Below are 71,513 nucleotides of genomic sequence, written 5' to 3'. Positions count from 1 at the left end.
TTCCCTCCAGCTTGTGTTTATCTCCGGATCTTGTTCTCTACCTATCTTACATCATTTCAACCACCAAAAAAGAAACTAACAACATTTATGAGGGTGATTATGAATTACTTTATTAAATATGGTGAATATATAATGAAAATCACATGACATGAACTAAGCATTATTATTATTTCCACAATTTACAATAGAGATGTACTCAGATGAATACATGAATGAAAATAACAAAAACACACATTGGTAGGCGGATTGGCAACTCAAAAGTGTTCATAGGTGTGAGTGTGTGAATGAGTGTGTGTGTGTATATGTGTCTGTGTTGCCCTATGAAGGACTGGCGCCCCCTCCAGTGTGTATTTCCATCTTGCGCCCATTGATTCCAGATAGGCTCTGGACCCACTGCGACCCTGAACTGGATAAGCGGTTACCAATAATGAATGAATGAATTTATTAAGCTAAAAGAGTAGCAGCATCCATCTTGAAGCTCGAACTATGTGTATTTTTATAGGTAACAGTATGTCACAGGGAATCAGAAACCACATAAACAAGTTTATTAGCTTTAACTAATAAATAAAAGCAGTTTTGTTCAAGTGGCAGCTAGCACAAGGCTAATTACAGTGTACAAGCTTCTCTTGTTTGTAGCTACATTAGCCTCAGTTCTAATGTGAAGAAAAAAATCCCAAAACTCTAGACATCAAATTTGTTTATTCTTCTTTCTTTTCTAAACGTCTCACTTTTATTCCATTCCACTTTTTTTGTTGTCAGAGATCTACTCATAAACAAAATGGTATTTCCTTTCATTCGCTCATTTACACTGTCCTTCTCAGCTACCTTCAGATATGTCAAGGCTCTCTAACTGTAGAAAAGAAAGCATTATATATTTTTTTATTATTATTATTATTTATTTATTTATTATTATTATTATTATTATTTAGATTTAGCCTACAGACCTTACTTTTTCACATTCTTCCACTATGAGAAGACTTTAAACAAAGGAACCAGAGGCATTACTGAAGGCCAAGGCTGTGTGTTAGCGCTAATGAAAAGTAGTGCTTTTTAAAAGTCTGTTTTTTATTCATCAAGGAATTCACTCCCTTAAAGAGCCCATATTCTACATTTTCTCCATGAAAAAAAAATTGCCTGTAGGTCAAAATAGATATGCTGTCATGGCTAATGAGATTACATACTGTACATAGAAATGCACAAATTAGAAATGGTGGACACTGCCAAATTGGCTAGACAGGAGCAATAGATCACAATCCAGTACATTTGAGATGAGCTGGAGTGGGGTTTGGGATCAAGAGCTAATGGTCCAACATCAGCACCTGACCTCATTTTCTCACAGCAGCTTACATATCCCCACAACATTGTTCCGACATTTAATGTAAGGCCCTTGCCAAAGAGTAGAAGGAGTTACTGCAACGAAGTGGAACAACCTTCCTACTCCTTATCCATCCATCCATTATCTGTAACCGCTTTTCCAATTTAGGGTCGCGGGGGGTCCAGAGCCTACCTGGAATCATCGGGCGCAAGGCGGGAATACACCCTGGAGGGGACGCCAGTCCTTCACAGGGCAACACAGACACACACACATTCACACCTACGGACACTTTCAAGTCGCCAATCCACCTGCAACGTGTGTTTTTGGACTGTGGGAGGAAACCGGAGCACCCGGAGGAAACCCACGCGGACACGGGGAGAACACACCAACTCCTCACAGACAGTCACCCAGAGCGGGAATCGAACCCACAACCTCCAGGTTCCTGGAGCTGTGTGACTGCGACACTACCTGCTGCGCCACCGTGCCGCCCCTACTCCTTATCATTTCGATAAAAAGAAGTTTTGAAGAAATTGTCCCAAACTTTTGGCTGTGGTGTATGTTTACCTCTGGGCCTTAAAAGCAGCAACTGCCTCAGGTGCAATTTCTGACTCCCCCACTCTTCAAGAAGAAATGTTTCTAATTGGTTACAACTGTTGGAGAGAAATGGGAATACTTTAGAATAAAGGAGCACTGAAGGGCCCAAGGCCCTCCTGAGAAATGGACATTTTGAGGACTTTGTGGATTAGAACTCGCGATTACAAAGTCCAGGGTCAGATCCCATTCAGCGGCCAAAATAAAATGTTGTTCATCTATGATCCTAGAGGATCCTTGAAGAAATTGGTAATAACAAACCACTCTTGCTGACTATTTATCTCTACTTAAATCTATATAGTCTTTGTGTTGGAACATTGTCGCTGTATACTGGCTCTCTGCAGCCTTTTGTGAATGAAATATTATCCATCCTGTGCCTTTATTGACTATACATATACATAACGTTACAACAGAGAATGGGCAGAATACACAATTATATGAATGGAGAATAACTACAATGATGCTGATGACATGTGCCCAAGATACAGTACAATGGCTTAACAGTCATCTGTGTACAGTGGCTTTGGAACAGGGTTCCTTATGAATATATTTACAAGTTAGCCCAGTATCATTATAGAGAATATATAAATGTGCAAGAATATGGAACTTTGTGTTATATATTGGTGAGGTGTGTGAGTGACTGGGTGAGGGTGTGAAATTGTCCACAGGTGTGAGTGACAGGATGAGTGTGTGAAATTGTCCACAGGTGTGAGCGTGTGAGTGACTGGGTGAGTGTGTGAAATTGTCCACAGGTGTGAGTGTGTGAGTGACTGGGTGAGTGTGTGAAACTGTCCACAGGTGTGAGTGTGTGAGTGACTGGGTGAGTGTGTGAAACTGTCCACAGGTGTGAGTGACAGGGTGAGTGTGTGAAACTGTCCACAGGTGTGAGTGTGTGAGTGACAGGGTGAGTGTGTGAAACTGTCCACAGGTGTGAGTGTGTGAGTGACTGGGTGAGTGTGTGAAACTGTCCACAGGTGTGAGTGACAGGGTGAGTGTGTGAAACTGTCCACAGGTGTGAGTGTGTGAGTGACTGGGTGAGTGTGTGAAACTGTCCACAGGTGTGAGTGACAGGATGAGTGTGTGAAATTGTCCACAGGTGTGAGCGTGTGAGTGACTGGGTGAGTGTGTGAAATTGTCCACAGGTGTTAGTGTGTGAGTGACAGGGTGAGTGTGTGAAACTGTCCACAGGTGTGAGTGTGTGAGTGACTGGGTGAGTGTGTGAAACTGTCCACAGGTGTGAGTCGGTAAGTGACTTGGGTGAGTGTGTGAAATTGTCCACAGGTGTGAGTGTGTGAGTGACAGGGTGAGTGTGTGAGTGACTGGGTGAGTGTGTGAAATTGTCCACAGGTGTGAGCGTGTGAGTGACTGGGTGAGTGTGTGAAATTGTCCACAGGTGTGAGCGTGTGAGTGACTGGGTGAGTGTGTGAAATTGTCCACAGGTGTGAGCGTGTGAGTGACTGGGTGAGTGTGTGAAATTGTCCACAGGTGTGAGCGTGTGAGTGACTGGGTGAGTGTGTGAAATTGTCCACAGGTGTGAGTCGTTAAGTGACTTGGGTGAGTGTGTGAAATTGTCCACAGGTGTGAGTCGGTAAGTGACTGGGTGAGTGTGTGAAATTGTCCACAGGTGTGAGTGTGTGAGTGACTGGGTGAGTGTTGGAAATTGTCCAAAGGTGTGAATGTGTGTACCTGCTTTGCACCCAATAATTGCACGTAGGCTCTGGACACACCACAACCGAACAGGATGAAAATTACAGAAGATGAATGAATGAATAAATCTTTTTTGTTTTACACATAGACAGTCAAATGCAAAATTTACTCTAAGTAGTGCAGTAAAAATGTACAAGTTGCAGTCAAATGCAAAATTATAATGACACACCTGGTCAAATTACACATATGGTTAATTTACTAAGTGAAAAAACATGAACAAACCATCTGCAGAATATTAAATAAAACACAGCTTTTTTATCTGTGAAAGTTTAGTGATTATTTATGTTTATTTGATTATTTCTGACATTTTGGATAAAACACAATTAACTGAATCCTTCTGAGTTCTTCATCAATATGTTACATTCAGAAAATGAACCATAATTGTATTAATGGTATTACCCATTAATTTATTTTTTACTTAGAATATCAACAAAGAATTTCTGTGACCAGGAGAAACCACACATTTGCTCACAACAGAATAAAATATGACCAAGGCTTGGAGTATATTAAGTTTTTGTTATGTGCCCAACGATACAATACTGAGACGGCAAACTCAAAACACTTTTGTGGATGTCCTTGTATTAGAAATATACTTTAAGCTACTGCAAAAGTCATTGTGTAAGGGACACAGAAATGAGTGGACAGAGTTCAGGTGAGTGCTTTACTTGTTTTGATTAGCTGATGGCATTAGTTAATGAATCAGTGTGTGGTTAAAAAGCCTACATTATTATTCCATGATTTATTAAATTCTTATGAATAATGTTTTATTCAGGTTGCCAGCTCATAATTCAAGGAAAGGGTCTGTTGTTACAACTTCCCGCTCTTGTAAACTCCTGATATGACATGCCCTGAGTGGCTCTGAATGACAAATGTACACTAGGGCCTTTAAAAAATTGAAGTTTGGCTTACTCTGTGTATTTCATCAGACAAAACATGTTTGTTTCTTTAGGTTTGCACTGGAGCTAACGGGCTGTTGTTAAGTTTATATCTCACTAGCACTAACCACTACTAATTGAATTTATCAAGAACTTAAACCAAAAGATGTTCACATTGGAAAGAAATGTTCTACAGAAAGACTGGACATGAAATAAGCAGGCTGTGTACGTGCATGTTTTTACTTTCAAAACCTGATATCTGTTAAAAGCAGACACTGCGAACAGGTCTGAAGACCAGGAGCTCCCTGCCTCACCGCTCCCTCTCTCAGGACTTGTTCGGGATTAGCTGTTTGGCATGGACAGATGCTCTTGGGGTAACTCAGCACCAAACCAAAGTCACCATGGGCAGTCCTGAGTGGTCAGTGTGTGCAGGTGTGATGAGAATGTGACATGTTTCATCACAGGAGCTGTGAGGAGTCCGCTCAGCCAGCTTTCCAGCACGAGACCCGGCTCCATTCAGAGAGAACATGACCACAGACTCAGCCCTGAGGGAATACTCCACAGATGGGGGCATGGCGTGGTCCACTTCTTCCCCCTTAAAAGCAGAGTCCTGTGTTTGTGTGCCTCTAGGATTCAATTTACTGCCTTTCCTTCATGTGTGTGTGTGTGTCTGCAGCAGCGGTGGTGGTAGTGCCTGAGGTGGGGGATGGTCATAAAAATGATTATCTGCTACTTTGAGGAAAGAACTAACCGTCTTGATTTATGTTCAATTTAGTGTGTCCCCCTGGCAGACATGTTTGGTGTCTAAATGTTGCATCCTTGGTTTTGCACTATGAGGCTAATGTACCTGATGACAGCTACAAAATGAGCAGAACTATTTTTAATAGCGTAGTGTACCTTGTCACCAGCAAAACCTGGATATGTTGTGTTTTGGACTGGTCTTCCTTTACGACTCTGCAAAACTGAATAAAAGAAGCTAACAGCTGTACAACTTGCACTCTAGCTAATAGGAAATGATCACATATTAGCATAAATGATCACTTTGCCATTTTGAAGCCTGAAATCGGACAGTGTGTACATTTAACAGTATCTAATTGTAAGTTAGAAACTACACAATCAGATCTAGTGGAGATTAGATGATTGAGATGAATCTGTATGATACTATAATCACTGATTGTTAGCTTTAAATGCCTCATAGCGTTAGCACAAAACTAAGAATGCTAGCACTGGATAACAAATAGGTTGATGCTTATTGACTAAATCTGAGGTAATAAAGCTGTCTAAATGTTATTTTATATCAAAATATTGATTTACTGCTTATTTTCTTCAAACTGTATCTAGTTTGTAATTATTTGCTTAGGTGTTTTCTGTACAGATACTGCAAAAGTGCTAATAGTTAAATGGTATTTGCCATTTTGAAGCCTGAATTCGGACAGTGTGTACATTTAACAGTATCTAATTGTAAGTCAGAAACTACACAATCAGATCTAGTAGAGATTAGATGATTGAGATGAATCTGTATGATACTGTAATCACTGTTTGTTAGCTTTAAATGCCTCATAGCGTTAGCACAAAACTAAGAATGCTAGCACTGGATAACAAATAGGTCGATGCTTATTGACTAAATCTGAGGTAATAAAGCTCTCTAAATTTTATTTTATATCAAAATATTGATTTACTGCTTATTTTCTGCTTCGGAAACCTGGGTCAAGTTCACTCCTTAAAGTGGCTTTAAATTATGTTGTCTTTCCCATTTTACAGTGGAGAGCTGGGTAAGAGACTGTTAAGATGCCATTTGGGGCCAGTCCATCTGGAGTAGAGGGACGAGGGAGGACAACACAGAGCTAATTAGCTAATTATTGCAGATTGATGGTGCTTTCTGTTTGTAAGGTACAATCATCATTTGACGATGACATGGGGGCAAGTACTTTATGGTCACATCACATCAAGGGCGCACCACAGATGTCACTTGTTTTGGCAAGTGCCAAAACACAGTGAGCAGAAATATGTTTGGTTTATTGCTAATTTAATAATGCCCCTGTAGTATATGCTAAACCTTTTCTAACAAAAACTAGCATAATTTCACTATGAAGATAGAAAATATACATAACTCTTAAAGGGGATTTCCATCCGTTTTTAATAGTGTCTACAAACTTAAATTGGTAAATGTAAACAACCACTGTTTTGCCATTGACATTACACATCTACATTTAAGATATTATTCCTCCCCAGTTCCTGTGACCACTATTATAAAGAAATCTTGGTTAAAATGTTTATAAAAAAAATCAATAACCCTCTGAGTGATGTGAATTTCAGTGACTGAACTGCACAAAAGAGTGAAACATTTTGGAGTTAAATAATGACATTAATAACGGTTTACATTGTTTTAGAGCCTACCAACACTCAGATGTCATTTCATGTCAGTGTGTGTATGTTTGTGTATTCAAGGGTTTGTGTAACCCATTTAAATGTCTGTCCAAACACAGGGCTGACCCTTCTGACCAACTACACTTCTCTGGGTCAGAACCCAGCTATGGCAGTCTCCACAGATCAATAAGGATCCAAGTTCAACATTGATCATGTCCAGAGATAGACTAGGCCTCCTGTTTTTGTGCGGTGTCCAGGCAGACCCCATTTGTGTGTGTGTGTGTGTGTGTGTGTGTGTGTGTGTGTGTGTGTGTGTGAGAGAGAGAGAGAGAGAGAGAGAGAGAGAGAGAGAGAGTAATAGTGTGAAAGATTGAAAAAAGTAGAGAGAATAAGAAATAAAGAAGGGAAGAGAGTAAAAGTAAAAGAAGAGAGTAAGAGAGAGAGAACATGACAGAAATATTTACGTGGATATTAAAGGACAGAGAGAGAGAGAGAGAGAGAGAGAGAAGACATGGTGAAGACAAAGTAAAGTGATAGAAGCATTTACAGGAATCATTAAAAAGAGAGAATGACTGAGCAACAGAGAAAGAACGTAACAATGGAGAATGTGAGCAAGAGAAAACAAAAGTGAGAGAGAGAGAGAGAGAGAGAGAGAGAGAGAGAGAGAGAGAGAGAGAGAGAGAGAGAGAGAGAGAGAGAGAGAGAGAGAGAAATGATTTGTGAGCCTCTCCAGCGTACTAGCATTACAAGAATGGCCCTCTTGGGTGGCATGAAAGGCTGCTTGATTGTATGGAGTGGTAACGTGATATCAGAGCTCCTTGCCCTGATAGATTTATTTACATTTCAGCGCCTCAGTCCAGTCTCCACAGAAAGAAGAAGCAAAAAAATAATAATACAAGAAGGGCGTCAATATTTGTTGATATGACCAAGCCCTGTTACTTAGTGTGCAATCAATCACATGCACTGTGGACATATGCAGAAAGACTATTCATTTCCTCTTTAAGAAGCTTTAAAACACACCAAGTAATACGCATTATAACAACTGTAATTAGTGAATTCTGCTACTGTGCATGTTTTTTTGTGGTTGAATAAACTCCACAGAAAAGCCTGAACCTAAATTAGGAACTGTACATGAGCCTAAGGTCATCGTGTTAAGTGGCATGTGTTGGTAAAATCCCTGTATTAGACAGTGGAGATTTGAAACTGCATTTTTGTAGTTGGGGTCAGCTGATCTGATGTCTGTGATCCAAAACTAATCATCTAACATCTAACCTGACCTTACTTTTGCTCTCGTAGATGAATGGCATCAATTTCTCACAGCAATGTTCCACACGTTTTGGGGTGTAAAAATTAAAAAAAATATTGTGCCATTCCTCCTTTTACTGGTAAAGCTATGAGCTAACTTGGAAAGATTCTGTGTGATCACAGTAGTGACAGTTTCACTACTGGAGTCCCCCTGGGTTCCGTTCTAGGCCCTTTTCCATTCTAGTATCACTAGATCTGTAATGTATCATGTTCCAACCCAATGTACAAAATTTGGAAACTCTCCTTTACCCATTAGTAAGTTAATTTACGATGCCACCTTTACGAGCACAGACGTTGAATAAGAAGAAAATAATTTGTACAATCCTCATGATAAATCACGTAGAATTGAACAGTGTGCTCTAGGGCAGTGTCCACTGTTTCCGCATGTTACTTCAGCCTCAGCACTGACCGCAGCTATGAAAAGGCCGGTTTCGTTCTTCATCCATCACTGAAGACATTTACAAATGAAAGCCAATAAAACAAGGCACTACTTCTCATGTTGTGTGTCAGCTATTTACAGCAATGGCCGGTTTACCAGCATACACGCCGTGTGCTAGAAAATACGTCATATCTGAGTATGAGGCGTACAGACGGAAAACAAACAAGGTACAGCTATTAAAACAGACATGCATCAGCTCAGAGAGAGCAGACGAGTGAGAGGGAGTGCGAGAGAGAGAGATAGCGAGAGCGAGAGTGGCCCTACTCATTTAGGATAGTGGTCCTATTTAGCCGGTCGACCATTAAATATGAATTAAAAACCGCACAGGCCTCTTTGCTGCCGAAATGTCATTACGCGTCTTTATGGCGAGCGATTGTTGAATAAGCATTTCGCAGGGTCCCTGGGGTGGGGGGTGGTGGGGGGTCGGGGGTGGGTGGGTTGGGGGTTGTTGGGAGGGCTGTAAGAGGTTGGGGGGGGGTAGGGATGGTGCCATGGGGGCAGCTGCCTGTATTGCTAACAGAAATGCCTGGAAAATAAGCAAGGATAATAGCTTCTGAAATGGAATTTACATTAAGGGCCCTAACTGAGTGGAGCACTTCTGCTTCTGGCCCTCTGTGGCGGCGGAAGATGTGTGTGTGTGTGCTTTCTGGATGGTGGTTGTAGAAAGGGGAGGGGTTATCTCCATAGGTTTTTTTTGCCCCAACAACTGCCCAGCTGGGGAAAATGAAAATGAAATTGAAGCTGTGCGAAGCAGGTACAAGGGAGGTGCACTACTTACAGTAAACAGCATCTCTCTAATGTTTCTGAAGTGTTTATGAAGATGTTTGTGAGTGCATTTTCCAGATTGGCCTTCCACTGTGGGCTTTGTCCTCTAAAGCAACAATAGATGCTAAGAGGCTTCTACAGCGTGAAACATAAGATGGAACTTTTCTCTGTGTTCTCCAGTCATTTATATATATATATACCCATATGTGTGTGTGTGTGTGTGTGTGTGTGTGTGTGTGTGTGTGTGTGTGTGTGTTGGGCGGATCTCTTATTGTTATGGATTTTCAAATAATCTCTGATTGTGATTGATTTTGTCTGGTGTCAAAGTCTAGCTAGACCCTAAAAACATAAAATTTAATGATGGAAAAAATGTTATCACTTGTAATTCAGAAAGACAAAACAAGCAAAGATTTCAGCTCTCTTTCTCTTCACTAGCCAATGCATTAGAAACCCAAACTAATACAATGAAAAGGGGTAAGTAAGGAGTAGCTTCACATTAACACAACGTCCCCATGCTCAAAGCTAGTTGTCATTAAATTACAGGAGGTTTAGGAGACAGTGTTAAGTAAAGGCAAGTCCGATTTATTTGTATAGCATTTCATTTTTTAAAACCTGATGTTGTCACAAAGCTGTTTTACAGACATTGAAATTTAAAACAAATACAAACTGAAAATCTATTATATACAAATTTGTGAACACAAGATTGCGTGATTTTAGTCGTTACCCTATTTGGGATTTTCTAATTAAAGCAATGAGAGTACTGTGTTTAATATCAGGAGGAGATAAACACACAGACATCGCTTTTGTCTTTTTGGGCCAAGGTTAATACCGTTTTAACTGGAAATAAAACGAAATCGAGTGTGCCACAGCTTATTGTGTTATTTAAATACCATAAAATAAAGCTTTAAACTCTGAACCACATATTGCTTTGCAAAAGGCAAAGGTACCTTCCTTTGTTTATTTAATTTCCAGTCAAATCTCATTTTAAACACAATTTCTATTCAATTTTTAGTGAAAAACCTACGATAAAACCTATGATTAACAGAAAAAATGAGGAAAAGTCACTACAGATAGAACTTGACATTGTAACCTTCTCAAGGTGTGGCGAGCGGTGTTGCCCTCACACAGCTCCCAATCTTGGGTGAAGGGTTGCATCAAGAAGGGCAGGTGGCATTAAAACTGTGTTATGAGTTATGAGTAGCATCATTGGCCCGGGTTGGCAGATTGCTGTTCCTCAGAAGGTAATCACGGATGGCACAGTGGTGCGGCAGGGTCCTGGGGTTGTTGGTTCGAGTCCCGCTTTGGGTGACTGTCTGTGAGGAGTGTGGTGTGTTCTCCCTGTGTCTGCGTGGGTTTCCTCCGGGTGACTGTCTGTGAGGAGTGTGGTGTGTTCTCCCTGTGTCTGCGTGGGTTTCCTCCGGGTGACTGTCTGTGAGGAGTGTGGTGTGTTCTCCCTGTTTCTGCGTGGGTTTCCTCCGGGTGACTGTCTGTGAGGAGTGTGGTGTGTTCTCCCTGTGTCTGCGTGGGTTTCCTCTGGGTGACTGTCTGTGAGGAGTGTGGTGTGTTCTCCCTGTGTCTGCGTGGGTTTCCTCCGGGTGACTGTCTGTGGGGAGTGTGGTGTGTTCTCCCTGTGTCTGCGTGGGTTTCCTCCGGGTGACTCTCTGTGAGGAGTGTGGTGTGTTCTCCCTGTGTCTGCGTGGGTTTCCTCCGGGTGACTGTCTGTGGGGAGTGTGGTGTGTTCTCCCTGTGTCTGCGTGGGTTTCCTCCGGGTGACTCTCTGTGAGGAGTGTGGTGTGTTCTCCCTGTGTCTGCGTGGGTTTCCTCCGGGTGACTGTCTGTGAGGAGTGTGGTGTGTTCTCCATGTGTCTGCGTGGGTTTCCTCCCACAGTCCAAAAACACACGTTGGCGTCTCAAAAGTGTCCATAGTTGTGAGTGTGTGTCGACCTACGAAGGACTGGCGCCCCCTCCGAAGTGTGTTCCCTCCTTTGCGCACAGTGATTCAGCGTAGGCTCCGGACCCACCGCGACCCTGAAGCAGTTACAGACAACGAATGAATGTATGAGAAGTTAATGACATTTAGTGATTGTGACCTGCATGACGCACGACCATTTTGCATAGGTTCCAGACACGAACAGGTACAGAAAGACAAAAACGAATGAAGATGCTGAAGGCTGATATCAGGGACCAATCCATTTAATGGAGAGCACCACCAGCATCTTTCTTCGACTTGAAGATTTTATTCTTTTCTCAGACCTACAGCCTTGTCCTCTCACAGTGCTGTCTCAGTGAAGAGGTGGGAGTGGATTTTTCAGGTCTGAACCAAGAGCCAAGTGTCTGGCTTGATTTTTATCCATCTTTAAAAGATTTGAAAGCTTGTATGTATCTTGCATGGTTGTTAGTAGTCCCACTTCTGTTCCAGTTTTGGAAGCTCCCATTTATTTCACTTACTTTCAGCTGACCCTCCCTTTACTCGTGCAAGATTATCCTATATGTAATGTGTTCAGAAATATCTCCTGAAAAGTAACATGAGATTAACGGTTGTTTTGAGAGGAAAGGAAATACTCTGTAGAAGTCGGAAAAAGAAAGAAACCCTTTCTGCTGCAAATGAGACCCATTTGTTTCCTAAAGCCGTTTGTCTAAGGATTTCAGCATGTGCAGTTTTAATTGGAACTCAAACTAGTGTGTCACAGTTTGTCAGGTTATTGAAATTATATCACGTCTCAGTCAGTGGGCTGCACTACATGCATTATATTTATGTAATAGTCATGTCAGCCAATTATTCTGACAGTGTGTCATTAATGTATACAGATACCCCCCACACACACACAAGGCCGGCTCATAAACAAGGCCAGCACTCACTACACAATACACTTCTGGTGTGAGAAGAGGGCATACTGTTGAGGCCTGGTACTGGTCCAGCTAATCCAAAAGGTATTGAACTGTGCTTAAATAATTCAGCATAACACAGTTCCACTGCTGCGGTGTTATCCTCCTCTAGCTGACATTTGGCAATGAATACGGTGACCTTAGGCTTACGTGAAGCTATTCCTGAGCGTCTTGGTTTTCCACAGGGATTACACAAGCTGTGCACAATGAGTGCTATTGAGCAGCTGAATTCACTAATACTAATTAAACTTTTGGACACATAATGTACTTACTGTAAAACACATTAACAATACAATAGCAGCCCGTCTTCTTGGTGAGATATTGTAGGTTCCTTTTTTTTTTTTTTTTTTTATGAGCGCATGTATCATAACAATGAGGCCCGGGTCGCTTCGATGGCCTTGTTTTGGAGATGCACACAAGAGATAATTGGTTTTTAATTAAGGGAGGGCGACATGAACCTACACAGAGAACGCAAAACAGCACCGAGAAAAAAAAGAAGAAAAAAGACTACATTTACCCTTATTTCAAAAAGAATTCAATTAATAGCATTTTTTAGTCTATGCAAAAAAAAAAAGATTGTTTCCTGCTGAGCTCCGCCATTCGCCGAAAGTGCACCTGCCTCCTCTCACAGCACAAAAGAACAATCTTTCTAGTGGCCAGTCGCTCTTGTTCAGCCAGCGGGCACTCCACAATTTTTTCTTTTTCTTTTTTTTTTTTTGAAATATTTTTCAAAACAACCACCCCCAAGTCCCTTCTCTAATTCACCTCCAATTTCTGGCTGAACCCATCACTCATACGCATAAAAGGCTCCCGGTGCCACTCAGGGCCTCGCGCACACCTGTATTAGGGGCAATTTAGTGCAATTTACATTTTGCTGCAGGTCCCATTGTCGAGACCTGTCTAAATCTCGCTGGGGTGCATCAAACTTGCGCCATGCCTTTCTTCTCCTTTTTTAAACGACCGTTAATGGGCTGACCCCGGCTTAATGAAAGAATAGCTTTCTAATTGCCAAACGGCTACCCGAGCAAATTAGAGATATTCATTGCTGAAGTTAAGTTAAATGACTTTGGTTAAAATAGAAAAAAAAGAAAAGAATAGAAAAGAAAGAGAAAAGAAAAAAGTCAAGAAAATTGTAATTATTCATAATCATTCATTCAGGAGCAGGTACGTGGCGAGTTTGCGTTCTATATGCTAAGGTTGCGTAAAGCTACTCTGTAGATAATGTGTGTTTCACTCAAGCAGATTAACCTACGGTTAGGTCTGTGTACAACTAACTTTACGTATTGAAATCATTTGCAAAAGTTCAGAACATTGTACTTCTGTGCATTTCAATGCAAAACCAGCTTCTGTTTGGTTAATATATACTGGGAGGAGAACAATCCAGAATGTGGCCAGTGTGTGTGTATATAAAGTAAGACAGGCTTGATTTCCTCCAATAAGATTCATTAAAATTTGCATGAACATATTATTTAAGATGATATATGTCTTAGAATCCCAGCATGTTATTTGATACACACACCATGCATCATTCAAATCCACTCATCAGAGTAATGCTACATGCTCATGATTAGCGAGTGAGTAATTTAACCCCTAGCCCTGTTTATTCTCTTTCAATCTTTGCTTGCAAACTTGCGGCATCTTTGCATAGAGCCGTCTTCCGTCCGCTCGAGTTTGTTTCGCTCCGATCCTGCAGCTTCTTTTAGCCCACTTAAGGGCCTTTGGTTTCTAAGGAGGCCATTGTATTTCCTCCATTGCCTAGCAACTATCACCAAGGCCAGCACTCCATTGTTGCTGAGGCAAGGCACCTGCATCGCCTCCAACTTCATCCACATCTCCGCCTTGGTCTCCAGTTCAACAGGCTGATTGGCGGAGTGACATTAATAAAAGGAAGGGGAAAAAAAGAAACAAAAGAATATAGGATGTACACATGGATGGTTTGTGTGTGTGTTGTAAAGGGAATGAGGGAAGGCACAGGTACCCTGGTCAGTTTGAAATCATTTTGAAAGATCTGAGATGGATGTCAGTGAACGCTGGAGGTGGAGGTGGAAGGAGGGACTTTTACACTGGAAAAAAAGGATTTCAACTCAAAATTTTCAGTGACGTCATTTTTTTTTTTTTTTACACAATATCCTTGAATAGCACCTGTGTATGTGTGTGTGCAGGGGTGGGGAGGTTGTCTTTCAGCTTTGAGTAAAAAACCATAACCCATTGCCCACAAAACGCATCCATCAGTATGCACCACTGGCCAGAGAGACGGAGGTGTCCTTTTTTTCCACAGAAGGCCGAGTACATTTTTGGAAGAAATTGCCTCCTTAAGAGGCATAGGCATTGGACTCCTGGTCCTCCACTCGAACAGAACCTCCAGCTTGGTTCACACTCTTCCTCCAAAAGCTCCTCAGCTTTGGTTTCAGGCGTCTGTGTATTTATTTATTTTTTTCAGGTTTTTTTTCCCTTCCCAAAACTCCTACTAACAGTGGGTGATATTTTATGTTCTTTTATTTAAAAGGGGGGAAAAAAGACCTTTTTCATTCATTTTGAGTTTTTGAGAGACAAGGAATTGCCAGGAATGGTGAGTACTACATTTTGGTTCCTGTTGAGATCATTACAGTGATTCTGTGATTAGAACAGTGCTCACTAAGAGACATCTGTTGCTTCTGTACTTTACCAGTGTATGCAATCTTAAAATAAAGACTTCTGTAGGATGATTGCGTACAAGAGCCGCCTCTGAAAACCGCCTTCAATGGACAGCTTTTAACGATAAATGTAATGTATTCAGAAAAACCACAGAATGCCCTGGAAACTTTAGCCAAGTAGCATTTATGGAAAAAGATCCAGTTTGAAGTGTGTGCATACAGGAAAAGTGTAATGTCATACTAATGTAAATGTTTGCAGTGTTATCAGACAGTAAGGTTATGAAGCGATGATGGAGGACTCAAATAAAATACAAAGAGCCAGAAGAAACAGAAGAAGAAAAAACAAGTAAAAAGTCTGTACTTTCAACTTTAAGATTATGTTGCAAACATAGAGTAACACTCATTGCAAAAAAAAAAGTGAACCATGAGTTGTTTGGCTCTTTTTGGTGCTATATCTTTATTTAAAAGGTCCTTTAAAATATTTATAACAGGTTTTATTTTTTAATAAATACCCCTTTCTTTTCCAAAGGAGCATAGGTGTGGAAAAAAGAACCCTCAGGATGTACACTATTAAACAGTCTGAAGTAAAGGGCATGTTTCTTGTTGATGTTCTTTTATTCGTTCATTTGCATTATACTTGGGATCGTACATATTTTGGTTGTAGATTATAATTTACACTAAAAAATCTGACAACTTTTTGGACTGGAAGTGATGTAACAGGGACAGTAGACATCATTATCTTTTTTTGTTATAAATTGGCATTAGCAAGCATGAGACCATATAGTTTTAAATATGGCTCAGGATTTTTTGTAACGTCAGGAAGATTGTATTAATCTGAAATTTCAGTCAATATGGAAAAATGTATGTATTTTATACATCTGTCCACATTAGCCCAACGTTCCACATAGGTTCTCAGCATGATAGACAAAAGAGATGGTCCAGTCTGAGTAGAACAAGTTGAAAGTCAAATGTGAGGTTTTCGAGAGCTTGTTTTTTTTGCATCTGCCCAAGTAGAAGGTCACTGAGGACTAACAGTGCTTTCCTCCTGTGTGTCCAACCTTCACGTATGAGATTAGAGGGCAGTAGATATGGCGATAAGGCTTATTGGATGGCAGCACAAACATTCATTGAAGCTTTCCAGAATGCATTGGGACAGGGACACACTGACATAACTAAAGCCAAGACCTTCTCTTGTTATGACCTGAAAAAGACCAAACTAAGTTTAAGGAGAACTAGCCTGTGTCATTCAGTCAGTGTACTTCATTTAAATGTGTTTTTATCTGACTGAAGTGAGGAAAATTAGCTGTCTTCAGTTTAAAAGCCATTAAGAATTAAACAGACCAAGGTTGAGACAGAGGGATGCTAGAAAGTCCAGTTGGCAGAATTTTAAACCCATTAAGATTTTAACGTACGGCCATTTTCCATTCTAAGGGGGTCTGTTAGTGATATACTTCCCCTTCATTCAAATATTTGTGGAATAATATGAACATATTATCACTTAGTAAACCACCCAAAGTTGAGTCTAAGGGTCTAAACGCTCTAGCTAGCAGCAGCATTAAATCTTTATAACATAACATTTATTTTCATTCACGTTAATAATAGTTATCTTTTTGGATTTGGAGTAAAATAAACATGGCATAAATAAATAAATAAATAACCACATTAAAGAGATGCTAGCTTTTAAGGTTTGTACGTAAGGGCCGTCTGCGTTCATTACTATTATACCCAGTATTTCTGTGTAAGAATGTAATTTCTAAAGCTCATATTTAGAAGAATTATTTCATGACTATAAGCTCCATCACAGTTCCAGTCGAGGCTAAGCTGTGTTAGCATGTGTGTTGTTGTTTTTCTGAGAACTATCTTAATACATTTGTAAAAACGGACGCAGGCCGTTTGAAATTTCACTGTTCCGTCCACTGCAGTGTGGAAGACTAGTGATTTTGTTGTTGTTGTTTTATGAACGAACAACAAATCATAGTCTTCCCTACAGCTCTGGGACCACTCTCTTCTCTGGACCCTCTGAGGTAAAGTTGACGACGACCACATTAACTTCATAAACGCCGCCCTCTGTTGGTGGAACTTAGTGTTAACTACTTTTTTTCAGAAACACAACCATTTTTAAGTTAACCAGATATTAAACCTAACTTAGTTTTTTAGACAAAACGTTGCAGAAGCTGTAGTATGTGAGAGGGCTTCGTAAATCTAAAATGGCGACAGCAATTTGCAGAATCAAATTTACAAAATGGTGGATCATTTTCTTTATATTGGGAGTGTTTATATTTTTTAATGTATTATAAATACAGATTTTAAAGTGCGTTTAAAATTAAAATAAAAGATGAAAAATAAATAAACATATACATTTTAAAATTGGATAAATTAAGAAATTAAATTAAGAAATGATTCTCCCACACACACAAAAAAAAAGAGAAAAGATCAGTGAAAATAAGAGCACAATCTGTAAATTGTAAGAGATAGTTGCGAATGGAAATAGATGTTTCTTTGCCCTTGACCCCACCACCAGGGCTAGAGAAGATGTGAATAACCTGAGAACAAATTTTCTTTCCTATGCACGTCCATTTTTTAATGAAAACATTTTTATCTTCAGCTTTGTGTTTATTGTCAGTGTTTATTGAACACTTTTACTACAACGCTGAACACACAGGCGAGGATAGGTGATGGCTGGAAAGCGTGTGCCTGGTTTACAGCTTTATTTAGAAAAACCTTGCCTTCTAGAACTGGAATTGTCTAATAACTCACAGATGCAAACTCTCAGCCAACCCTAGCCCTGAGGTTTGTAGAAATATGGATAGAAAAGGTCTATAATAATAAGAAAGTGTAAGATTTCCAAAGTTATGCCTTGACCAGTTAACATAGCATCTGTGTAGAATCCTGTATTAAACTTTAGTCTAAATTTACTGTAATATACTTTGGGGAAATGACTGCATTATTAATTTAGACCATTTTTATAAATAAAGTACATATTGATGTCAAATTAAAATGTGTCACTTGTCATTTCTGCACTAACTAAACCCATTTGCTTTGAGGTTTTGTTGTTGTTGTTGCTGTTTTAATCGTTCCTTATTTGGATTTTTTTTATTGAAGACTTCTGAATGTGTGTATTTGAGAATGTTAATCTATATATATATTATAATTGTACTCCAATCTTTATATTGATATAAAATGCAAGGTTACTTCACGTACATTGACTATGTTCTTATTATAATTTTGCAGATGATTACAGTCCAGTTCAACCCTCCCCAGCAATTTGTAACTGACCGCATCAAAATGCACAATAATGTGTAGCTTGAAGAAAAGAGTCGTAACAAAGCAATAGCCTTAATCCCCTTTAATGTTTCAGACAGACAAACAAGTGCTGTCACAAAGAGGCAGGAGAATGAAGAATGGTGACTTCCCCCAGGGCCTGTTTTTCAGGTTGTCCTCGTTGATCTTTTTACTGGGCGGGCAGGATGGCCTTGGTCTGGTCAACCATGTACCTGAGCACGTCCTCTACCTGGGTCTGGACCAGGTCAGTGTAGGGGGCGATCTGAGCCTGCAGAGAGGCAGCCAGGGGCTTGATCTGCTCGTCAATGTTGGAGAGGGGCTTCAGCTGTTCCTGGAGCTTGTCAACCATGGGCTGGAATTGGGCTTTCATCTCCTCTACGTTGGTCCTGGAAAATACACACGTTGGTGAACATTGCAGTTAAGTGTAGCACTAAATGGAATGGGACTTTAAATACAAATTTCAATGAGCTTTCGAAATAACTGTATAATTAAATTATACATGTTTTTTTTAAATATTATTAAAGTGATTTAGAGTGGATCAAATATAATTTCAGCCTTCCTTTCATTATAATATTTTGAATACAAATATATTAGAATATTAGGACTGACATATTGTAAATATTAACCCCTTTGGCTTTTTGGCCACTTTAGCAAGGTCCCAGAACGTGGCAAATATTTGAAGATGACACATATACCATATTGAACAGAGAATAAGGAAATGGGCTCTTTTAAAACGCTAATCAGACGTTAATTGAATGTTGTGCCTGTATTGGTCAGAAACTCACTTGGCCATGTTGGCCAGCTCGGCGCTTTCGATGGATTTCAGGGCATCAACCAGACCCTGGAAGTACTGGCTCATCTTCTGGAACTCCTCAGGAATTTCTCTCTTCATCAGACTGGCGGACTCAGAGCCTGCTTCACACAATGGGACCAGTTAATTACCTTTTAAACACAACTGTAAGCAGACTTGTGATTCCATAATGATTTTGATTATACATCACTGTAGAGTACAGTGTTATTGTGATACGAGACTTACCGATAGCCAGCACAGCAACGAGGGCAGCGACGAGAGCAAACTTCATGGTTGCAGACTGAGCAAGTCTTGGCTAGTGTTTAAACACAAAGACATGCAGATTGGAACTGTTTTTTTAGTGCATATGTATGTTTTAGAAAATACAGAAATATAATTATATTTAAGGAAAAATAATGTCTTCTTTGTTTTTCTTTACTATCTAAAGGAGTAAATACTGATAATGTGAATATGAGCTGCTCTGTGTGAAGACTTGATGAAGAATGGACCGATATAAATGATCCAAAACAACTTTGAATAAATTGTTTTAATAGTAACTTGCATTAGAAATAAAAAGAACTTGTTTGATTTTCCTATAAATTTGCCATTTTGGATTGCCATTGCCATCCATTACAGTTCCTCTATCCTCCTACTAAGTCTCCTTGGCCTTAATTACGAAATAAACCATGGATTCCACCTCAAAATATATGGTATAAATGGATGAGAAGATCTTACCTTCACTCCTGTATAAACTGGACCTGATGGTGCCTTCTCTAAGGAACTGAGGTCTTTTATATAGAACCTGAGACAGTGAGAATGGCACAGATCAAAGGTGATCACAGCTGATGAAATCACTGCTAACTGTGCAAATGCAGTGTTGGCGAACTTTGAAGCTTTACCTGATACAGAGGAGATCATCTCAAAGTTCAAGACTCTCTCTCTCTCTCTCGTCCCCTTGCTTTCAATTCAATGACTTCATCACTTTTAAATGAGAATACTGCACATGTAGCACAGCTCTGGAATGGACAGTGCTGAAGGATGCTGCTGAGCTTGTATAAGAGCTGACCTTTATCTGTTGTGTATTTGAAACACACTCTCTGCTAGGTCCTTTGCATATGCAGTATAATACAGACATGGGTGATATTTCAGAAAACATATCTCTACAAATACATGAATACATATTGGCAACATAACATTTATCATAATAACACAATTTTACACTGCGAATTCATAAACAATCATCAGGCATACATAAACATTTGGGAAAAGCTATTACAACACTGTGAACGATTCTGACTCAGTAAGCTTCTGTATAATAGAGAAATCCTTGCAAACAAATCAGAGAGATTTGTTTTTACAACTAACCAAGAATTAAAAGTCCCTTTTAATATTAATCCTAGTGATATATAATATATAAGATCTAGTGACATATATATTTATTAATATTTCTATTTACTCTGTGCAGTATTATTGCCAAGAGTCGAAGTAAATATCTGCAATTCAGACTCAAATCAAGGCCCTGTGAACACTCAGCTATTACTTGTTAGTTTAATATTTATTAGGTCAAAGTCTGCCCTCGCCAACACGCCTCTCATTGTATCACTCACTGATTGGCTTTATCTGAAGACTCTGCTGGTGATGTACCCTGACAAACCCTCAGCTGAAGTCCATTTTCAGGCAGATAAAGGAGCCAAGAGCACTGATGTCTATCTTATTTAATTCCACTGGAAGATATTTACGTCATCTAAACCGTGATTAGGCCTCTCTTACACGACGATATACTGACCTCTGCCTTCTCCGAACAGTTTTGATCATTCATAAAGAAATATTCCAGCATTATGGTCATTAGAATATGACAGCTGCCCTTTATATTACTTTCAAGTATCAAAATATGAAATGGTTCGGGGATTAATTTCCATTCACAGTGAAAAACGTCTCCTATAAAGTAAACACACAAAGATTTGTCAAAACAAATGCCGCAGAAAGAAATTATGCTGACAGAACTGGAGCATTCCTTTTTAATATTTCAGTGCAAACTGAGTCCAGATTTAATAAAAGCAGCAATGACCAGTTGATTTTTTTACTTCACATTTGGGTTTGTGGTAACTGTTCTAAAAATATGGTGAAAATTGCCTTGTGTTGGTGCTAGCGCTCAAAGCCATATTTGTGTTGCTATATTATGATACCAAGGTACAAAGCTAGCTAGGCTTGTGTAGCCTTGTTTTTGTTCTTTTCCTTTCTCTCTTCTCTGCCATGTGTGAACCCCCATAGAGTCCAGCAGAATGGACCGAATTCATGTTAAAAACAGCACTTGTGCCCCTTCCAGCGGCGTTATCAAAGTCGATCTCAGTTCAGTGGCTCAGTCAATTGGCCCTATGGGAGGTAGCACATTTTATAAAATGGCCACCCTTCTTCTGTGCGATTTGAACACTCCACTTCTCAGCATGAGCCAAAGTACTCAAACTAACATTGGGGAGATAATTGGGGAAAGGGAAAAAAAAAATACATGCTTAGCAACGCAGAGACAGGTTGAGTATAGCAGAAACTCTCAATACAACAATACTGATCACACGGTATCCAAATGTAGCATTACAATCATTCACAAAAACATGGGTGAACTATAGTACCCAAATACCCTGTTGTTTGAGACTATTACACTGAAATAAAATGTATTAATTTGATCAATTTGACCCTGAAAGAGAAGTTTGCACAGTCCAAGCAACAACACTCCATTGTAAAATATAAACAAGAAAAGGACACATTTTGAGGAATTGAGAGAATACTGGAGACATGGAGAAATTGATGAACATTGATGGCTGCTCTGATAGGTTTTAAAATATATATAAAGTTAGGAGTGGCCTACAAATGAGTGCCTTTGGAATTGGGAGTAAACGTGGAGCAGTTTACTCATGTTTCTAGTGTTCAATGTTCCCCCATTTCTACATGTTTTTTTTTTTCAGGGTCCTATGTGTCCCCAGCATCATATATTCCCAGTTTATACGTGTGCTTTATTAGGGTCATATGTTCCCCTGTTCAAATGTGCTCCCCCGTTCCCCAGTTCTACATATGTGCCATCCCATGGTCCTATGTGCTTTCCAAGGTAATTTCCCATCCAGCTGTGTGCTGCACTTTCTTGGTGGTGGAGGCAAATCTCTAATGGTCCAAGGAATTTAAAGCGCTTTGGGTGGTTATTTAAGCGTTGTAAGAAGTACCAGAGACTGCGAGGTTGCTGCCCGCCTGTGATAAAGGAGTCCGGGGTTGTAATAGTGGTGAAGTGCAGTAGATGGCGATGTTGGAGGATCGTTCTCTGTTTTCATTCTTTCTGTGGTCAGCGGTGCGTTTAGGGGAGTGCTTGGTGCGCATGCGCATCACCATCCAAACGAACAGACATCATGGCGGACGTGCTGGATCTTCACGAAGCGGGAGGAGAGGACTTTCCTATGGACGAGGATGGGGATGGTATGGGTTTACTCTTTTTTTTTTCAATTTTTTTTACTTTAATTAAGTCCTGCCAGTGGTCACTGCTGTTTGTTTTCGTTAATGTGTCCGGGGTGAGGTGTATATTCGGAGTGAGGCCTGGTCCGCCTGCTCAACCAAACATCCCCACAAAGCTACACCAGAATAACTAGCTTTACTCCGCTGTTTAGAGACAGAACAGCGGGCTGGATATGACTCTCTAAATTCACGTTAATATAGATTCGCTACACTATAAACGCTAAGGTGTAAAATGCCAAGCTTTTTATTCTAATTTGTAGTTCCACCTTAAATGATGCCTGCCGGATACAGGAGACTGAGGCGCCGTTTAAGGTGGAGCGGGAAAACTCTAAACGAAGGCCTCCGTTTAGCTCGTCTAGGAAGCCTAAGCAAGACAATAATTCAATGTTTAAATAGAACAAATAATAGAAACACGCTTTTCCTTTATTATTAATACTATATCTTTTTTTAAAATGTGAAAATGCAGCAGGGCTTGTGTAATCTGTAATTTATATTGTAAAAAAACTGCATGTTTCTACTGTTTTTGTTTGTTTAAGCACCTTAAGGATTGCTGCTCAATTTCGTTGTACCTGTGCAATGACAATAAAGGCTATCTATCTATCTATAAGGCTCTGCATCCAATGAAAATATTGCTCATTAACCCACCAGTTTTAAGTCATAACCAAGTGATTCAAACTCTAAAAACTCACTTCTGTTCTTCAAAAATATACAAATAGAAATTATTTTCAAGGGGAAAAAAAGCCATGTGCTAAATGCTTAGATGCTAAGCTAAAATTTACATTTCATTCAGTGTCTGAGGATCCAGGAATATCAGTTCCCGGTTTATGATGTAAGAAACCTTGACTGTCAGAATCCTCTTGGTTGAGATTGTCTTTAGAAAATAGGCTCAGGGTTTTGCTGCATGATACAATGCAATCATCCGCAAGTGCAAACAAGAACACAACACAATACATATTGTTTATTTTTATGATACATGCGCTTCAGTGTCCTTCATTTAATGTTGCACCAATATTTTTCCTGCACTAAATAAATGCACATACACACTATCACATTTCCAACTGTAATTTGTATGTTAATGAAACAGTCTTTGTGCTCTCAATAAAAGACTGTAATCTCACTCCTTACAGTTTTCTTTTGAAATCTATGTGAAAGATGTGCACACTGCTTACTTACTACTGCACATATTACAGCCTGCTTTCTTGGCATTCTCATCACAGACCTTGAAATATCTCCCAACATCCGATATTTGGTGCAGTAGCATCTGGTTCGGTCACATTATAAGTGTGTAACACAGATTTGCAAAGATGTAAATCAGCAGAGTGTTGTGTTTAAGGCAAAACTCAATACGGATGCTGCATTCCTGAGCTGTTAATGGCTATTAGGCTTTGGTGTAAATATAATAACTTCACCTTTGCATGGTATTGTAGAAACTAGTGGTTCTTCACCTCCTAATCGAAAACATCTTTGTGTATTCTGTCCATAATTCCTAGTTCATATGCTGATATTTTTCATAAGTTTAGTAAGGTTTATCATGGTACAACCATTCCTGTTTTACTCATCTTGAAATGTTTGATTTCACAGAGAGCATTCACAAGCTAAAGGAGAAAGCTAAGAAGAGAAAAGGACGTGGTTTTGGATCTGGTAAGACGTTTTAACCTGTTGCAAAACGGGTCCATTTTTCTTCTATAATGTTTGGAAAATGTTAGCGTGTTCAACTGCAGGCTGTAGAAAAGCATTTGTGTTCCTCTCCAGACGAAGGAGCGAGGTCCAGAGTGAGAGAAGACTACGATACAGTGGAGCAGGATGGCGACGAGCCTGGCCCACAGAGATGTGAGTTCAGTCGGCTCCGTTTAGAGATTTACGCTTTAGCTGTTGAGTTTACAGCTTTGGAAGGATGAAATGTGCCAGTCTTTAACTTGCTCTGAATATGTTTACAGCCGTTGAAGGATGGATCCTCTTTGTCACTGGGGTTCACGAGGAAGCAACAGAGGAAGACATCCATGACAAATTTTCAGAGTTCGGTGAAATCAAGAATCTCCATCTCAATTTGGACAGAAGGACAGGTTATCTCAAGGTCAGTCTGTTTTTTTTGATGCTCAATTACGTTCGTCTGATTTATTATGAGTGCTTAGAAGGAATTGGAATGGAAAGTTGAAGGAACCCTACATGATCTTTACCTAAAACATTACCGCTTAAATCACTGTGATGCTGCACTAACCACTAATAGGGAGAATAGAGACTCTTTTGTCACTACTCTTGGCTCAGCACTGCAGAAACTGCACTATGTAACTTGTGGAGGAGTTGAAGGCCGTCCCCTCCGCATTGATTTCGGTACAGTGCTGTAAAAATGGGGCGTTGTTCCACATTTTAAGTGATCTGTACAGTTTGTTTTCACTTGTTAATATAAAGAATGAGGAAAACCAACCAGCTGCTTAAAAAATGATTCCATAAGCACACCAGCTGTTTGTGATTGGTAAATTGTGAATGTTCAATGTTCTTCAAGTACTGACCCTAAAAATGTGCTCAAAATAATGACAATACAGCCAATATCCACTAAGTGGCAGTATTTTACCAAAGGGAAAGAAGGTTACGTTTTCTGCTGTGAAATGTGAATGTTTAGCTTTTTATTACTTCATTGCTTTTGATATTGACACAGCTGAGTTTATAGAGCGTCCAATTCAGATCTCAGTCTCAGTAACACGAGTTACAGGAACTCACTCCACTTTGTGGCAGTTCTGGTGGTTTCGTCTGTTTCAAATGATCTCAGGGAAATTATTTAAGATATTTTTAATTAAGATATTTTTCAAGAAATGTTTGTGATATTCATTTACGGCTGGACAATAATTAAACATTACTATATCTCAATATTCAGTGTTTCAATAACCATTGATTTTTTTTACACCAAATATTATTTATGTCAATTGTCAGTGACGGTGATTACAGGGCACTTCCGTTAGTTCATTGCACTCCATTTTAAAGGTAGTTTAATTATATTAACATTGACAAAGCCAGTAGGTTTATGTTTGACGGTGGTGTCATGTTTCTGCTTGTTATTGGCAGTTTTTCTGTTGGTTTTATTGTTCACGATGATGTCATGTTATATCTTATCAACCAAAATCAAGAAATATATCGTGTAAATTTTGTCCATATCGTCCAGCCATGTTCATATACAGGGGGTTCTCGACTTACGACATTGATCCGTTCCTATGTCGCGCCGTAAACCGATTTTCGGTTTAAGTCGGAACATACTGTACGTAAGTAACATGCTGTAAGCACTTATCCTATCCTAACACCTATCCTCCTCGGTCCCGACCCGCGTTACGACGCAAAACAAGGCTTTATACAGTAAATGGGAGATGTGTCGTAACCACGAAACATCGTAACTCGGGACTGACGTAACCCGAGGACCTCCTGTATTGCCAACTACTATGAGGAGGTTTAATAGAAAAAAAAACGTTCTGTAACCACATTAGTGTAATGTTTGTTTGTCATAGGGCTATGCGTTGGTGGAGTATGAAACATACAAAGAGGCCCAGGCTGCGATGGAGGGGCTGAATGGACAAGATCTCATGGGTCAGCCCATCAGCGTTGATTGGTGCTTTGTCAGGGGGCCACCAAAAAGCAAGAGGAGGTATGTATACCATAATGATAAAGAGAAGTGTAGCCTGTTGATGCCTTTTTTTTGGGGGGGGTGGGGGGAAACGGGGCATTAACCCCATTCATTAGTTTAATAAAAGTACATTTAAATTCTGTATGTTTTTGTTTTTAATTAAAATTATGACCCTAAATAGTGCCATGTTGTGGTTACTAGCTTCTGTTCATTGTTAGTCAAACATAACAAACTCAGTTGGAAGCCTCCCTTCCCTTTATTTGTATATTGTTTGTCTTTTCTTGGCCTTTGCCCCATCACTGCACTGTGGCTCCACAAGACCAAAAGTTTAGACTTCACATATTATAAGCTTAAGATGGAGATTTTTGAAGACATTTTTAACTGGATCATGGGATTCACTGCTCAGTTTGAGTTAAAGGTTTTGCTCATTTTTTTTCACGGTGTGGACGGTGGTACTTGTTGTTTGTCACATTAATGGATTTCTTGTAAAGGTGGGATGACATCGGTAGAAAATGCCTGATGAGATATTAAAGGAACAATAAATCATATTCAGTCCTGTAACAAATCTGTCCTGAAAAAGTGCATGCTATTTTTCCCTCTTCCTGTGGGGAAGTCTGAGTACTTGACCCTCTTCAAGCTTGGTGTTTTGTTCAATATTCACTGTGGTGTAATTTGTTAATGACAAAGGTGCAGTCATTTAATCTTTAATATCAGGTACTGACCAACAGTGAGGGTTTTTATCCCCTTTAATCAAATTAATTTCTTGGTTTTTTAACAGTGGATAGAAGCTAGTGACCCTGCAGTGACTTGTTTGTTGGTGTAACTCTCTCGTCATTGCTTTTCTTGAGAACAGCAATGGCTTCTTCACAAACACACTGTCTTTCCACTCATTTAGGCAAAAAGCAAATTTTTGCTTCATTTGTCCATTATCCGTAAACGAGACAACACTCATTATCAGCTTCCCTTAGCTTAGCCATTTCTGCAGACAAGGTCAGTTTGATGCCAGAGACGCAGCTGTTGGATGTAACTGCACTTACGGTTCCTGCAACCCATTGGATCGTTTGAAAAATGCTCATTTTATTTCCATAACAAGCAATGTGCATTGTGTAAAGCAGATGCCAATACGCATCTTTTGGAATACCTGGCAGGTCATGTGCAGCCCTCTGTGTATGGGCTGGAGGTCACTCAACCTTGCTTTAATGAGTACGATTTGATGTGAATTATTGTTTTATGTTTAGATCTAATAAGTATACACTTAAAAGCCCTTAAGGCTGGTGTTTAAAAGCTAAAGTGTATAATTAAATAATGCCCCCCCCTCTGTTTTTTCCACAGGGGTGGGAGAAGACGTAGCAGAAGTCCAGACAGAAGACGTCGCTGATTTTTTTTTTCCTCTTCAGCATCCGCTACTTTGCCTTTTGGCAAAGTATGGCAGTGTGTATTTCAATAATGGGTTGTTTTTAGATATTAAAGCTTCTTTTTCCTTTGTTTTTCTGTGGTGAATGTCATCCAAACTGCCGTCTGTGTTTTCTGGTTAAACCCGAGGAGCTGTGGCAGCATTTGTAATATTAAAGTGGCTGTATAGTATTGGTTCCATGGTTTTACTTAATTTTTGTACAAAATTTGAAGAAACTTGTCCTTAAAAACCCTCATTTAACATGTCAGAACATGTAATCCATATTCATTATAAAGATGGTGGTTTCTACACCTCCAATAAATTTGTTTTGGACTAAATGCTTGTGTGTTCTTATCTGTTTAATGTACTGAGTTTATTAGGAAACAAAATACTCCAGACCCTACAAACATTCACTGTCAGAATTGTATATTTGTGGATTATTTTTGGCTTTACCACTATTTGACCGTTCTCAGCATTGCATATAAAGACAAAGATTACACCTGTAGGCCCACTGGTGGTTGTGGATAGTGAATAAAAACTTACAGAAGTATATAAATACCTTGAAAATCATGTTTTCAATTTTGTTATACTCTAGATAATGTGTTGAGTGAAATTAAACATGACTCAGCGATTCAGACAGTCGGGCTTTCTTACATCATAAACTCAAGGAACCAATCCTGCCAACTGGCGGAGTGGTAGGTGGGTAGGTGGAGGCAGGATTCATAGATCCCTGCTTACTGTTTCTTGGAACTAAAACTACAGTGAATGATTTTGGGGATTTACCCTTTAACAGGTGGATTTTGAAGGACTCAAACTTTTAAACATAGTTATTCAAATAAAAACAGTAAAAGTATGTTGAGTGGGTGTCTGGAAATTCCTGCCTGTGCGCCTGACGAGAACTGTGACGACGAAAACGTCTCGTAATGACCCCAAGAGTCTCCCACATTCCAGCATCATCGCGATGATGTCATGACGAAGTTGGTGTGGGGGGGAAAAAACAGCACGTCACTTACAAAGTAGCGTCTGGTTCATTGGCTCGGTGAGCGGCCACCCGCCCACATGCGATACCTGCAGCCAATCAGAGGGCCGTACGGCGAACGCTCGGATTCTGAGCCCTAACGGTCGGATGTTCTCTGAACTGATTGGTCCGATTTGCGTCACTCAAGTGGAACGGCTCGTCCTGATTGGCGGAGGACAAAGGGGAGCTCTTTTTCACAGAGGGTTGGCTTTTGGTGCGCTTCGGTTGACATTGTTGTTGTTGTGGGAGTAAGAATGTAACGTTACTTTATTGTCAAGTCCCTGTAAGGCGTCGAAAACAAGTGCAACTTTTGGATTAAGTGCCTGCGAGAATTACAAGAGCGACGAAAGCGGGAATGGGTCGCTGAGAGGGAAAGTGGAGCTCGGAGGCCGCTCAGGCTGAGGGTAAGCAGACAACGGCCACTACTCGCTCACATTAACACTAGCTAAAGCGTTAGCCATGACAGAGACTGGGGAGAGAGAGAAGATAAACGGCGGACAACGGGTTTCACTGGGGAGCTAGTCGTTTAACTGAATTCTCTGCAACTTAATAGGCACCTGGACCTTATTTTATGGCGTTTACATCACAATTTACTGTAAAGACCAAATACTAATTGTACCAAGTACAACTGTAAGTCATTCACTCGCTGTTTAACTTATAACGTTAGTAGGTGCCACTAACTTCTCCTCCCCTCATTTTTCCCCCACAGCTTTGGTCCTGAAACCCATTAAAGGGCCAATAGCCAACATTTTTTATTTTTATTTTACTCTTTTCTTCTGGGGTTTGGGTGGCTTCATGATTGTGCTTCGTTTAAAGGTACATTAGGCGATTTTATTTCTTGTTCTAACAACTTCAAATTAACCATATAATGTAAAGGAATAATTAGAGAAACACATTTTTAGCAATGGCTCCAAGCAGGCGTTTTCTGTGCCTGAGAAAACCAGTTTGAAAAGCTGCAAGTCCTTCGGGATGGAGTTGTTGTTATTGTTCGCCTGCTTGGCCACTAGAGGTCGCCTTGACTGATGTGCTAGTGCAGTGTTCGAGTTTCGGGGTTCGAAACCTCAGGCTCGAGGTAGGAGAACTACTGTAATTACAAAGACAGGGACACCCGTGAAGTAGCGTAGTGCACCTTTAACCCTGGTATTTGTTCAAACTCAGTGTTTTCAAAAAATATCTCGGGTGCAATGTATTATTTTAACAGGTCTTCTTTACTCACTCCCAGTTTTAAGGTAGAGATTAAACACAGCACTAGTGACACTCAATGTGTATAAGGTTCCACACTAATGACCCAGGTTCATAATGGACGTAGTGGGATATAGTGTTTTTATAATGTACTAGGAGAGGCAGGACAAGTGATGTAGGTATGCTTTATTAATATGTTAATTCTTAACTTTAACCACCAACCTATAGGAATGGGCTATGTTCAAGAATACCTTTAATAAACCAAGGTATTGTCTTTATTTTCTGGCTGTTGTGGTGCCATATAAATGACATCTGTCCTGACTGGTTGAACTTGTTCAAAATGCAGTCTCGACTGAATAATCTTAAGTCCCTCTTCATTTTTCTGCAGTGCACACAGATCTTTGACTATGTGATTAGTTCCTGCCTCTATGTCCACCCACATTTTTGGGCCCTCACCAGCAAATTGACAACCTCGTCTTGCTAGCTGCTTTATAGGTTTATGATGTATGAAGTCCTAGCTGTCTGAATCCACGCATTTAAACGGTCTTTGGAATAGTTTCAGAGTTCTGCTTGTTTCAGTTGAGGTACGTTTTCCGGCATATAAATCACACCACACGAACCGCGCATCTCCAAAAGAGTAACACTTCAGGAGAAGGAAGAAACCTTCTTAAATTTAAGTGGAAGACACTATACAAAAATATGTTAATTCCTATTAATTTTGAGGCATTCCTATTGGTCCATTCATCACGAAGTGTGAAAGTGCGCAGCAGGTAGTGCCGCAGTCACACAGCTCCAGGGACCTTGAGGTTGTGGGTTCGATTCCCGCTCCGGGTGTCTGTCTGTGAGGAGTGGGGTTGTGTTCACCCTGTGTCCGCGTGGGTTTCCTCCGGGTGCTCCGGTTTCCTCCCACAGTCCAAATACACACGTTGGTAGGTGGATTGGCGACTCAAAAGTGTCCGTAGGTGTGAGTAAATGTGTGTGTGTTTGTGTTGCCCTGTGAAGGACTGGCGCCCCCTCCAGTGTGTATTCCCGCCTTGCGCCCAATGATTCCAGGTAGGCTCTGGACCCACCGTGACCCTGAACTGGATAAGCACTTACAGATAATGGATGGATGGATGTTTTTCTTCACACAGTGACGATGTGTTAAAATCCTTCTTTTTTTGCACTGGAGGGGGCCTTTAACTTGCCTCCAGGACAGGAACTGTACACCCCTGATGTTGCGTATTAGGCCTTTGAAGAGACATGGGGCCAGTTTCATTTACAAGGACTAAACTTTGTCTTGACATAGTCTGGGGTCTTTCAGCATTCAAAAGTCTAGGCTTGGGCTTGAACCAGGAAACCGTCCACCAGCCTGGTGTGGACTCCTATCTTACCGACTTGCTGATTACCTACTCACATAGGCCAGGGCTTGTTGTACGAGAGTTTGATGTAAGCGTTCGTAAGTGAAAGTGGATTAAAAAGTCTAACTTAATTTAGACATCTCTCGGCTTGTTTTCAGGGTGGATTAAACCGGCGTAAACACTCGCAGGTAACAGAGCACTGCAGTCAGCAGACATGGCCTTTTGGATGATGGCCTTAGGTGGCGATGTCTTCTACTGTACTTTTTTTAATGAATAAAAAGTTGAATATAAAGTTGTAGAGTGGTGTGAACCCAGTGTAGTGTCAGTCATCTGGATGTTTACTTCAGCAAACAGCTACAGCTTTACCAGAGTGAAGTAAAATGGACTCCCATTCTTGTGAGCCAATATGTCAGGCACAGCCTAAGGCACTGAAAGTCGACCAGAAATCAGAACTGACCTGTGTGCCTTGTCGGTTCCTGTCCCTCGTCGTATTAATCTCGATTCATCGTCTGGTTTAAAAGACCGTGCTATCATCTTCTCGTTATAATTTCCTCAGAAATAAGATGATTTTCCGCAGTGGCCTAAATGGCTTAATAATTTAGATTTTGTCAATAAGGCTCAGAGGGTGGGGAAAAATAACATTAAGCAGTCATTGCGAATAAGAATGAATGTTTTCCACCATTCCCACCTGTTATCAAGAGAAAGAGCAAGTCAGAGAACCTCCCTAATTCAGTCAAGCGTACACTGTTACAACAAATAAAATGAGTAATATGTAGTTGATGTTGACTCACATGGATGTCCAAGTAAGGGTGGGCGATATGACAAAAATAAAATGTCATGACGATGATATTATTGGTTGAGATGTTAGACAGGTAAAGATCCACATTTAAAGAACACTATAAATAGCTACACTTTTTTTATTTTATTTTAAATTCCACTTTTAACAAACATTGTGCTGCACAAAATTCAATTAAACTGGAATACAGTGTTTTTATTTTATAATTTTTTTAAGGAATTGAAAATGATATACGCACGCAATTAAATTTGTGACATAATTGATGAGAAAGAAAACAGATATCATATTGTCCTCCTAACTTAACTCAACATGGTGTTTAACCATTGGTATTTGTCAGGGCTGCTCTGAGCAAGTGGAAAGGGAAGAGCTCTCTGATACTCTCATTATCGTACTTGCTGCAAAGCGAAGGCCTGGGCCACTCGCCTGTCACGGCCAGCATCCTCACAATGTGCGCATAGGGTTACACTAGGCCCTGAATTATTCAGGTCTTTATTTACAAGCTCTTTTGTCAGCTTGTTGTCCAGAGTAGGCAGCCAATCCCAAACATGAAAGTAGGGCAGGCAAACAAGGTCTGTCGTTTTTAGGCCTGTAGGCCTTGTTTTTCTTCCTTTGTTGGGGAGGAAAAGTCACATTATTGATAAAGATTGAGAGCCTCCTCTAGCTGTGTCCTAAGCTTTCGAGTCTTGTTGAAAAACAGCTCAGCTATTTAGTATAAGGTTTTTGAACGGAAATATCGTGAAAGAGATGGTAAAAAAAGTAGCACAGCTTCGTTTCAATTTTACTTTACCTTTGAAATAAATCTACCAGAGAGCTTTTGAGTTTGTTCATTTAGCTCTGTGTGGAGAGTCATGTTGTTGCTAAGAATCTGAGATGGCTTTTAGTTGCTGTTTAGTTTCCTTTGCTAATGGTGTGCACATGCTAGCACGTGAATAGTGCCATCCTTTACCCGTAATTCAACGGCTTCAGTTGCTTCCCGTGTGGTGTTCTGAGTAATCATGTGACAAACAGCAAGCTTTAAAAGTAAGTTAATGCAATAGGTATTTGTTAGGATGCCATTAAATAACACACACATCAAATTTGAATTATCACCTAAACCAAAAACACAGATGCCACTACATATATACACCAATGGCTGATATGATTCCAGTCAGGGCCATATGACTACAAATCAATATCATAATTAATTGAATATTTAATGTGTGTGTGTGTGATTGTGCTGAACGGGCGCGTGGGATTTACTTTGATCACTTAACTTTGACAATTTATTTTGTCAGTGTTTACATTTGACCTCTTTATATTCTGTGTTGTTTTCACTAAAATCAAAACTCGTTCAAATGAGAGAGAGAGCAATTTTCCTTGCTACAAGCTGCTCGAGCTGCTCGGTTGGCTTCAGTGTTTAGGTTCTCCTCCATGTTTTTTCCATGAGGCAAATTAGATGTAGCAGAATTGTGTGACTACATACACAGTAGTGTGGTTTCAAAGGGACAGCACATGAATGCACAGTAGAGGACAGAAGTTGGCACAACTAACAAAAATTGATATATAGAATTAAAAGAAAATCAATTTAATTGATATAGGCAAGATGTTCGTTCATTCATTATCTGTAAGCGCTTATCCAGTTCAGGGTCACGGTGGGTCCAGAGCCTACCTGAAATAATTGGGCGCAAGGCGGGAATTCACCCTGAAGGGGGCGCCAGTCCTTCACAGGGCAACACAGACACACACTCACACCTACGGACACATTTGAGTCGCCAATCCATCTACCAACGTGTGTTTTTGGACTGTGGGAGGAAACCCACGCGGACACAGGGAGAACACAAACTCCTCACAGACAGTCACCCGGAGCGGGAATCGAACCCAAAACCTCCAGGCCCCTGGAACGGTGTGACTGCGACACTACAAGATGTTGTTGATTTATAATTCCTGAATATTAATTTTCTAATAATTTTCTCCCTGTGTCTGCATGGGTTTCCTCCGGGTGCTCAGGTTTCCTCCCATGGTCCAAAAACTCATTGGTAGGTGGATTACCAACAAGTGAATGTCTGAGTGTGTGTTGCTCTGTGAAGGATTGGCGCCCCCTAAACAGTGTGTTCCCACCTTGCGCCCAGTGATTCCAGGTAGGCTCCGGACCCACCGCGACCCTGAACTGGATAAGCGCTTACAGACAATGAATGACTGAATAAATAATTTCAGGATCATTTCATGTTCCTAAATACCTGATGCATTGTGACATCATCATCATCACAATGTGCTCATGTGCAAAAGCCACATGGTGGGACATACAAAGTCAAATAAGGTCAGCTATATCAAACGCGTAATACCACTACATATTTTCCTGCTTAATAAGGAAGGAAAATTCAACACTATATTTCATGACTAATCCCCCAAAGTCATCTGTCTAAGAGAACTTCATTTACTCTGATTTAAGGGTTCTTTGATACAAGTTTGTTGAAAGTGAGTGACCTGAAGGCTCTACATTTACAGCAAACCACCAATCAGTCATTCTTCATCAGCTGACTTCATGCTGGATTGATATTATTTTATTATATGAATGCAGTGTGTTTATCTCATAGAGCTGGTTTCCCAGACAGTGATTAAACTTAGTCCTGGACTATGTCTTCCTTCCAGTGGAAAGTCACAATTCAAAGTGCTGTGTAGTGCAGGACTAGGCTTAATCCATGTCTGGGAAACCACCCCATAATGTCCCTTCAGAAGAGCAGTCCCAGCGCTCACATGTTTTTGTTTGGTGCCTTGATTGAACAACATTTCTGCTTTAATATAGTTTTATCACTGCATTTTTGGCTAAATTTCTTCTCAATTATTACTTGTCACCAGTTCTACTCTTCAGAGAGTCACCCCCTGGATCCAGTGCCACCAGCCTCAGGACATTTTCAACCCTCAGCACCCTCTCTTCACAACTGCTTATGTTGTGTCTGAAGCAGTGTTTCAGTGCCTGTCTTTAGTCTTGTTCAGCTCCGGGATAAAAACTGAGCAAGTGAATGTTCTCCTGTGTGACTGATTGGAAGCTTCAGTGAAACTCATTCTGTTTCGTTCCCTCGGGTTTCCAGCTGCACTTTGTCAGCCCGCTTCCGGCAAAATGAAAGTGTCCGAGCACCACGATCAATAAAATACACATGAGCCCCACCGACTCTTTCTTGTGAATGGCTGGCTCTTGTCTAGCAGCTGAGCTGATTCAACATGACTGGATGAACTCCGTTAGCTTTTGCTTGTGCAGTAGAGTGTGCATGAAAATGTAACACGCCGTTCCTTCCTCAGCAGCCCCTGTGAACAGCTGTTGGGTAAGTGGCCGGGCGGGGCAGGGACCCCGTATCGCTTACAGGGCCAGGGCCTAGTTAGAGCCAACGTATTCCCACTGGAATCATCTGCTCCACAAAACAGAGTGTGCGATTAATAGTAGATGAGATGCTCCCTCCGCCCCTTCAGGCAGATGGGTTAAACCAGTCAGCAAAGATACAGATAAGATGTGCTTGTTCGACAAACGTGCAGGATGCACAAGAAAAGTGGCGCCACAGATCTTAAAGGGAAATCTGGCAAGTATTCCCTTGAACGATTCCTCACTAGCCTTTTTCTCTTCATATATCAGGGCAACTTTTTATTTATCAATAAGGCTCATGTTTATTTGATTGATTTTACAACTGTATTTTGCGTTAAACACCCACTGTTCAGTGACATGTCCTGGCCACTTGATGACAAGGCACTAATTTTCTTTGAGCCGTCTCTCCACTTTAAAGTGATCTCAGCTCTGTAGCCATTTCACGTTGTGCTTGTTTATTTACATTCTTTGCCTGACAGCATCTCCACCCATCCATTTCGCTTTCAATGTGGGCGTAAGCATGTGTGTTAGTTTAAACCATGCATTTTCAGACTTTGTGGTCCTACCCACAGGGGGAAAAAGCACTGTAAACATTCTCAAGTGACTTAGCTGTCAACGTGAAAACAAAGTGTGCTTGATTTTTTTGTGCATGGTTACGTAGAAAAACTAAACTTCTGGAAGAGCTTGATTAGCTGGATAGGGTGATTTTTGAATGCTGTTGCAGCAATGCTATCGTAGCATTGATTTCTTTTAAGTGTTTGGTGATAAGTGTTAATGCCTGCCAACCTCTGGGTCCGTGTTTGCACTGATTTGATGTTAAGCCCAATTTTGACCTGGTTATTCAAGAAAACGTTTGAATTGCAAAGAGGTCTAAATAAAAAGTCTTGATGTAGGACAGTCATCACCCAGTGGTGGACTTCATTCTGGACCTGGATCTGTGACCAGTTTAAGAGTTGATTAAATGTTTGTGGAGTGTTTTGTGAAAATGTGTGTAGCTAATCCGATTAATGCGGCAATAACTTTTCTGAATTAAGAAAGTCAAACTGATTATTGACTCAGTGTAGCCATTACACCCTTATTATTTACACCCCTCCACATGTTCATAAAGTTAGTTTTGCCTTGTTTGACTGTGTTCTACCTGTATATCTGCCTGGTCACTCTCTGGTTATAGCACTCAAACTACAAGCAAACAGTGTGGGGGCTGGTAATCAATGCGTAATGTGTCTGCGCATCCAGACAGCAGCTAATAACGCTATGTCCAGCACAGCTCTCGCTGCTGGACTGTGGCCAGTCAGATGACGACAGCGAGTGCCTGTGGCTGGATTCATTGGCATGGAGAGTTCCAGAATCCCGAGCTGCACAGACACCTCTGTCTCTCTGGTTCTGACTTCCAACACCTTCCGCTGTTTAACTTCAGATAATAGCCATCAGTTTGGTTTGTGTAATATCTGCTGCTTTCCAAGAATTACAGCTCTGATCAGATGAGAATGAACAGTGGTGCTTTCTTCAGGTTTGGATTGTGATGATTTAGCTTAACTCTGTTTAATTCTGAAACAGGTTCTGTGCAGTTTTTCAGTCTGTTTCCACGAGTTCTGGGCTCTTGATGGAATGTCTGTGATAAGATTAGGTCAAAATGCCACAAAGCTCGAACAACACTCCACTAGGGATGGGTTATATCCACATTTTTTATACTGTAATACCATCTCAAAATAATATCTCTGTATACGGTATTACCGTGGGGAAGGAGTGCCCTATCGGGCTGTGCTGAGCCTTATATTGTAGAGCACAAAGTCGAGTGAATTTGGCTAAACACAGCCCGATACTGCACACTGACACACATGTTGACAATAAAAACCTGTTTGTGGGAGAGCAAATGTCAGCAACTGGTGCTGAAGGAACAGAAAATTTCGAAAATTAGCGAAATAAGACGGTGAACAGTGTTTAGAAGCACAGCTGGGGCTAATGGGCACTTGTGGTTTAGCACATCACAGCAGATTTTTAAGCGAATTGAGCCTCAAAACACACATATTTGGAGGATAAAGCCATATACCTATGAGCACAAAGTCAAGTGAAGGATCTTCTGTTTACAACTTAATTCCTTTCTCTTTTAACCCAAACTCAGCGCTAAACTTACAACGGCGGTGGGCTACTGGGCATGTGCTTTTCTCCACCCGTTTTCAGACCGTGACGTCAGCAGTCATTGAGCTCCCACAGCGCCCCCTCCCTGTGGCTCTCTTAAATGCACGTGATCTTTTTAGCTGTCATAAATACCGTCCCCATTTTAAAAAACAGTGGTATATGGTATTATTGTTATACTGCCCAGCCCTACACCCCACCTGTCTAACAGCCCTGTTCATAATGGCTGGCTTCAGCATCTTATAAGCAACGCACATCACACAAAAACAACAGCATCAAAGGCAGAAGTTCTGGTTTTAGCTGTTTTAGCTTGGTTCTCTTCATTTTTGTCTTTCTGCTCTGCTGTCATTTTTGCCACGTTTGCTTGTTCATTCCTCCAATCTTTTCACTTGTTCATGTTTTACACTGCCATTTGCTCTCATATATAAATGTTGCTCCAGCTATGTGATAAAAGATAATTGGATGAGGGAGTTGTACAACTCTAAAAGTCTCCAAACTTCATTTCAGAAATGCAGCAAAAACAGAAGAACTATTTTTTTAAAATATATTTTTTTCTTTCCCCATATGTACTCTTTTTAAACCTGAAAAGTGTAAAGAGATGGTATTTGAGAAATTCAGATGACGCAAAACTTGGTTGTTGTTTCAAAAGCAAACCATTTTGTTTCCTTCCATCTGAAATCTAAGCATTTTGTTTTTAGGCATGTGAAAATAATCACATATAAATATGCAAATAACAAGTTACATATGGGTTTAATTGAATAAATTCAGGGCTTTCTAACATGGCAAACAAACTAAAACTGCAAATGAAGCAGCTTATCAATGCTTCTGGCATTTGGGGGCATGAGGGAAGAGTGGTTAATGATCTTGTTTTTATGAGCAGTATAATTAATTAGGAGCTTTTGATTCTGCCTGATTAAAATTAAGGTGCGATCCAAAAGCAATTGTGGCATGGCTGTAGGGGCCAATAAAGTTGAATTGCTAGACCATGTAATTGATGCATTGAAAGCGTCATTACACCCCTCCAGCAGACAGTAGAACGCAGGCCTTCAAGGCTAGCTATACCACTGGGCTCAGGGCCCAATGTGAAAGCGTGTCGATCACAAGGCCCTTTTCCTTATCGCCTCAGCTTCAGTCCACACACGCAGAGCAGAGGTAATCCAATTCCCCGGGAGCCCAAGAGCTCCTCTTGCCTGGGATGACATCACAGGGATTGACGTAAAGCTGCCTGCTGTACTGGCTGCCTGGTGGAGTGGCAGGATAACGGCACGTGGGGATTCGCATGAGAGCAGTAGTCGCGCACCCCCCTCCCCACCCCACCCCACCCCACCCCACCCCAGGCGTGAGCTGCCACTCATTAACTTGCTGTAGTACCCAGAGCTGGCTGCCTCAGAGTGCTGCATTCCTTCACTTCCATAAGTGGCCACGGGGGCCCAAAGTTCACATTTACAGAATTCTCACCTTACACCAAACATATCAGTCAAGACTTGTTTCATGCCTGAAGTTGGCTTTTTTAGCTCTGCACTTGAACTACGCGTTTAATGTCACTAAGAAGTAATGGATGCTCAACACAGCTGTTTTCTAAATCACACTCTTGCTTAATCAGAGTCAAGTTGTTAAGCAAGCTTGTTTATGTGGTTTCTGATGCCATGGAGTACTGTGATGTAGTTGATTTCAAGTCCAAATTTCCTTGCCGAAAATGGTCAACATTTGATTTGAGTGGTGGATCATTCTCAATGATGTTGTTGTGTTAATCTGATTGGATCGGACACAGCAGTACTGCTGGAGAGTTTAAACGTTTCAACATCACTGCTGGACTGAGAATAGTCCACTAACCAAAAAACATCCAACCGACAGTGTCCTGTGTCTCTGGCTTTACATCTACAAGGTGGACCAACAGGTTAGGTGTGTATAATGTAGTTGCCAGGCCCAGAATGATCCACCACTGAAATAATACCTGCTTCCATGGGTTCCTGACCATTTGAAGAACAGGGTTAAGTGGAGGTGTAGCAGTGTGCAGAGCAACAGATGGACAATGGTCTGTAATTGTAGAACCACAAAGTGCACCTGTGTGGTCAGTGAACCTGATAGCTTGGATAATGAAAGTAAAAGCTCCAGTGCCGAAGAAATAAAGTCAGACGCTAAACAATTTTGACTGATCCTGGCCTATAATTGAGGTAAGGGGTGAATTATGTTCATTATTTTTTTGCCGGGGCCACTGCTATTTCTACCGATTTACAAGAAATTAATGTATTTCATTGAAAGTGTTTTAGTCAAAGAACTGAAGGATGTTTTAATGCATTCCTGGTTTAAGATCTACAACTGGTCCGGCCGGCTGCTGTCACAGTGCTTGTTATAATTAGGCTGGAGTTGTTTTGCCTGAAGGGAGGCGGCCGGAGTGTAAAAATCTCATTAAATGTCATTTCATTGAACCACTCCCTGAGACGGTCTTAACCGTGAACTGCATAAGCAGTGCTAAGTGAAATGGCACAGGGATGTTTCATGCTGCTGAAGCTATCTAGACATTGTGGACCAAAACCTCTCTTGGACATCTAAGAAGATGCTGAGTTATCAGTTGGCTTCTCTTAGAAGAGCTGAAATCTCCAGGCATCTTTGAGCGTTCCTAGTAGGGGTGGTGAAAAACTTGTGCACACGTCAAATGTTTTAAATCAGTTTATACTCTGCATTTCTCCTAAGGTATTATTACATGTCCTGTGTTTTGAAGGCTTATAGGAATTCTGTCCCATGGAAAGGTGAATGATTAGGAAGTAAATACATGGTGTTTCAGAAAATTACAACATTTTTTAAAAAGTCTGGATTAAGGATTCTCTTGCCAGTCATTATTTATTCCAACTTCCACACTTTAGCTAGACAAGTCTTCTCCAGTCACACACAATGGCACCAATATGGGACGTGAGAGACAAGCACATGCTTCTACTGAAATGTGAAGGCACACCGCAGTGCTGTAGAGGGGAAAGACAACTGCCCAGATCTGCCATGTCAGCCAATAGGTGTTAGTTTCTCATTGGGGACCTCCCCACACTTTTTGCTCTCCTTGACTCCTGGTGTTTAGATAGAACCATTACCAAAGATTGAACCAGTCATTTACTGATGATATGGAAAATACAGAGTACAGGGATCTAGACAAATGTCCTCCTGTTTTAGTCTTCCTTCTTGTGTTTAACATTGACATGATGCTACAAGTGTTGCTGTCTCCTAAGCCATCAGCATGTTGTGAGTGGGTTTAAAAACTTTTTGGGGACATATTTACAGGACTAAACTAATGAAGCAAGGTTTGGACTCAGAACAGACCTTCACTGAGTGTCTACTTTTGGGGTAAATATAAAATTGTGTATATTGGATTCCTCACTAAACTAATGGGACGGCCAATGTTTCATCCATTAGAATGTCCCTGGGTTGAAACAGATGGAACAGGATATCCCTTGCTTGGATGCATTTGTTTTTTTTATTTGAGAATCTTTAGCTATGAACTCCAAATTCTTTAATTTCTAAGGAAATTGGCAGAGTGAAAAACCTGGCTTACAACTCGCACACTTCTCTCTTGAGAAGCAGTTGGCCTCATGCAACATAGCTTCCCAATCCTTTAATCAAACATTACAGATTTTGCTTGATGCAAGCCTCAAAACCAGGCTTATGGGAGTGTTGTTCTTTTCCAACCAATGTTGTTGTTTTTTTTGTTTTTTTTTCTGTTTAGCATGAGTAGCTGAATGTGTCACTAAAAGTAGCACTAAAAAAACCCCTAAAGTTACTTAGACAAAGACATGACTCAAGCCTGGTTTACAGCAGTGGGGAATGCCCAGTTAATTTGTCCGGGAGGATTTGACTCCTCACCCACTTTGTGCCTAGTTTAGGTTGGCACAGCTTCTATGCTCTGTGCAAAACATGGCACATTGTTTGCCTAGGCAAATGAAAACAAAAACTGCCCCGGTGTCTAGGGAATAACTGCACGGCAGCCCCCTGAGCGACTGTTGCTGGTGTTTTACTGAACAATCTGAAAAATAACCTCAGAAATAGTGGTCACAGTACTAGGATTTGTGTTTTTTCTGATTACATCACATCACATTTGGTAATAAGTTAGAATTTTTGTTTTAACATTTTGAGTTTAAATCCACTTTGCATTGCCATTGTATAACACTGTATGATAAATGTTAGGAAGTCTTTGTTTCCTCATCTGATTCTTTTTGTGAAATATCACGGATTTAGAAACATGGGTAACATTTTGAAAAGAAGTAAAGGAAGCAAACTAATGCCTGTCCAAGGCAAATTAGCTTTCAGTGACTTGATTAAAGCTCTGATAAAACTTGATTAAAGCGCCGATATATAGGAGTAGCCCTGAACGATTTGGGGAATGTATCTAATTGCCTCTTTTCAGACCATTGCCGTTGCCGTGTCTATAAATGAAGGTCCGGCCCTGGTTTTATAACCAAGAAAACCAAGATGATCTGGCTTTAATTTTAAACACTGAATATAGACTGACATTCAGCTGTTCTCATTTACACAGCAATGTTTGGCAGCCTCTGTTTGGTCTAAAGCCCAATTTATACTTCTGCGTCGAACCTACGCCGTAGGCAAAGCATCGACGTGGAGCCTGACAGTCACCGCTCCAGAAATGTAACTTCGCATTGCATCGACACAGACCGCAACAAGTGTGATTAGTCAGTAGCTGGATGGGCATTGTTTAAGTTGAACTGAAGAAGTACAGAAACATGAACTCCTTCACACAGAGTGCAGACAGCAGCAAATTCATCGACCTACTCCTAAAATGGTGCACTTTAAAGATTTATAAAACTAATACTACTAATATAGTGTGTACTACATAGTGTAGAGGAAGATTTTTGAGATTCAGCCCTAGTGTTTTGTTGCGGTGTAATTGCAGAGAACAGAAGTACAGTGGAACCTCTACTAACGAACTTTCCAAGATACGAACCGGGCATTTGAATATTTTTTGCCTCCACCAACGAACCATGACTCTAGAAACGAACCTGAGGCTCCGCCGAGCCGGCGTCTGGAAATGGCCACTGACCCCAATAGGCGAGTCTCCCAGCGCCCAGACTTGAGTGAGCTTTTAAGATTAGCAAATTGTAGCTTTAGCAATTTAGCATTAGTGTAAATAGCAGACATCGAAATTCGTGCTAAATTAAGCCGTATCTACGCTTCATCTCCCCACATTCACCGCCTACTCTCTGTTATTCCACCCACCCCCACCTCCCGTCATACAGCCAGTGCCTGTGTTACTCCTCCAGCCAGTCGTCACGTCTTCAAGGTAGCGATGTGTAACCACTTAAAACTTTATTATTTCTTTTTTTATTACTGTTACCACTGTATTTCTGTTTTATTTGTAGTAACGCTACATGTATTTTACTAATTTGAGAGTGTTGTAAACATATATCAGTGCAAAAAGGGTGACTTTCGGGGTGGGGGCTGGAACGCATTAATTGCTGTTCCATTATTTTAAATGGGGAAAATTGACTCGAGAAACAAACTTTTCCACTTACGAACCGGGTCACGGAACGGATCAAGTTCGTAGGTAGAGGTTCCACTGTATAAACATGCATAAGGGCGTAGGGCTCTTGCGTAGCCTACAGCGTAGACTGTGCATCTAATCAACTCTACTTATAAATAAGCTAAATGTCACCATTTAAAACTTTTAAATTTTTCTAGCAACTTCAAAAATGCACTTCTTCTAATGGTGAGAGAGAGAGAGAGAGAGAGAGAGAGAGAGAGAGAGAGAGAGAGATATTGATATTATCGTTATTCTGCTTATTTAGTGTTTGTTGTCTGGGGCCTGATCTCTATGACGCATATTAGCGTAAAGTACAACTTGATCACAGTGGACAAAACAGATTAAAATATTACAAAATGTTCAGCCAAATATATGGAGAAACACCAGGTGTTCTATTTTTGTCGTCAGTGACTGTCAATTGACTGCTGGGTTCACTATTAACTCTCCGTCAGATTCAGAGTGTGCTTGTGTGCTGTTCTTCTGTGGTATTCAGAGCAGAGGAAACTTGCCAAGTTCTTTCATTCTCATCTGTTTGTCTTTTCACTTCTCTCCCTTTTTAGACTTAGCTTTGCACATTTGCTATTTTTAGGCTTTGATTATAAGGGGCTATTTTTGGCTGTTGACGAGGCTTTTCTGAAGTCGGCACAATGCTGATAAGAGCGTGAATATGGTGTTCGGGACTCTGGTGCTGTGTTGAGAGGAGAACTTCGCGGACGGTTCACACGATTCATTTGAATAATGCTAAGTGGCACCCTTTGGATTTCATTTGTTATTAATAGCAGTTCAAACTGGCCCTCATTAAATTCCATTCATTGTTAGCGATACCTCCCTTTTTCAAGAAGGCCCTGGGTATTGTGCGTAGATTCTGAATATATATAAAAATGGCTCTGCATGATGTTGGATGTCCTGTTGAGATGTGGGAATATGGTGCAGGGTATTGCAGGTATTTTACCCCTAAAATGCAAATCCAGGGACGTTAGGCACGTTTTTAATGCAAAAAAACATAGTATCATATATTAAACATGTCTAAAATAAAGCATAGTGTCACTGTGGCACTATATTCTTTGTTAGCTCTGGAACCCTGTGTGCCCTTTTTAGATCCCCCCCGTGCTCCTATACCCTTCTGAGTGCACTTTGTGCTGCTGACCACGGGTTGGTCCAGTGCACTCTGAGAATGCAGGTCCAGGGATTGATAAACAGCCATGTCTTTAAGATAACAATACACTCATTATGCATTCCTCCTCCTTTTGACATCACTCTGTGACCAGTGTGCTGCTCTGTGGGATTGCAGCGCTGTGAAAAATGGACTGTGCTTGCAGTTTCTCTCTCTCTCTCTCTCTCTCTCTCTGTCTCTCTCTCTCAGGAGGCAGAAAGGATTTTTGTGGGATGGCTGGGATACGCTGTGTTCCTGGTTTTCTCTGTGTGTGTTTTGAGGTCAGTGGCAGGCATACCGTGGTCTGGAAGCAAACCTCTGAAGTTTTGAAATGTTCAGGCCGTGACCTCTGAAGACTGCTTTCTCAGTTGTTCTATCTCAGTCTTTAAACAGACGAGAAGTCATTTTTTTACCAGGAAAAATAGCAAAAACAATGCTTATAAAATTAATATTATCACATTTTTGTCGTTCAAAGTTCAACTCAAAGGAGATAAAGGTTTTGTGGTCGTGGAATGAACCTGTTTTAAACTAGATTTGAAAAGTACTTTCCGATACGTCCAGCTGCATTAAGGGAGTTTGAAGGTGAAGGAGAGTCATGGGGTGACTCATTTCTTCCTTAAAGAATAGGTTGGGGTTTTTTTATAAATTCATTTTTGAAAACAAACTCCTACCATCCTTTCACTTCTTATATGTTTGAGAGAGAGTTTTGTGTTTGGGTTTGAACGCTAGCTCGTGTGGTGGAAGCTAGAACAGAACAGAAATGTGGATCAGCAGATTCAGAACGTCCGCTTGAAGCCTTCTCCTTCCTCCTGTTTCTGTGTCTGTCTCTCTGCCCTCCGCATGCCCCCCAGCTGCATATTTAATCATTATCATCCCACGGAGTCATTCAGATGGGAGACATGCAGTGGGGAAGCCCCTGTGGTTTGGTGTAACATAAAAGGGAATTTTTAAAACCTGACTTCAGGTCTTTATCTCATTCAATGTGTTTTTGGTCTTCTGCTGAGCTTAGACACGGACAGTGACGAAACAAATTAAAGGCATTGATCGAAACGGGCGAGAGGGCTCTAATTGGAGGACTGTGTGCGTGTGTGAGTCCGATGAACTGCTTTAACACGTTTACTTTGCTGCAAATAAGACAAGACGACATCAGCTTCGGCCCTGAAGATGCAATTTGTTAGCGCCTACCGAGTAACGACTTTTTAACGAAGAGTAGACTCGATTTTAGCAGCTCAGGCTGTTTTCTTTCTGATGTGCAATACGGGGCATCCTTGTCAAGGGAATCAATGTGCTGAAGTGTAGTAGCAAGGAAAGCTGAGCACTGATTAACTTCAGTGTTATGCTAGTCACTGTATCACTGCGTTTCATGGTTTTTAATGTAGCATTAACAATGTTTAATAATGGCTAAGTGTGTGATTATGTGAGTGACTGTGTGAGGCCCTGTAATGGCACCATGTCTATAGTGTGGGATGCCACCATAAACATAAACTGTCTGCGTTAGTTACATAAGATGAATGAATGGATATTTGTTGAACCCATGCTTTGTCTATGTTACAAAAATGACTTCCTGGCTTCTCTCTGCTTATTTTGATTGGACTGTTCTGTTTCCTTCCATTAAATTCCACCAAAGTAAGCACTGCAAGAATTATTGTAAACAATTACCCGATAGAAACTAGATTTCTAGAAGATAATCACAGTATTTTCTAGAACGTTTTACAATATCTAAAAAAAAAAATAATAATAATAAGGGCGGCACGGTGGTGCAGCAGGTTAGTGTCGCAGTCACACAGCTCCAGGGACCTGAAAGTTGTGGGTTCCATTCCCGCTCCAGGTGACTGTGAGGTGTGTGGTGTGTTCTCTCTGTGTCTGCGTGGGTTTCCTCCGGGTGACTGTCTGTGAGGAGTGTGGTGTGTTCTCTCTGTGTCTGCGTGGGTTTCCTCCGGGTGACTGTCTGTGAGGAGTGTGGTGTGTTCTCTCTGTGTCTGCGTGGGCTTCCTCCGGGTGCTCCGGTTTCCTCCCACAGTCCAAAAACACACGTTGGTAGGTGGATTGGCGACTCAAAAGTGTCCGTAGGTGTGAGTGAATGTGTGTGTGTGTGTGTGTGTGTGTTGCCCTGTGAAGGACTGGCGCCCCCTCCAGGGTGTGTTCCCGCCTTGCGGCCAATGATTCCAGGTAGGCTCTGGTCCCTCCGCGACCCTGAACTCGATAAGGGTTACAGATAATGAATGAATGAATGAATAATAGTAAATCGCACTCAAATTTTAAGGGTCCACCACACGCAGCATTAATTTTGATTTTGTTCATTCATTCATTCATCTTCAGAAACTTAATTGGCATCAGGGTCACAAGTGGATCCACAGACTACCTGGAATCATTGGGCACAAGGCACAACAAACTCTGGACAAAGTGACAGCTTATCACTCATACGCTCACCCAGTCACTCACACGCTCTCACCCAGTCACTCACACACTCACGCCTGTGCACAATTTCACACAGCCAATCCACCTAGCAACATGTGTTTTGGACTGTGGGAGGCAACTGGAGCATCTGAAGGTGATCTATCAACAACTCATTACTTGTATCCCTGTGGTGCTATTTAAGGTAAAATGGATTATTAAAATTAGAAGCTGGTGACTAAGAGCCAATCTCGGCTTCATCATGCTGTGCTTACCCTGCTTTAAAACGATATGTGCAATGATTAACCAACAACGTGTTTGGTTTCATCTGTCAGTAAACACCCGAACCTTACTTTTAAAACTGTAACTGAGGAAAAGAGCTACTAATTAGGTTTATCTGTGAACCCTGTGTACACAGCGTTATTAGTGTCTGTGTGTCCTTTCATATAAACCTAGTTAAACTGTCATCATTTAAAAAAGTAATCAAAGGCAGGGTTTGTGCAGAGTTACAGGGCTGGAAGCCGCGTTGCTGCAACAGCGCAGCAGTTGGTGGAAACTGGGTTAAGAGCTGCGTCTCTCTTCACATCTTCAACAACCACAGCCAAGACTTCTGCGAGCCTGGAGCAGGGACGTTATGTAATAATCCTATCCGTGTGATGACTAAACTGATTACTCCAGCACCCAGTAGTTAAGGCGGCTTGCAAGGCTTGCCACACCTTTTATTTGACTTGCCAGTGGAGCTCTCTTCACTTTGTTCCCTCAGTGTCGGAACACGCTGTTATGATCTCCTGATTAGGCTGGAGTCGCTGAAGAACACCTCAGATCTGACCGCACCGATTGTAGTTTGTTCACCTTTATTTGTGTTACTATAACTTGCTTAATAAGCTTCAGGAATTTGATTTCACAGGTGCAGCAGGAACTGCTGATTAAAAGATTGTGAGATATACGTTAGGGAAAGTTGATATTTTGTGTTCAGTTATCGTCACTTTCACTGGCCTTGATTTGGAGATTACAAAAGCTACTTTGGACAAACCCCAATGTTTCGTCTTGTCATAATTTTCGTGCAGATTAAAGAAACCCAGCGCCAGTTAACGATGTCCGTGGTGCCTTACAAGAATTTTTGGCTCTGCGGTGCACCATATTTCTTTAAGAGGAGGCGGTGAGCAGAAGGAACTGGAAGGATTGGTGACGGAGACTGGAAGGACTGTGGCTGACTCACTGCAGCTCTGTCAGGTCCAGGGCTCTGGAGGAATAGGTTCTTTTCTCCTACAGAAGCTAGCGTTAGTGCTTGGCCCAGTTTAGAGTTTTGTGCGTCCACGAGCACGCTTACCCCTGGTTCGTGCCTCTCAAAGCCTGTCTGGGGTCAGTAGGGGCGTATCAGATTGTACTGAAGTCATACTTCTCAAAAGCAACTCCACAAAACAAGGGAAAGTAATCTACATAGACACTCCTACCTCGTTGGTCCACCTTGTAGATGTAAGGTCAGAGAAAGTGGCTCATCTGTTGCCCAGTTTGTGTTGGTCGTCCATCAGGACACTGTCAGCTGGATGTTTTTGGTTGGTGGACCATTCTCAGTCCAGCAGTGACTCTAATGGCTTTAAAAACTGGTTTTGTATGGTAAGTGGAGCTGAGAGAATGGACAATGGGCATACAAACAAGGATGTGGTCAGAATAAAATAGCATTGTAGCTCTTGTGAATTGAAAATGGAGGTCTTCTGAATTTTATTATAAAATATGCTCACTCCTCTTTCAGAATAATCCACAATATATCACAGTGGAGGCTGCTATTTCTCCTTCTGCTGAATCCTCTTGGTATGGAAATGACATGTGCAGCGAGTGCCTCGTCAGGGGGTGTGTGTGTAGCTCACAGCTCATCTCTTGGGCCTGATGCTCTCCAGTTGGTGGTCTGAGAAAGTCCAAACTCAGGCTGAACCCTGAGCCATGTTGTGTCATATGTTCTGGGGGCTTTGAGAGTTGGCTAATTCTTCCTCAGGCTTGGTTTATTTCTGCAGGCGGAGCTGCACATCCTCGCCGCCCAAAGGACCAATGTGACAGATGCTACTCCTGGTGAAGATGACTGTGCTCAGCGACAAGCATGAGTCGACAAGTCCTTGCCTCCGAGTTAGTGTGTGTTTGTGTGTCTGTGTGTGTGTGATGGGTGAGCCATCTCCCCCTGCCGTTCGAGCTTTGTGGATGTCACCAGCTGAGCTCATTAACGCAGTGCTGAGGCATGTGCCGTCTGTTCTCTGAGACCTGTCAGCAGAGACATTTCACTACACCATTTTGACATTTTAACGTCAAAGTGAAGCACAAACCTGAGCTCAGTTTTCACCCGATCTGCTGAGTTTACACCGCTGGAAATGATACACCACAAATATAAAACCAGATTTTATCATTACGTCATCATTTTGGGGATGTACTGTCACTTAGGTTCTTACTAGGTCCCCATTATTTAACGGAACACTAGGTAAGATTGGGCATTTTTGCTCCTGCAACATTTGCTCTCTCCCCCTTAAAGTTGCAGGAGCAAAAATGCCCAATCTTACCTAGTGTTCCGTTAAATAATGGGTCCTAGTAAGCACCTAAGTTGACAGTACATCCCCAAAATGATGACGTAATGATAAAATCTGGTTTTATATTTGTGTAATTTACTTTTACAGCATTGTTTTGAAATCAAGGGGGAGTGCGGAGGGAGGGGACATAATTTCCCAAAGCCCCACCTTCCTCCAACAGTTACATAGTGCAGTTTCTGCAGTGCTCAGCCTGACGTAGCAACAACAAAGTCTCTATTCTCTCACTTGCAGGTCAATGAAGCATCACAATGATTTGTGAAACTTCTACCTAGTGTTGCTTTATAGATGACATTTTCATGAATTTTTTTGTGGGCAACCCAAGTTAGAAAATGTGATTTTTCCCAGCGTCCTACATCAAGTGCATACACATCAGAAGTATAGCTACCATTCCCTCAAGCTGAGCGTCTTCAATCACGGCACCGGACCCACGTTCATGTGAGTGAGGCCGGGGATAAACCATGTAACACCCACATGACCAGAACTGAGAACTGCAAAACTGGCCAAAAACAAATCTAAAACGGAGCTTCAGTGTGCCTTTCCTCTCCTTGCTCCAAGTGTGGGAGCCATGTGTGTGGTCTTTTCTTATTTAAAGGAGCAGGCTCTGAAACCTGTCTTTTCAAGACAGGACTGTTGAAAATGGTGCTGTGTTGTTTGATCCTTGTGGTATTTTGGCTACATCCTGTCATAGCCTTTATTAAGACCCAAGAACTGTGTTCACTTGTGGAAAAGGGGTAGAATATGTCCACTTTAGCTTCCACAGTTGTGCCTTTAGATCATTGTATTGTTTTGTAGGTTGCTTGTTGAGCTGTTGAAGACGTTAGGGCACTACACAGTGAGAACCCACCCCGGGGACGGCAGATTAATATTGGCTCATTAACTCTGGCACAATTACATTGTTTAGGAAGCTGAAATATTAATTATCGTGCACTATACCTGTCAAACAAGCAAAAATTTGTTTACCCAAAAGCACATTTACACTGATTTTACGTACCTTTTTAAGATGGTGTAGAAATTTATTTTTACAGAAACGGCCTTATCTCAGCTCTTCTGCTGCCCTTATGAAATATAGCTAATTTTAGCCAGTCATTGTGGGTTACTGTAACGTGCAGTGGACATGACCTCATTGACCTTTATCGGTGTGGGTGGGGGTGGGTGTGTGTCGGTCGCAGTGATCCCACCATCTCAAAGCACCCACGTGTTGGCAGCACTGCACATTACGTAACCAGACAAAAGCCTGCCTAGCCAGGACAGATCCCTGCTTCTTTTCTTCCCCTCTCTTTGGCCGAGTGCTCCTTTTGAACAGCTTCAAGACTGAGGTTGCTCTGGCAAAAGCCACCCAACACCAGTCCCGCTCGCTCCCATTAAAACTCCCCACCTACAGAGCGCATTCGTGCAATTCACTCCATAAACTGATTCATACACAAATAACCACCGTTTGATGCGGTTTGCTTCCCATCCCTTCCTTTGTGTCTGTGGGTGAGCTGTTATTTGCCTCTTGGCCATTTGTAGCGAACATGCCACTTTAACACAGTAATCTGCCTCGATAGATGTTTTTTTATGAGATGTTGTTAAGTGTTAGTCAACCACGCAGGGCGTGATACTGATAGGCTAATGAAGCCGAAACACACCTGCAAACATTTATGGCTCAATTTACACCTGTGCCTTACCCTCCACTGCAGCTCTGAGATCAGTTTTACCAATTTACAGCTCAGACAGGGAAGCTTTAGCCAAAATGAAATTAAAGAATGTGCCCTTCCGCCGTAAACAAGCCTACTCTCGTCTGGCAGTGGTGTTTAGAATGAACCTCTGCAGTTTAAAGGAACACTAGGTAAGGTTTGGTATCTTTTCTCCTGGGCTTCCTCTACAGCTACAGATTGTAATTCAGTTTTTCAGCACTGCTACCAAAAGGTACATAGTGCATACCGCTGAGCCCAGTAGTGATGACAGAGGCTCTCCCAATTACAGCACAATGAAACATTCATTCATTATCTGTAAGCGCTTATCCAGTTCAGGGTCGCGGTGGGTCCAGAGCCTACCTGGAATCATTGGGCGCAAGGCGGGAATACACCCTGGAGGGGGCACCAGTCCTTCACAGGGTAACAAAGACGCACACACACACACATTCACTCACACACTCACACCTACGGACACTTTTTTTGAGTCGCCAATCCACCTACCAACGTGTGTTTTTGGACTGTGGGAGGAAACCGGAGCACCCGGAGGAAACCCACGCAGACACAGGGAGAACACACCACACTCCTCACAGACAGTCACCCGGAGGAAACCCATGCGGACATGGGGAGAACACACCAACTCCTCACAGACAGTCACCCGGAGCGGGAATCGAACCCACAATGAAACAGTGAAGCAGTAATCTGTTGATGTGTATGGGAGGTGGGAGGAGTTTGTTGGACAATGAGATTTCTGTGTTTTTATGGTACAAAAGTTGATTGGTAACACCTAAATGTTATACTACAGTTCAGCTGTAGTATGTCACTTCTTTTGAACTCATCGTTGCAATGGATGAAGCTGCATTTAGCAGAGTATCTTGATATCTAGACACTTTCCTTAGGCTTCCTTTCTCTGACTGAAAGGGAATATAAACTGTATCTGGCGTCCATTTCATGCTGGAGAAAGTTAACTTTGGTTTCTGCTTTTGCTTCCGATTCTGAGCCAGACCGTTATTTTCACTGCAAGATGCTTGAAGCCGAGAGCCTACGTGTCTCTCTGATCCTTGTGCTTTCTTTGAACGTTTTACTTCACTGGGCCAACACCCGTGCTTAATCATCAACCTTGTTCCAACCAGACGAGCGGCCGTTAGCTGCCCTGCCCTGACCTGTCCCCACAAAGTATTGATCCAGCAGTAATACGATGCGTCGGCTTTGTGAGTGTGTGTTTCGTTTATAAGGCAGAAATCTAACCTAAGCAACAACATGGTTGTGATTTGTGTGGTGGGTTTTTAGTCTCCACATCCTTTCCGGCTCCTAGCATCGAGTTGTGCTCTCACAGTGGAAAGAGATAGAAACCCTTTATCTAGGTTTGTTCAGATCTGAAGTGAAAGTGAAGCTTAATTTATCTGTTTATTCAGTGGGGATTGTTTTGGTGATCTAGCTGGTCTCGCAGCAAATCGGCAGCATCCCAGACACAAGTCAGGGTCATATTTACCTTCCCTATGTATAGAGCCTGTGTGTATGTATCTCTAACAATATTTAATAAAATATAGGCCTGTCACAATTATATTATCAACTATTTCACTTGCTTTGATCTCAACTGTGGTTTCTTTTACCATGTTTTAATTATTTAGTATATTTTTAAACTTCAACTGCAATATATTTATATTCTTAATAACTACGTTTGCTAAAAAGTTCTTTACTCTTCAAAGGATTGTAATTGAGTTGTGTCAGTGTTTTAAAATGGCCTTAAAATCACAATAATATTGTTTACCTCAATTATTTCTGGGACAATAAATCTAACACACAGTTCTAATTAGGGGTGGGCGATATGGCAAAAATACATTATCACTACTTTTTTTTGCATGATCACAATCTCGATTTTTATCACGATTCTTTTTCATTCTGGTTTGTAACCTCTTAAAGGTATTTTTTTTTTTCGTTTTCTACCTGAAGTTACATACCCAAGTCTTGAGGCAGTGAATAAACTAGAGGCAATTTTATGAAGTCATGTTACTGAAAAGCCTTCAGAATTATTAAAAGATATTGAAATGAATCTGGTGTGTTCTCCCTGTGTCCGCATGGGTTTCCTCCGGGTGCTCCGGTTTCCTCCCACAGTCCAAAAACACATGTTGGTAGGTGGATTGGCGACTCCAAAGTGTCCATAGGTGTGAGTGAATGTGTGTGTGTGTGTTGCCCTGTGAAGGACTGGCGCCCCCTCCAGGGTGTGTTCCCGCCTTGTGCCCAATGATTCCAGGTAGGCTCTGGACCCACCGCGACCCTGAATTGGATAAGGATTACAGATGATGAATGAATGAAATGAATCTTCAGTGGTCAAAATGTGATCAAAACGACTAAACATTTTTAGGAACTTTTCTAAATATAATTTGGAATATTCTTTGAAATCTTCCTTTGGAATCTTCAAAGACCCCAATCTCTCCATAAGGAAAACTATTAATTTTACTGCAGAAAAAAAAACTATCTAAGTTTAATGGCAACATTTTACATGTTACCTTCGTGACAAACTAATCTCATGACCCTCTCCAAATGGCTTTTTACCCCTCAATTAATAGGAAAAGGTTGGGACTCGCCTCGATTTTATTCTGATATTTAGGCCAGACGTGTTGGAAAGAGGGAGCCGCCTCCCTCACTCCCCTCCTGTGTTTAAATGGTCTCAGTAGGGAAAGGGCAGACAGTGAAAGGGGTCTAAGCTTTGAAAACCTATTTATTAATTTGATTGTTCTTTATTTTGATTTGTTGTTTCCGTAATTAACGGTCTGTGTCGACTCTCCCGGGGTGCGTCTGTTAGCATGGATGCTTGGTTGAGCGTCACCCCTGACTTAATTGACGTGTCGTTAAAGCTGAGAGCCCAAGCTACACGACCAAAGCAGAGATCCACAGGGAACATATTTACATAAACTTTTTACTTGTACTTTTATTTTTTTGTTTATTTTGCTTTTTTGAAAGTACTTTACACAAACATGAGGATTATTGACAGAAAATTCTAATTTGGTCTTGTTTTGAAGGGGACAGCCTGTGTGTGTGGGTGTGTGTGAGAATTGCTTATGGACTCTTTAGGCATTCATTCTATCATTCATTCATTCATCCTCTTTTACAACACCCAAAAATGCATCTGTGTTGTGGGTTGTAGTGATATTTGGTGTTCTGCCGTTTGTTAACTTGTATGTAGCAGATCTGGGCAGTTTGCATTCTCCTCCGAGCGTGTTAGGCTTTCCTATGGCATTATGGTTGGCTTTGCATGTCTCAATTTATTTATTTATTTTCAAGGAGGAGATCTTATGTATGGAATAACGAATTATTTTGGTTTTAATTCAGTAGTCGTACATTTTAAAGCACCGACTTACATTATCGGTGTCCCAAGAGTCTTAATATGTACACAGTATGTACACAATTCATAAGAACTGCAGCAGACCGATCCAACGATCTCCCAAATTCTTATCCTTCATGTTCTTATGTTATATTAATACATCCCAAACATATGTTTATTCGTTTCTTTAATAGTGTTCTTAATTTTTTAGAACTGTTCTGGAAACAAGGCCCTGGGATGGACTAGTGCCCTGTGCAGACGTGAAGGGAATGGTGTTCTTCGACATTATTATTACGTATATAAGAATGATAACCATGACTTATCTTTGACCTCTCTTTCTCTGTGGAGTCGGTGGTGCAGTTGCCAGAGAGTGAGGCAGAGGTTGAAGATGTTCCCTTGCTGAAAAGGGACTTTATGGAACTTTTCATTTCTTCATGACACAGGTAGCTGCATGTCTTTTGTGTTGGAAGAAAGAGAGGGAGAGAGGGAGAGACTGATTAAAGAGAGAAAAGGGAAGTCATGAGTCACGAGGCGGTGTTCTGAAACGGTATCAGAGGCAGAGTTATTGTAAAAGACAGTGTCAAACATACTCCCTTCCCACTGGAAAGTCCAAATGAGTTTCAGCAGAAAGATCTCGGTTTCACTGATGTTAGGATGATGTCACCTCCAGGGTACAGTCGTCCTTTTCAGTGTGCTGCGCCGTGCTGTCCATGTATGGCAACTGTCCAGATTACATTTTAATGACTTCCTTATCACCTCTGGCCCACAGACTGGTGTCTTTGTCTTATTCCCCATTGATGGCTCTCCTGTGGAGCTTTTTGCCCTTTACTCATCTCAGGGTCAATAGGTCTGCTCTGCTCAACCTTTAATCTTCAGTCGCCATAGCTGTGTTGCTGGTGACATCCAGCGCTGCCCGTTTATTCTGTGTGCTCAGGCTGAGTGGACACTCTTATGGATATTAGCATTGTTCCAGTCATCTGTCCAGGGCCTTCACGTGCTGACTCCTCACCTAACCTTCTGTGTGAGCTCAGCCTTTCAGGCAGCATGGTGGGAGGTAAAGAGCAATGGTGAGCTGGACTGATTTATTTGTTTGTTTATCTGCATATAATTTTCTAAGCTTAATTATTATATATATTTATTAGCATTGTACTTAAAGAACAATAAAGACCTGAAATATTTCCGATCATAATTCATGGCTAATTACTTAAACCTTGTCTGAAAATGTCAGATTTATTTTATTAGAAAAATTAAATGGCAAAATAATGTCTAAAGACCAGGTTAAAGTGTGACAGCTTCCATTCATCCATCCATTATCTGTAAGCGCTTATCAAATTCAGGGTCGCGGGGGGTCCAGAGCCTACCTGGAATCATTGGGCACAAGGTGGGAATACACCCTGGAGGGGGCGCCAGTCCTTCACAGGGCAACACACACATTCACTTACACACACACACACACACACACACACCTACGGTCACTTTTGAGTTGCCAATCAACCTACCAACATGTGTTTTTGGACTGTGGGAGGAAACCGGAGCACCCGGAGGAAACCCACGCAGACACAGGGAGAACACACCACACTCCTCACAGACAGTCACCCGGAGGAAACCCACGCGAACACGGGGAGAACACACCAACTCCTCACAGACAGTCACCCGGAGGAAACCCACGCAGACACAGGGAGAACACACCACATTCCTCACACACAGTCACCCGGAGGAAACCCACGCAGACACAGGGAGAACACACCACATTCCTCACAGACAGTCACCCGGAACGGGAATCGATCCCACAACCTCCAGGCCCCTGGAGCTGTGTAGACATGTCCAGCTGACGGTGTCCAGTAAGTGACCGTCATTGAAAGCCCAAGTGTAATTCATTTTATCCAGTGATATTTTCAATCTGAGCAGGTTAAATAACTAAATAACACTTTAGAAGTTGGTACAAAGACGAAGAGCGGGACTTAAAGGCTCTACATCAGATGAAAACCTGAAACACCGAGCCTAGCTCTTGGTTATGACACAAAGCTTTGTACAGGTTTTAAACAGTTGTTGCAGTCGTGCGTTTGTATTTATTGTGAATTAGTTCCACGTCTCCCACTAGACAACACAAACTGTGCCATTGAGCTAAGCTGCAGCACCACAGCAGTGATCATGGGGGAGACATGTGACTAAAGGAGTCAATGGAGCTTCAGTCATGCACACACATGGCATGCTGTGCCAAGGCCTCAGAATGGGGTCAGTGAGGTCTGTCCATATTCGCCGTCTCCTTTTATTTTGTTAACTAAATATCTCTCTCTCTCTCTCTCTCTCTCTCTCTCTCTCTCTCTCTCTCTCTCTCTCTCTCTCTCTCTCTCTCCCCCCCCAGGAGTGGTGGTACCCTTGCTGGTGTTTTGTGGGAGACTTGCTCTCCTCTGTATTTCTCTGCCCTGATGCCCCCCTGCAGCGCTTTTGCTTCATGATCACATGACCTTGGATATGGACGCAGTCCTATCCGACTTTGTCCGCTCTACAGGAGCCGAACCTGGACTGGCCAGAGATCTGCTGGAAGGTGAGGGCCACTGTTCACACACTGTTCCTTACTTTGTTTCATATTCACATTGGACAACAGTCGTCAACTAATTCCTGCTCAGCTTGGAATATGGTGCATGATATTTGCCTGAAGCAGAGACTAGTTTTCTGCTGCTCGAGTCTGGGGCCCGGTTTTACGCCTGGCATTAACTTCTAATCACTGTGATCCGATCTTGGTGGTTGGATCATCATCCAATCAGGACAGAGTAAGTTTACACTTGACCTTTTCAAATGCAGCAGCTGCATCCAGATACTGATCCATGGCTAATTATTTTCACTCCATCTTCTCAGCAACAGTGAGAGGGTGGGAACAGTAGGAACATGAGAGAGGGGCTAGATGATCTTTTGGATCCTTGTATTTGTTTGACGTGTTAAAACAGACTCTCTGCGCAGTGCCACAACAAAAGTAAACAGGTCCACCAAAGTGGCTTAGGAAAGTCCACTTGAACAGCGTACAGAGTTCAAAAATGTCAGAAGGCAAGTTCAGCCTCTTTTGAGGCCCGTGCTGTAAAAGCGGGACATGTCCGTGAATAAAGGACTGTTCAAATCCAGTTTCAGATAATTGATTATTCTTTTCTCGTCACGGTGCCTGTACCAGCAGCAAAAGAGAAAATTAAAAATCATGGGCAGTGCTCGGCTAGATCAGCTGCATAAGTGTGAGTTCATGAGGCAGAAGCCAGTCGTTTAAGGTCCTCCATGCCGAATGTACGCAGTGAGGTAAAGGCAGGACAAACCCGATGCATGTTGCTTAGCAACGCTCCTTGCAGATAAGGATATGAGTTTAAAAATATGTTGTCCTGCAGTATGCGCAGGCAGTGCAGGGCTCTGTTTGATCAGGAGGCCACAGAGGAATGTCTGTGTGCCATGCGGCTGTATTGACATTTCAGTTAATATTCAAACTCCCCTCCTCATCTCTCACACAGGTGGAAGTTTGAATGAAAACTATTTTGAAGGCTCCTGGTCAAATGTATGTGCCGTTTTGGGACCATGTGGTAAACGTAGGATAACTACAAACACATGCAGGTCATTAGGTGATGGATATAATGTCTGGTTCACGGCATTTGAAACAGACAAATTAATAGGTTCCTTGTAAAGGATGTTTCTGCTAAAAATACTCAAACTCTACACTCGTTCTAACATTGCCTTCTTCTCCACCTCAGGCAAGAACTGGGACCTTACTGCTGCACTGAGCGACTTTGAGCAGCTGAGGCAGGTGCATGCCGGGAGTCTAACCTACTCGTTTCCGGAGGAGAGGGAGCAGACCGTAGCCGAGAGGGACATGGCCCGGGTGGGCAGGCCGCTCTTGCACCGGCAGGACGAGGTGGTGCAAGGTACAGCCACACTGCTCTCTACTGTTAGCTAGAATAACAGAACCGGCTGTAGAGAAAAGCGATTTCTTCATACGCTCTTCGTTTTCTTGCCTAGGGAAAGCAGACATGGCTAATATTACAATAAAGGGATGCTGAATGATACTGGAATCATATTAGTGTCCACAGATATTTGTATTTTCTACATTCATTCATTCATTCATTCATTATCTGTAACCACTTATCCAATTCAGGGTTGAGGTGGGTCCAGAGCCTACCTGGAATCATTGGGCGCAAGGCGGGATTACACCCTGGAGGGGGCGCCTGTCCTTCACAGGGCAACACACACACACACATTCACTCACACCTAATGACACTTTTGAGTCGCCAATCCATCTGCAACGTATGTTTTTGGACTGTGGGAGGAAACCGGAGCACCTGGAGGAAACCCACTCGCACACTGGGAGAACACACCACACTCCTCACAGACAGTCACCCGGAGCGGGAATTGAACCCACAACCTCCAGGCTCCTGGAGCTGTGTGACTGCGATACTACCTGCTGCGCCACCGTACATACTTAGCTGCATTTAATCAAGCTTAAATCACTTAAAGCGGCACTTGTTCAGTGCATTTGCTCTTTAGTTTGGGTATCTGGAGTGCCCACCAACAACAGTTATCGTGGACTGCCTTATTCAACGCTACAACATCAGTTGCAGAGACTAGAGTTGTCCCACCCCCCCCTCTACTGAATCTCTTCTATCCCGGCACTGTACCTGCTACGTGAGAGTGCAAAGACAAGGTTAAACAGAGCACAACCAGAGCAACAAGCGTGGAGAAATGAGAGCACTGAGTGAAAACAGAAAACGAGAACGCGGAAGACGAGCGAAACTAAAAAACAGAACTTTGCTCCTCGCAGCTCATGGTGTTAATTTGTGGGAAAATGTAGTATAATATGCCCTCATTTATTCTGCTCTTTTTAATTAACCTTTCTGTAGGTCAGGGTTCTGTAGATGGTGAGATTCAGACGTTTGCTGTCATTTTTCATGATAAAGGAATAAAGGAAAGGGCTAATATGTATTTATATCGTCATTTTCTGGAATAAAATATTGTTTGGGTTTTTATCTCATTATTTAATGTTAAAGAAATATATGTTTTGTTTTTCTTTGTTTTCCCCTTACTTTCTTTTTAGCTTCAAGGTATAAAAGTCACGAAGGACCCTGTTGTATGTAGTTTCTAAGCCTTTGATAAATTTGACCCCTTGTATCATATGTATTTATTGATTTGCAGCCACGGAGAAGCGGTTATCTCGAGGGATCTCGCATGCCAGCTCCACCATTGTGTCTCTGGCCCGTTCTCATGTGTCCAGCACGGGCTGCGGTGGCAGCAGCGAGCCACTCCTGGACACGCCCGTCTGCACCTTCCAGCTGCCTGACCTCACCGTCTACAGAGACGACTTCCGCGGCTTCATCGAAAGAGACCTCATCGAGCAGTCCATGATGGTGGCCCTCGAGCACGCTGGTCAGTCAAAGTTATAGTCGATAAATAAGATTTGTAGAGGTCAGACAATGATGATGCAAATCTCTGAAAGTGGTGGAACATGCTTTAAGCCACAGTGTTTGTGTACAGGTCGGCTGAACTGGTGGACGAAGCTGGGGACAGGCTGCCAGAGCCTTTTACCTCTGGCCACAAGTGGAGATGGAAACTGTCTCCTCCACGCTGCCTCTCTAGGTGAGTGTCTTATCTGCTACTCATCCAAAGACCTGCTCAGAACACCAAGGACATGCTCTTCTAGGTGAAGATACCTCTGTCAGACATCGGGTTAAAACACGATGACTGTGAAGTCCCTTCTTGGGGTCAGCATCCTCAAGTTTCTAGCTTTAGAGGAATACTGGCCCAAAATGCTAGCAGTTAAATTGGTCAAAATTGTGTGTAAACATTGTGTCCCTTTTGCAGTAACAGTTTAGTGTGAGTTAGTGACTTAGTAATAAATTAAAGAAAAATATCAATGAGTCCATTAACACCTATACATCAGTTTCCATGCTTTTATCTGCATTTGTGCTTGGAGGACATTTGAGGTGTTTATTCCTTGTAGAAAAAACTAATTCCCTCTCAGAGTAGGAGTACTTGGATCCGTTAAGATAACGGTGCCATATTATTAAATTCACACAATCGGCCAAGACAAATTTGGCATCCAAATCTGACTTCTTTAGTTAGTTCCTCACTCAAATCTCTTCTGGAAATGTGTTCCCAAAACTTCTCAGCCCACTCAAATCACATCCAGCTCCTCTTTAAAGGCTAAGCACCAGCTCTATGAAAGTGTCAAACAAATAAATACAGTGGAATTTGAGTTCCTAACTTGTGTTTATTGATAGTCAGAAAACACGTTATTTCTTACTAAATCAAGGAATAAGGTTTAAAAGACCGTTGGTCCCCCCCCCAACGGTGTTGGGAAACTCTAATAGGCGTCTTGCCTGTGACGTAGATGGTGGACAACACTCTAGAAGCTGCACTTAATTTAATGTAAAATGACGAAAAGGTGTGTTGTTTTTGGCTGCAATCATTCAATGTACAGTGGGATATCTGTGAACAAATGGCCCAAAGATCCCAAAATATCCAGAAAATGGACTAAATTTGTCCACTTTAAACGGGCACTTTGGAAAGGACCATCCGCTCACTCCGTTATCTGTAGCTCATTTCACTGGCGCTTTTCCAACAATATGGGCATGTAAGGACACCAACGAAAGGTGTTCAAGAGCCTCTGTAACATGGAGGTAAACAGGGTAAGGACACTCACTTCGCCTGTTTTAGTTGATGTTAGTTAACGTTAGCTTGACTCGCTAAACTCGGTGCTCAGATTATACTCGGCTACGTAGCTGCATTACGGAGGTTTATAGTGTCGGAGGAATTCGAGTTCGACTTCGATCACATTTACAAGAATAACGGTACCTCTACATTTGAGTTTAGCTTATTGCTAGGCTATTGTCATGAATAATGTTGGTTATTTAGCTAGATACTGTCATAACAGTCAGTCATAACGGTGTTTTACCGCGGCGTTGTTCAGCTGTTGTCCACCAGTGACGTCACGGCTGCGTTCGAGAATTTCCGTAGCGAGCTCGGGTTTTTCCGTCAATTTAATAAAATTGTCAGTTTTAAAGCAAATTAAGCTGCTATTTTCATTTTAATTCATACTTATATCTGTCAGTAACTACAATAATGTTAAATATTCATGGAGGACCATTAAGTGGTGCTTAGCCTTTAATGTGGTATAGAACCCAGTAAGAGTGCGCACTGTAAATATGAAGAAGACACTCCTCTTAATGTTCACTTGCATCCCACAGTCATAAGGACCTTCAGTTATGTTTTGTGGCTGGACAATAATTCAATATCAATATAAATCGCAATATAAATTTTAATAAGTTTTAATAACAATGTAATATATATAATTAAATATTAATAATAAATATAATATAATTTTAATTATATATATATATATATAATTTTGAACAGGTTTTCGTCAGATGTTTGTTTGATGGTGTTGTCATGTTTCTTGTTTGTTCTGAGCAGTTTTTCTGTGGCATTTGTGTTGTTTGTATTGATATCGGAATGATATCGTATCGACTCTCACTCTCTCTACATCTGTGTGTAGGAATGTGGGGCTTCCACGACCGTGACCTGATGTTGAGAAAGTCTCTATACGCGCTAATGGACCATGGCCAGGAGAGGGAAGCACTGAAGCGCAGGTGGAGGTGGCAGCAGACCATGCAGAACAAAGAGGTGAGCACAGGCCCACCTGCTGTGGTCGCTTTGTTAACTCATTCATTAGTTAGTGATTATTTTGTGGTATAAGGCTGTACATTAATTTACATGCTGTACATCTATCCTCGGTGGTTAGAGGGACTTTAGAGCTGTTTATAGATGGTTTTAAAAGGATGCACTTGACCTGATAAGATGCAATACACATAATAATCAGTTTTTGAGGTCTTCATTCCCTTAGCCTGCTACTGTTAGCCTATATTCATGCAGTTTCTCTCTGTGTGCAGTCTGGGTTGGTGTATACTGAGGAGGAGTGGCAGAAGGAGTGGAATGAGCTTTTGAAGCTGGCCTCTAGTGAACCCAGGATACACTACAGCACCAATGCCACCAATGGGTTTGTTCACTTAAATTTTTTTATTTTATTTCATTGTTTTCCCCTACTTTCTTTCATCTTTCAGAAAAACTGCTCCAGTGTTTTCACCCTCGGTTTCAATCTGCTGCTCCTCTAGCTTCCAGTTCATTACCATTTAATGGTAATCTTGATATATACCAAGTAATTACAAATGAACACACCATCAGATACTTGCTGTAGTGAGTTTCTTTGGCCTGTATTATAAGTGTAATTTTAAGCCTATATTTATAGGAACTGTTTTATTTCTTTTAAAGGAACGTTACGTAAATATTGTTACCTTAAAGTTACAGATTCAGAATCATTGTCATGCTTTACTGACATGCAGTAGGGAGAACCAAGCCTCTGTCGTTACTACTCTGGGGTCGGCACGGCAGACGCTGCACTATGTAACTTTTGAAGGCAGATGCACTGTACCCCGTTTCAGTACAGTGCTGCAAATAGGAATTGCACTAGGGGGAGCCAATGAGCAAAAATCCCTAATTTTACATAAAGTTTTTATTGTTTTTTTTAACCGAGGACTTGTTTTAAACATAAATTAAGATGACATAAATTCAGTTTCAAACACAGAAGGGGAAACGAAATCCATGTCGGGGAAGGTTTGGCTTTTCCAGCGGTGTGGTTAAGCTGGGAAGTCCGCCAAAAGTTCAGGAAGGCCGTACACTTTGTGGTTTTTACTGTCAGGCTGTACATAACTACACACTGCAAGTTCAAGACAGATTAAATATACCCCCTCGGTCTTCAGTGTCAAGACTGTACAAACTACATACACTGCAGATAAACACTGTATTAAAGTCACTGTCCATGCTTTGCAGGGTGGAGTCTCAGGAGGAGCCGGTTTATGAGAGTTTAGAGGAGTTTCACGTTTTTGTGCTGGCCCACGTCCTCCGCAGACCTATAGTTGTGGTGGCAGATACCATGCTGAGAGACTCTGGAGGAGAGGGTATGTAGCTATGTCTCTCTCTCTCTCTCTCTCTTGCTCTCTCTCTCTCCCTCTGTGTCTCTCTCTCCCTCTCCCTCTCCCCCTCTGTCTCTCCTCTCTTGCGCTCTCTCTCGCGCTCTCTCTCTCGCGCTCTCTCTCTCGTGCTCTCTCTCTCGTGCTCTCTCTCTCGCGCTCTCTGTCTTTCCCTCTCTCTCTCTCTCTCTCTCTCTCCTGTTTCCATCTTAAACGATCAAACACCAGAGTTCACTGTAATTCCACTTCCAGTACATAAACACATCAGTGGCCTGCTCTGGTGTTTCTGTAGACTGTAAAATTTGTCTGTGACGGTTCTAAGCGTTATAGACTGCTAGGCAATCATAGACCTAGATAGCAAGAGAGGGAAATAGTAATATATACTGTGGTAAATATAAGTTTGAATGGTGCAGAAAAATCAATAAGGGCATCACAGACCATCAATCAACCATAAGCCTAGCTCTGTAAAAACTAGTCCTGTGGTAAATTAGCCTGTACCTGTCAGACATTGAAGTTCATGGTGAGATAAATGCAAGGTCAGCCATGTGTTGTTTAAAGTTCAGTCTGTTTTGTAACCTTGCCTACTTAGTAATTTGTTGCGTGATACTTTCCAGCTTTTGCCCCAATCCCATTTGGTGGCATTTATCTACCCCTGGAAGTACCGGGTAACAAGTGTCACCGCTCTCCGCTGGTCCTCGCCTACGACCAAGCACACTTCTCAGCCCTGGTTTCAATGGAGCAGAAGGACAGCTCCAAAGAGCAAGGTATGGAGGTCATGCTGTTTGTTTGTTAGTTTCCTGCAGTTAGTTTAAATAAATAAACTGTGTACAAGCTGTGTACTTGTTGCAGCCCTCTGATCTAATTCAGGATTATGAGTATGATTTAAAGTCTAGACACTTTTTGATATTTTATACTTAAATATATTATATATAAATAACTTGTAATTCATTATTTGACCTAAAGTCAAAGGCCTTAAATGGCCTGAATAAAACCTGTTGGATGCATCTTAAAGTCTACTTTTGTGGTTCAGTCAGAACACTGCATCTGTGTTCACAACTGCGCATTGTGTTGTGTTTATTTATTTATTTGTATGTATTATTAATTATTCATTCATTCATTCATTATCTGTAAGCGCTTATCCAGTTCAGGGTCGCGGCGGGTCCAGAGCCTACCTGGAATCATTGGGCGCAAGGCGGGAATACACCCTGGAGAGGGCGCCAGTCCTTCACAGGGCAACACTCACTCACACCTACGGACACTTTTGAGTCTCCAATCCACCTACCAACATGTGTTTTTGGACTGTGGGTGGAAACCGGAGCACCCGGAGGAAACCCACGCAGACACAGGTAGAACACACCACACTCCTCACAGACAGTCACCCGGAGGAAACCCACACAGACACAGGGAGAACACACCACACTCCTCATAGACAGTCACCCGGAGGAAACCCACGCAGACACAGGTAGAACACACCACACTCCTCACAGACAGTCACCCGGAGGAAACCCACACAGACACAGGGAGAACACACCACACTCCTCATAGACAGTCACCTGGAGCAGGAATCGAACCCACAACCTCCAGGCTCCTGGAGCTGTGTGACTGCGACACTACCTGCTGCACCACCGTGCCGCCCAATTATTACTCAATAAATTTTTATTTATTGTTCACCCCACGTTTAAAAACCCTGTTATATTCACACATTTGTTAGATTCCAGTGTTTGAGGTAACCAGAGTTATGAGTAGATTTAAATCTGAGGCTGGGTGCGATGCAGTTTAACACTGAAAGATTAATATGTGGTTAAAGCAACAGTAGGTGGTATATTTACCTCAGAATTACTGCTTTAAAGTCACTGTGATGCTTCCCTGACATGTAACAGGGAGAACAGGGCCTCTGTATTTGCTACTCTGGATAAATATATACGTTCCACCCCTGGATTTCTGGACAGTGCTGTAAAAATTAATTACACTCTTCACCTGTAGAGGGAGCCCAGGAGCAAATATGGCAAATACTACATAGTGTTGCTTTAAAGTATACAACACAATTTTTATTTGTTCTTTTCCCCCCGCAGTGGTGATTCCTCTGACAGACTCCGATTATAAGATGCTGCCTGTGCACTTTGCTGTGGACCCTGGCAAGGACTGGGAATGGGGCAAAGATGACGCTGACAATGTGATGTTAGCCAGGTACAGATTCCCTTGTATTTACTGGAGTCCCATTCTTATTAGACATATTTGTGTTCAGAAAACTCCCCCTACTCTGTGACTTCAGCACACGTCTAGGTTCAGTTTGGCTTTCAGAGCCTTATGAATTCAAACAAATCCAAGAGGCGACGAGATGATTGTACCCTGTAAGATGCTTCAGAAATGTTAACTGTGGTACTGTGAGGCTGTAGAGTGACTCAGGCCGCGTGAGTCAAAGTTTGAGATGCAGTAAGCACACTAATGCCAGGCCGGGCTGAATACATTATCCAGAATGACAGCGATGGCTTCATGCGACTCGGGGCCGTGTTCACAAAGAACAACAGGGTGGATTCTGCTTTCTTCTTCCTTGCCAACATGGGACAGAAGGGTATGTTTGGGTCAGGGCTCAGAGGAAAAAACCTGATTACTGTATAAATATACAACATTATTTTAAAGTGTACCGCCTTCAGAACTGGCTTTTAATGTTGCCAGTCAACAGTGAAAGTCTGAAGAACAGGAGAAATGTGCTCCTGGATCAGGGATGTTCTATTTTAAGATGCTTTGTGGATTCTGGCCCTGCTGTCACTGTCAGGGATTGGCCGAAGCACTAGATTAGCAACGCTAGTCCCATCGTTAGTGGAGATTATCTCTAAATGCTTACTATGAAAGGAACGCAGTGGAACCTGCAAATAGCACAGAGCTGTTTGTTTATTATCTGGCACCTTCAGGTACCTTTTGCATTAAGAAAGCATTTACATCAAGTAGCCGTTATAAACATCCTACAGACACACATTCTGAAAAACAGAGTGTGCTTTTCTCTTGTAAACCACTTACAGTGTGTTAAATAACCTCTCCCTTATATTGTTCTTCATGTAGTTCCTGTATACCACGTATTAGCTTGAGGATGTACAAGAAGCTGAAGAAGTGAATTATTAAATATTTCACTTCACGAAGGAGGATTCTGTGATGCATCTATATTAAGGATCCTCTAAGCCTTCCTTTGTGTCTTCTCTTCCAGTGTTACTTTATCTTTAGAGGCCAAGCTTCACCTGCTGCACACCTACATGAATGTGACATGGCTTCCTCTTCCGTGCGAGGTACAGGTGAGCTTCATCTCCACTCCTCAGCAGACATACCTGAGCAAGAATCATACCTGTTTCACAAGATACTACTTGTAACGTTCACGCAGCAGGTAAAAGTGGCCCAAATCTGATTCCTTTTTCTGCTGTCTACACCATCTATGACCACGGGGGCATCAGCCTGAATGGAGCATGCTCCTAAACTGACCCTCATGCACAATAGGATGATGCCTCCAGCTCTCAGCGCAAGGAAATATAACAAAACCTCCCTTTTTTATTCCAAATGAGCTCTAGGTTTAAAGCAGTGTATTAATTAAAGACTGTAAAGGATATTAAAACGTGAATGGAGTTTTCTATGTCTAGTCTCCAGAGAGAACTAGACAAGTGCTGGCATAATGAGTTTAATATATCCATGATCCACATTTATGCAGCTTCATACGACATGAACAATATCAAACTGATTATAGAGCTGCTAAAAGATGGTCTTCTGTTCAAAATACCAAGTTAGATTAAGAAGTGTCACAACTTTTTCATTTCCCAATATTCTGAACTGGTCAGAAATGTTTGAAAAGGCTGATTCCATGTTCTAAACACCTCAGATTAAAACGAAAATGTCCTGGACCTTAATCCGGAGATCGTTCTCAGCGGCCGAAGTGAGTGTCACATTGCCACAGATCAGATGTGGATCTCAACAACGCGTATGAAAGTAGCCCAAATGTAATTTAAAAAAAAGTCGGATTCAATGGTTTGTGCCGTTCAATGGAAAAAAACAAACAAACAAAAAAAACTAATCGAATTTGGCCACTTTTACATGTGGTGTAACCATAGCCTTAACGCTAACATGCTAGCTTTAAGCTAACGTTAAAGCTAACATGACCTCAGCTTAGTCCCGTGGAATTTGAAATATTTATGTTGAATGGCTCACAGACTAGTGCTAACGTAAAAAGAAGAAAAACTAATTAGTGAAAATGTTTTTTATGTATTGTTTTTAATAAAAGGGCTCTGCTGTTAAAATGACACATTTGGTTACCCTTCCCACCACTTATTCTCTGTGCTCTGTGGAGCCTTTGAAACGTGTTGCCTGTGTTTGTTCGCCTGTTCATCTAGAAAGGAATTCTTCACCTAGAAAAACTAGATTGTTTATAAAAAAAATAAAATAAAAAAAAAGCAGTAACAAATGTGACCAGTTTTTTATGATCTGGCTTAGATCAGTGTCCTAATAAAACTTAAAACCTATAGGACAAGGAATAATGGTTCATTTTGGGACCATTTTTGTTCAAAAATCCTGCAAATTACAATTTAAAATTAAAATAAAAGAGAATTTCAAGAAAGTTTGTTAAAGCACTGGTTTATTAATGTGTATGTATGTGTTCTCTCTCTTCCCTCCCATAGCAGGCCCCACTCGCTCAACCGGAGTCTCCCACTGCTTCGGCTGGGGAGGACGCCCGCACGCCCCCCGACTCTGGAGAATCGGATAAGGAGTCTGTGAGCAGCAGTTCAAACGGTAACGGAGAAAGCAGCACCACGGGGAGCAGCGGAGCGGTGAAATCTGGTGGTGGATCCTCCAGCTCTTCGAGCTCATCCAGCAACAGCTCTGCCGGAACGACTGGGACGATAGGCAAGGAGAAGAAAGACAAGAAGGACAAAGATAAGGATAAAGACAAGAAGCGAGCAGACTCGGTGGCCAACAAGCTGGGCAGCTTTGGTAAGAGCTTAGGCAGCAAGCTGAAGAAGAACGTTGGTGGCTTAATGACTGGCAAGGCAGCAACCGGCAGTGGGAGCAAGCCAACGGAGAGTACAGAAAAGAAGAAGGGCTCGCTGCGGGGTCGCAAGGGCAGCAAGGACGGCTCGCCTTCTGTCCAAACTGGTTCTGAAGACTCGGGGAAAGGCTCACCTTCCTCTGGCAGTGAGCGGCAGAACGGCAACAGCAGCTCGTCCGAGAGCGACCCGTACAAGTACAGCTCGGACGTGAAGGTGAGCTTGAGCATCCTGCGTGCAGCCATGCAGGGCGAGAGGAGGTACATTTTTGCAGGGATTCTGACCACCAGCAACCGGCAGCCATATCAGGAAGAGATGATCCAGAGGTACCTGGATGATGCAGAAGAACGTTTTCGTGCAGAACAGGAGCAGAGGAGGGAGGCTGAACGCAAGTCTGGAACCCCAAATGGGGTACAGCTCAAGAAAGAGCCATCAGATTTGGGCTACCGGAGTTTTGAGATCAAGGAGGATGCAACAGACGGACCCCCACCTACTTTCAAATCCGCCTCTTTCAGCCCATCCATGTATTCTGGTGTGGTTCCCATTCCCAGAGCCACTTTCATTGACCAGTCTCCGGCGCCACTGGGCCAGCACCTGCACATGCACGGGTACATCGATGCCAGGCGGCAGCTGGCTGGAGGCTCTCCCTCCACGTACCCTGGCCTCCCTTCCTATGCCACCCTGCCTCGCCACTGCCCTCTGGCACAAGGCCCTCCCCACCCCCAGTATCACCCCCCCGCCCTGTCCGCTACCGTGCTCAGCCCATCACGTATAACACCCTGTTTTACTTCGTACAGTCACGAGCAGGAGCCTCCAGACTTTATGAGCGATTCACAAGGTGCCGGCTATTCTAACGGCCTAAAGGACCCTCGCTCTGGTTTAGACAGTCGCAGTGGGCCACCACCTGTCCGGCACTATTCACTGGGCAGTGCAGGCGGCTTGGCAAGCCTGCAGTCAATCCGGTGCCGGACGCCCAGCTGCAACTACTATGGACACCCGGAAACCTGCAATTACTGCTCATACTGCTACAGGGAGGAGCTTAAGAGGAGGGAAACAGAGCCGGCCATACACAGGTTCTGAACGGATGCCTAATCTGGCCTTTTGAAGGACTCTGTGGTGCCCTCTTCTCCTCTGGAGCCTCAAAACCTCCCGTCCTGATTCGGAGGATCTTGCTTCAGACGTTAAAGGGACCTTCCTTTTGTTGGCTTCCTTTTGGAGGGAATCTGCTCAGCCGTTTTCGACTATGAAAAGGCTGCTGACATAAACTGGGGTGTCCGTCTGTGACCTGTTACATTTGCAGTGGATTTTAGCCAGGAGCTTGGTGCAGGCGCTGTCGCCTTTTGTTTTTGTTTTTTTTTTATTTTATTTTATTTGGTTTTTTTTTCTCTTGTGCTTCGTCTTCGTACATGTTCATGTACGATTCCGTTTAGGGCATGAAAACGCTGCCGTGCATTGCATAAAATACACTACATGCAAATACACCTTCACTTACATTTAACATCAAACACAACCAGAGGATGCACACTGTACAGCTCCATATATATGTACAAAGGACATTCAGTGACCCATTCGCAGCATGTTAGAGAGGGACGAGTATGGTTTCAGTGTAACGAGGCATTAGCATTTTTTTTATAGACATCAGCACATAATAATGTCAGCCAGTTCAATGTTGGGTTGGTTAAAGACCTGTACCCAAATAACACAAAGCTTTAGTCCCAACCCCATTCTCTTAAGCCATGTCCTGACTTGCTGAAAACGGGCCAGCAGGAATAGTTTTTTCTTTTATTTAATTATGTTTTTTATTTTAATTTTTTGTGACTATGTGCTCTCTCATTACGTACCTCCAAAAACGCTCCAGGCTTAGATCAACTCTTGAGGAGCAAAACCTTGTCAGCCAAAGGTTTTACTGTATAGTACAAGTCACTCCAAGGTAATGGATGCATTTGTTAATACTGCTTTTATGTGAAGTTTTGCGGTGGTGATTTTTCAGGTCAAGGAGCAGAACCTAGTGGATACTGGTAACAGCTTCTTTTTATATCGAGGAGATGCTGAGGTACATGTGTTCAAACCAAGGACGGCTAGCGTAGTGTCCCTTTGGTGGAAGTTGTATTTGTGAACGTTGGGGTAAATAAGCTGCTTATTCAGTTTGGGTTGAACTCCCTAACCCCGCCCCCCTCCCAGGTAACCCAACATTTCATTCTATCAGTCGTTTCTGATTAATTTATTCTCACTGAAAACACTACCTTAGTTCTCTTAAAGTGTTCATCCTGCTATCGTTAGATTATTTTAATTACTGTCATTACATTGCTATTTTTTTTAACCTTATCTACTAAAGTACTTGATTAGAAGTCAGAAATTCCTTTTAAGGCAGTATATAGCAGAAACATCCCCCCAGACATGCTGGTTTTGTCCCCTCTCCCCAAAAGCTAAAGCTGGGTCAGTGGACTTCTCTGCACAAATTCAAGCACTTTTCTAATGTCCAGAAGTTGTGTGTGGTTGCATGCCGTTTCTTACGTTGTGTTAAGGAGTGATTATGATGATGAATAGGAGGAGGAGGATGTTGATACTAGACTGTTCTGCTGTCTGACCGTGGCTTTGTCCCATGGTGGAGACGGTTTTAAAACTCCGTGGCGGAGTTTAGCTCTAATTCGCAGACTACTCTTTAGCTGCCACTGTGTTGCGCTCAACCTTGCTGTTTCCTAGTTGCCTTTTTCAGTCTTGGTCCAGTCCTTGTGGAGATTGTTGAACTGAACTCATGTCAGTTTTGTTTTACTTTTATCCTTTTTTTAATTTTTTTTTTCCCCCTCCTTTCCTCCTTCGTTAATGCACTGGTAAAGTCACGCAATGGGAAATTTATCAGTCTACTTTGTCCATAAGTTTCATGAAGCCACATTCATTGAATACTGCTTTTACTACAGGCCTGCACGTTGAAACTGTCCCATGGTTGAAAATAAATTATTTGTTATTTAATTTGTTTCATGTGACGTGAACCGTTTTGGATGTTACTGTTAAAGGGAAATGCTGCTTTGGTATCTGAGTATATGTCTGAGAATATAGCCCATTGCGTTGGCTGGTTAAAAAAAGGCTCTTTATGGAACATTAAGGAATTTTTCCAGTGCTTTTTAACCCATCACATCTGCACCACACACAATAATCATTTTTGTACTTGACAGAAGAACATTTAATGGGTGGGTCCCCAGACAGGGTTTAAGCCTAGACCTGGACTATGTCCCCCTTTTTAAATGGAAAATCACCATTCAAAATGCCGTGTATTCCAGCACTAGTCTTAATCCATGTCTGAGAAACTTCCCTTAAATCTATTGATTTTAATACAGAGCTTTAGATTTGATAAACGCTGAGCTACCTTTAACAATATGCTATGAAAAGTGCTAGTTAGCATTTAGCTCAGAAAATAACAGATGCTAGTAATTCTAGAAAGATATCTCAGCTAGATTATTTTAGACTCTGTATTGGACTTGGGTTTGATTAATTGGATTAATAACGCTGCTGTACAAAGTGTGACATCTGTTATACTGCATAGTATTTGCAAAAATAATAATAATTAATGATAATAAAGAAATAAAACACATTGAAAATATCG

The 71,513-nt window shown here is 41.8% G+C and overlaps 3 protein-coding genes across 4 annotated transcripts; 2 read left to right on the top strand and 1 right to left on the bottom strand.

Moving 5' to 3' along the window:
- Window positions 1-18,095: 18,095 nt before the first annotated feature.
- Window positions 18,096-19,924, bottom strand: LOC136667445 (type-4 ice-structuring protein-like). Of its 2 annotated transcripts, XM_066645021.1 has the most exons (5): window positions 19,855-19,924; window positions 19,691-19,757; window positions 19,202-19,271; window positions 18,951-19,077; window positions 18,096-18,551 (listed from the first exon to the last, which is right to left on the bottom strand). In XM_066645021.1, exons 3-5 carry the CDS (start codon window positions 19,245-19,247, stop codon window positions 18,335-18,337), a joined length of 390 nt encoding a protein of 129 aa, XP_066501118.1. In that variant the 5' UTR covers window positions 19,248-19,271; window positions 19,691-19,757; window positions 19,855-19,924; the 3' UTR covers window positions 18,096-18,334. The 2 variants fall into 2 exon arrangements, with proteins under 2 accessions (XP_066501118.1, XP_066501119.1); XM_066645022.1 differs by lacking the exon at window positions 19,855-19,924 and having other exon boundaries at window positions 19,691-19,773.
- A 2,343-nt stretch (window positions 19,925-22,267) lies between these two features.
- On the top strand, window positions 22,268-27,791 carry rbm8a (RNA binding motif protein 8A). Its single transcript, XM_066645020.1, has 6 exons — window positions 22,268-22,414; window positions 24,032-24,091; window positions 24,203-24,280; window positions 24,388-24,524; window positions 25,945-26,081; window positions 27,393-27,791. Exons 1-6 carry the CDS (start codon window positions 22,348-22,350, stop codon window positions 27,436-27,438), a joined length of 525 nt encoding a protein of 174 aa, XP_066501117.1. The 5' UTR covers window positions 22,268-22,347; the 3' UTR covers window positions 27,439-27,791.
- A 917-nt stretch (window positions 27,792-28,708) lies between these two features.
- Window positions 28,709-69,202, top strand: otud7b (OTU deubiquitinase 7B). The gene is made up of 12 exons (XM_066645019.1): window positions 28,709-28,875; window positions 56,264-56,446; window positions 57,627-57,797; window positions 59,062-59,292; window positions 59,401-59,502; window positions 61,421-61,548; window positions 61,815-61,921; window positions 62,752-62,879; window positions 63,506-63,655; window positions 64,964-65,078; window positions 66,094-66,178; window positions 67,547-69,202. Exons 2-12 carry the CDS (start codon window positions 56,362-56,364, stop codon window positions 68,990-68,992), a joined length of 2,748 nt encoding a protein of 915 aa, XP_066501116.1. The 5' UTR covers window positions 28,709-28,875; window positions 56,264-56,361; the 3' UTR covers window positions 68,993-69,202.
- The last annotated feature ends 2,311 nt before the right edge of the window (window positions 69,203-71,513 follow it).

Source organism: Hoplias malabaricus, chromosome 1, assembly GCF_029633855.1.
Source record: "Hoplias malabaricus isolate fHopMal1 chromosome 1, fHopMal1.hap1, whole genome shotgun sequence".
In the NCBI taxonomy this organism is placed as follows: Eukaryota; Metazoa; Chordata; class Actinopteri; order Characiformes; family Erythrinidae; genus Hoplias; species Hoplias malabaricus.
Note: the sequence above shows the minus strand (reverse complement) of the source record. Positions and strands in the feature narration are given on the sequence as shown.

Coding starts and splice junctions, on each gene's coding strand:
- LOC136667445 (XM_066645021.1), bottom strand. CDS start 19,247: ATGAAGTTTGCTCTCGTCGCTGCCCTCGTTGCTGTGCTGGCTATCG. Junction 19,078..19,201: donor CGTTGCTGTGCTGGCTATCG/GTAAGTCTCGTA, acceptor TGTGTGAAGCAG/GCTCTGAGTCCGCCAGTCTG. Junction 18,552..18,950: donor GAGCTGGCCAACATGGCCAA/GTGAGTTTCTGA, acceptor TGTATTTTCCAG/GACCAACGTAGAGGAGATGA.
- rbm8a (XM_066645020.1), top strand. CDS start 22,348: ATGGCGGACGTGCTGGATCTTCACGAAGCGGGAGGAGAGGACTTTCCT. Junction 24,092..24,202: donor AGGACGTGGTTTTGGATCTG/GTAAGACGTTTT, acceptor GTTCCTCTCCAG/ACGAAGGAGCGAGGTCCAGA. Junction 24,281..24,387: donor CGAGCCTGGCCCACAGAGAT/GTGAGTTCAGTC, acceptor ATATGTTTACAG/CCGTTGAAGGATGGATCCTC.
- otud7b (XM_066645019.1), top strand. CDS start 56,362: ATGACCTTGGATATGGACGCAGTCCTATCCGACTTTGTCCGCTCTACA. Junction 62,880..63,505: donor GAGAGACTCTGGAGGAGAGG/GTATGTAGCTAT, acceptor GATACTTTCCAG/CTTTTGCCCCAATCCCATTT. Junction 66,179..67,546: donor CTCTTCCGTGCGAGGTACAG/GTGAGCTTCATC, acceptor TCCCTCCCATAG/CAGGCCCCACTCGCTCAACC.